The sequence below is a fragment of the Argentina anserina genome, chromosome 7 (assembly GCF_933775445.1).
Source record: "Argentina anserina chromosome 7, drPotAnse1.1, whole genome shotgun sequence".
NCBI classification, from domain to species: domain Eukaryota; kingdom Viridiplantae; phylum Streptophyta; class Magnoliopsida; order Rosales; family Rosaceae; genus Argentina; species Argentina anserina.
Genome location: NC_065878.1, coordinates 11531927 through 11602201, shown reverse-complemented (window position 1 = coordinate 11602201; position 70275 = coordinate 11531927). Strand labels below are relative to the sequence as shown.

Sequence of the window (70275 nt, the reverse complement as noted above, 5' to 3'; positions counted from 1 at the left end):
AACGAAAACATGAACAAATTATTAATATATACGATCTAGCAAAAAAAAAGAAGAGAGAAAGATAGCGAATCAATATCTTGCGCATTAATTTAAGGAGTAAAGCCTGGGAGCTTGCCTGTAGTCTACTGTGACAAGCTGAGTCACGGTCACTTCCCTTAGTTTCAAGTGTAACGTGCTGACTGTCTATCCCAAACGTGGCACTACCGCTCACACTTGGAGATCTGCTGCTCCACTCGGGTGTAGCCGGTACACGTGCAGCGCCCGTTGAGTGTTTTCTCAGGCGACGAGTGTCCTCGTCATGGACAGCGGCAACACTGCACGACCCCACTCGAGTGGAGCACCCGTTGAGGATGGCCGTGCCAGAACTGTCTGGCACTCCTGGCACGGAAACTACAGAGTCTATTATATGGCTACTTTTTGGTTCATCAGGTTGGTTGATCCTGCAAGGGACCAACCCGTCCATGGTCATGGTGTTGGAGGGAACATTGGAAGTAGCAACACTATGTTGATGATCCAACCAGGTCACTAATTCTTTAGCACCACCGCCAGTAGCAGAGGTGATGGTATTTTCAGAAAGAGGCAAAATACAGGTGGCTTGGTTGACTACGGACTCCAGAGTACCGGTAGCGCGTGGCTTGTCCCAGGATGAAGATTTGGAAGGCAAGCGAGGCAGACCTAAGCCGTGCATGGCAACATGGCCATTTTCCCATGTCAGCTCTGCGACTTCATAGTCGAACCTGCATACAAGTATTAATTATCAGTTGTTTCACGCGCAGAGAGAGAGAGAGAGAGAGAGAGAGAGAGAGAGAGAGAGGTACGTGGGAACATCAGGAGCGGTGGAGTTGGAGTGAGAACGAAGAGAGAGCCTAGGCGGTTGCGGACTATCAAGATCCCAGCTTGGAACACACTGGCTCATTTTCAGAGAGACAAAGAAAACAACACGAGAGTCGTGTTGGTTTCGAGTGTTTGAGAGAAGAGGATAATATACTGTTTTTTTTTTTTGCCTTCTCCTTCCAATTATTTGTTGTAAACTTGTAATTTTATTTCTACATATGCTTGTGATTGAGAAAAGATATAACGGGAAACATGAGATAGCTAGGGGTTGGCCTGGTCCTTGCTATTAATCATGTCCCAGCTGCTGGCTAATAATAGTATGGAAAGTAGATGTGTTGCATAGACTTTATGTCATAAATGGAGATATTAACTAAATAGGATCTTGTCGAGAGAAAACTACGTGGGTAGCAAGAATTGATAATAAAAAGGAGGGGGAATTTCTGGACAAAAAAATCACACTTTTACTGGGATTAAGTGACAAACACTATTTATGTTACTGTTTATAAGATTTTTCTCGGCTCTTGCTCTCCTTGTTGTATATAAATGTATGTGTAATGTGGTCAATGTGGTGTGTATGTATATGTACTTTCTACCATAGTTACTTATAAGATATGAGAGTGACTGCTTTTCCAGGTAAATCCGATATGACTAAAGACCAAAGATATGGATGGTGGGAAGAGAAGATGAACAGACGATAAAGTACAGTGACATCCGGTCTTACGCACCTTATTTTAAAGGTAGATTCGGCCCGAAATTTGAACTTGGTAGATTTTAATACACTAGAACCTTTTTTTTAAGAAACAAATACCCTAGAACTATTATGACATCACTCAATTTTGCAGTAAATTTGTACAGTAATTTTTTAATAAATTAATAGGTTCGGGACTAACAAAATTTATTATTTTAACGAGATATTAATATATTGATAAATTAATAATATATTAATTTATCGACTAATTAATAACTTATTAATTTATGAAGCTATAATAAATATTTTCTTTCACTTTTTTGAGAAAAAAAGTTTTACTTCGATCATACACCATAGTATTTGATTTAACACGGATACCGCTATTTAAAATATTATGTTGTTCAATGTATTATATTATTTTTATTTGATAATAATTAAATCAATAATATTTTTTAATGAAATTCTCAAAAATGTAAAATTTATTATATAAATTATGTCATTATTAATTTATATATTCGATGGGGTTTATATGAATTCTCAAGTTTATATTATATTACAAATTTAGCGAATTATTAATTTAGCATATTAGCTCTAAGTCGGAACTAATAAAAAATATTATTTTAGAGAGATTATTAATTAATCGGGTATTAATTTTAACGAGATTTTACTATATTTTTCATGAGAAAAAACTAAGTAATATTGTAGATTGAATAATTAAGTACATCAGCTGATAAGCAAAGTCAAGAAAAAAGAGAGAGAAAGAGAGCCAGAAAATGCCGGGTTCACTAGATATATATATCACAATAGGGGTCGTCGTAAAGGAGCAAGAAATTTGGCATCATTCATATATTAGGGATAAAGAAGCTCTAAAATGTCGTCATCAGTGGCGGATCCAGGACAAAAATATCACCTGAGCTAATTTCAGGTTTACACTATGGAGTGTATGAAGTTCATATAATTAAAAGTCAATTAAACCTAAATATTCATACCATTCCCTAATTCCCTATAATCTTAAGTTTTTAACTAACTATCTAACTTAAATAGGCAAATACTCAATCTCTCATTCGGTCATTCTCTAACATACCACCAAATTTCAGATTCCAAATTTCCAATCATTACAAATCAATAGTTTAACTATCAAACTCATATAGCAACACTAATTCCCCACAATTTTAACAAACCCAAATATGTAAATAGAATACTCAATCTCTAATCATAATCTATTCAGTCATTCAGTAAGACAGTAACAAGACTAACACATTAACACCCAATTTCATGTAATCATATTCTAAATTTCCAATAAGATCTGTTTAACCAACAAAGTTAACAAACCCATATACCCACCAAATTTCAGAATCTAATCATTCCATAATCAATATCTAATGATTCTAATCAGGACATGATTCAATTTTAAAAGAACTTTAGAGGAGAACTAGAGAAGAGTTAAACATGTGGGTTCTACAGTATAACGGTAGAAGTGTAGATGAGAGCAGAGAGACCATATGCAATCGATTAGTTTAATTCATTCTTTTTAAATAGAGGGTTGGTTTTTTTTTTCTGGGCTGAAATCTTAAATGAGCTTCATCCCAGCCAAGCCTGGCTGGATCCGCCCCTAGTTGTCCCCTAGTTGTCATGTTGATGAACAAACTTCGATTCATAATTGTCCAATCGCCAGTTCAATATTACACTGAACCTCATTACATAGTCATATTATGGAACACATTATCTTCAATAAATATAATGAAGTCGAAAAAGGAGGGATCGAAGGGTTTTTATTGCAGTGCATATGTGTGGTGTGGAGAAGGAGATCGAGAAAGAGATGACGATGATAGTGAGATACATATCAAACTGAATTGTGGTTGGAAAGCAATGCACGTAGTTTCTCAACCAAGAAAAATAAGATAGTTATAATGGAAACCCGATAAACAAGAACACCAGCTGACCAGCCTGCCAATTTGGGAAACTGATACCCTTGGAGTTGAATGGCAAGTGAGTAAAGTGACGTAGCTAGAATACGAGAGGGAGGAGATAGAGAGCGAGGAATCCTATTCCAATGGATAGTATCAAGTCGACCAACGGCACAGCTCACTCGATAGTATGACAGTAGAGTCCTTTGTTAGTTAGGCAAAATGGTCTGCTGCTACTGCAGTTGCCTGTTTTAATTGTCCAGGACAGAGAGAAGAGAAAGGTTAGAGGCTCTAAGGGTTAAAATGAAGTCCCACCACCTCAGCCCCGCCACGATTTGACCTCGCAACTTGTATCTTGTGTGTCACCAGGTCGCTGTTTAAGTACGGATTAGGGTTTGACAAAGGAGGGCTCATAAATTAACTGGTTTGAAATTTACTGTTTATGACCCCATGAGATTGATAGATCCATATTTCAATGATTGATTATAAGTTCACAAACGTACGAGACTTTTTATTAGTTTTCAGCAAAATCAAGGTTGGGCTATTGCCGCCCAATTATTAACTTTGTTCACCATTTTTATTTATTTCATCTCATATTTTAAATTTAACATTAAATTTACTTATTTCGTATATTTCTTTTTCCAAAACTGTTCTTAGGTGATATATCAAATTATAAAAGATAATTTTTAGAGACATTCTTTCAATTCATTTACACCAATATAAAATGAATGATACAGTTTTTAAATAGAATCATAATTTGATTTATATATTTTTTTCTTAATTATATTTATTTTTTATTTATTTTTTCTAGAAAAAAATTAAGTGTTTATCTAATATAATTTCAAAAATTCATAGATTAACAACTTTAAGTTGTGGAAAAAAAATCGTAGATTATAAACTTTGAACAATGAAAAAAAGATTGATTTTAGTGTTAGAATTTTTATTTGTGATGTTCACCAGGTAAATTAAGTTAACAGTTATGATTTATGATTTGAATAACAATTTTCATATGAATATCGAACATAAAAAATGAAAATTTTCAATCAATAAGAGAGAAATATTTTTAGATTTGGTGGAAAAGATTAATATTTCATGACAAATTAAGTATTTTTTATATACCTATAATTAATTGATTATATATTTAAAAATAATTTTTTATTTAATAGTCATTTTGCATTTAGGTAATATAGTCTTTCAGTAATTGAAATTTATGTGGGGTGAACAAAAATGTTGGTAGGGTAGCAATAGCTGCAACCAAAATTAATTATCAACAACAATATATCAGATTGCGCATAGCATGGATTAGAGCAACATAGACAAATTAACTCGAATTCATCTTATGATACTCATGTATTATATGGGTAATTTATGTCATTTAATAAGTGTATGTATAAACTATATATGATGCGGGTTTTAACCCTTCTTAAACATACATTCCTAGTTCAACCCCTGCATTAAAAGTTTTCCGTGGCAAGTTAATTTACCATACATTTTGTTTACTGAATAATTTACCGCATTTTTTTTTTGACGGAATGTATAAGATGGCAATCGTGTTGCACATGAGTTGCAATTCTGAGAAAGTGATCTCAAGGAACTAGGAAGTGATCTTCTTCATTTCGTTGCCCAAATGAAATGCTATATTGCTAGTAGAGATTAGCAAAAATAGTGGGCTGTCTGAAGCCATACAAGGTTGCTTTGGCATGGGCTCAGTTACTGGGCTTATTCTATATGCTTTTTAATTTGGTTTTCTTCTTCATTTGCATTTTCAAAAACCGCCAAGTTAGTTCTGGTCGAGTGTATGACTATGTGGCCGACCTTGAGCCGCAGTGCCGGTTTCTGCACTTCATGTGCCTTCTTTGTTCTAGTTATAGAAGGAGGCACGGGGAGCCTCGTCAACTGGACTCTTAGTTTAGAGTTTAGGGTAATTTAAGTGTCATCAATCGTAATAATTTCCCCGGTTGACCATGATATTGAAAAGGCGATTAGCTGCTAGTTTATGGCCATTACGTTAGCTTCTAATATGTTATAGTTAATGTCAAGCAGATGGAGTTGCGCAAGAGCAATTAAGATTAGGGTGAGCATAAAAAACAAAAATCCCGATCTCGTCCCGAAATTCATAGAGATGGGACGGAGGTCTAAAAAGTTCGTCCCGTCCCGTTTCATAATAGTCGGACGGGACGTGAGACGAATAATTTATATCTCGCTTTGTCCTGTCTCGTCCCACCTTTAATGAAAACTTAAAAATTCTTATATATTTGTATCAAAATCAAACTAATTTATGTTCTTAATAACTCTAAAATTATATCAACTCAAATAGTAATGGTAAATTATAATATTTTGAACATAATATGTATTTTTTTTGTTAAAATTTCATTATTGAATGTTACTTTGTTAATGAAAAAGTAAAATATAGGTTTTTATTTAACTTCATAAGGTGGGATTTGTCCCGTTCCGTCCCGTCCCAACCGGGATTAATCCCGAGTGGGATGCATTCTTAAAAACCCTCCTCCCGTCCCGATTCAAAAGAGTGGGATGTAACGTTAGATGAGCCCCGTCCCGTCCCATCCCGTCCCGTGCCCACCCCTAATTAAGATTCCATTTGCATAATAAACAGGGCAAGAAAAAAATCCATGCACGTCCTAACACAATATGATCAGCAATAGAGACAACTGGCAAGGAAGTATGAAAGTCCACTTGTTTCATACTTTCATGCTTTCATGTACTATTGCAAAAACACCAATGTTATAGATGATTTCGTTCTGTAGCTTGACTAGGTGGAACATCTTCATATCATATATATTACGAGTATAGTTTATTCCAACGAAATCAAAGGAGCCCGGCATAGCTTTCAGTGAAAATGGGTAATAGCCTTTCCCTTGACTTAATCTCTCTCACTCCTTAATTTGATAATGTCCATTTGCTATATGTTGGTTCCATGAACCTAATTAGAAGCACCATTAGATTACTACCAGAAATTGAAGTGGCTAGTGTTAGTTCAAACCGGCTAGTCACTAACCATGTTCGTAGTCTAAAATTCATTTGCTGACTACTGGTGTATCTGCAGCTGTTATGTCCTGAATATGTCTCAAATATACAGACCTACAAAGCACCATGCATTCTATTTGTCCACTGTGTTTTGAGAAAGACAACCAGATTAGACAAGAGAATAAATTTTGCATATATGCGATAAGTAAAAATTGATACTATACCTCACAGATTAGTAGATGGACATTGAGTAGAAAGTAAACCAAGAGGGACTATCGATCGATCACCGCAACAATTTGATTGATGAACTACCCAAGATGGTAATAACTATGACCTGCCTAAATATGAGAGGGAATGGACTCTTGGAAAACCCAACCCCAAAAAGCCAAGTCTTCAACGTTAATCTCCAGATAATGTAATGGCATACTATTTTTTCACAAACTCAGTCTTGACTGCTCAAACAAACAAAGCCTGTTTATGGTTGGTTTTTCAATGGTGGATGGTCTGGTTATGTTTTGAGATCGATAGTCACTGAATTAAAATTTTATATAGGATATGTGCATTATATTGGGATGAACTGGTCATCAATTACTTGTGCATTGGAATTAGTATTCCTCTCGAGTCTCGACTGCACAACTGCTGGCGATGATAGCGATCACAATGCTAGCGAGTGTCGGTTGAGAGAATGTTAGATTTGTATGTTGTTTTCGTTACTTTACTATATTTGGTTATTTATAGGGTTTCTGATGTATAGATTTGTGAGTATGTTGTGTTGGTCTTTTTTAAATCTTTCTAGCTTGATCAAGTTGGAAACACATTCTTTACTTTTAGCAGTTTGCTTTCCATACATGTTTTGAAATTGGATTTTTCTATCAAATAATGAAATTAACCATTTCACACGAAAAACAAACAAGGCCTTTTCAAAAGGTATACATATAGGTAAGAAGTTAATAGCAACCAGGTAAACACCACTAATTGAGTTGTTTATCTGATATTTTTCACTGTAATTAAAAGTGTAAAACGTCTACAAACATTTTAATTGACATGGTGGGATCAAATGTTCCATCTTTAATGTATCCTACTCGAAAGAAAATCCATATCTCCCACCTGAAAAATCAGAACCCATAATTAAAAGGTAACTAATTGAGATAGATTGAGCACTGTACTTTCATGAGCTTTTGATCTGTACTTTCCCCAAATCTTTCCAAGTTGTTTCACCTTTTACCTAGAGACAAATTTTAGATCTTCCAAAAAATCCAACTCCAAATTCTCCAAATCACTACCTACACTCCCTGAAATCATTCCCAACTCAACAGCAAAAATCCCCTGCAAAACATCCTCCAATCACTTCCTCCCACATCACCAGCCTCCCAACTCAACCAACCATCTCCAACTCCACATAAATCTTACCCTGGGTTGCGCTCCACTGGATGTCCAACTGAAATTTACAACACTACCCCTCACCAGACAATCAGAAATGCACAATCCTGTGAGAGAGAAACAAAGATGGAAGCTTTAACTCTTACAGCATAGAGATTAGAGAGAGAGACAGAACACTGATAATTTAAAGATTGGAGTTTTCTGAAACCCTAACCCCTCTCTCACTAAATTGGAAATTGGGTTTCCATAAATGTCCTCCTACTCCCCAAAGTCTAGAGCTTTCAAGAGGCCAAGGGCTCAGAGCCTCCCAGACCAAATCCTCAAGCATGTTATCTTCAAGATGCATCTCAACAACCCCAACCCCAACCCTAACCCTAACCCTCCTCGCTCTCCTCCTTCTCCTTCTCCTTCTCCCACCACTCCTCTCTCCGAGCCCGACCTCTCCTCCTCCTTCCGCGCCTTAACCCTCCACCAAAACCCGACCCGACCCGAACCCACCGCCCTCCTGTCCGACGAGCTCCTCCTCCTCGTCTTCGCCAAGATCCCCCAGACCCAGTACCTCCCCAACTCCCTCGTCTGCCGCCGCTGGCTCTACCTCCACGGCCGCCTCGTCAGGTCCCTCAAGATTCTCGACTGGGGGTTTCTCGACTCGGGTCGGGTCTTCGCCCGGTTCCCGAATCTGTCCGAGGTCGACATGGTCCACGCTTGCGTCAGGTCGCCGCGGGACTCGGGGATTGTTGTCACGAGGAAAGGGCTGTCGGTGCATTTGGACTCGCTGTTCAGTTCGGACGGGTTCATCGAAGAACTGGATGTGCTGAAGGCTAGTGTGGTGGATGCTGGGCTGAGACTGATGTCGAATTCGTATCGAAATTTGCGGAAGATTGCAGTGATCGGCGCCGGGGTTGAGGGGCTGCAGCGCGTGGCGGAGGAGTGTGAGATGCTGCAGGAGATGGAGCTGCATTGCTGCGGGGATATGGTGTTGAGGGGGGTCAGCGGGTTTCGGAACTTGCAGATTGTTAAGGTGGTTGGTTGCGTTGAGAGGTTTTACTGCGCGGTGGTGTCGGATATTGGGCTGACTATTTTGGCTCAGGGGTGTAGGAGGTTGGTGAAGCTCGAGTTGTGTGGGTGTGAGGGGAGTTACGATGGGGTGAAGGCGATTGGGCAGTGTTGTCAGATGCTTGAGGAGTTGACTTTGAGTGATCATAGGATGGATGGAGGGTGGTTGGCGGCGCTGCAGTTTTGTGGGAACTTGAAGACGTTGACGCTCGAGTCTTGTAGGGGGATTGATTCGGGCCCTGGCCCGGATGAGTATTTGGGGTGTTGCGGGACGATTGAGGAGTTGCATTTGCTGCGGTGTCAGGTGCGAGATAAGGAGGGGATGAGGGCGTTGTTCTCTGTTTGTGAAGGTGTGAAAGAGCTTGTTCTGCAGGATTGTTGGGGTTTGGGGGATGAAGTGTTTGGCTTGGCAAATATTTGTAGGTACGAGTTTTTCTTTTACTTATGCATTTTATCTCCTTTTGTGCTCTGCTCCAAGATGCACTCTTATATATATGAGTTATATCTGTCGAACTTAATTTTCTGCTAAACCCTGTCTGACTTTAGAAAATATTTATGTGCGATTGGTTACCATTTCCTTTCTGAATTGTGTGTTCTCTCTGCCAATGCTGTTTGCACAAAACATGATTAGGAAAGTGTAGCTTAGAAGATGGTGCCATGGTTATCTCAGATGTCATGTTGCATAAAATTCCCCCAATGCTAGACAATAATATTGAGGCTTGAAACATACATAGTTTTTGTTACAATGTCTAGGAAAATCATTACCTACAACTATTTTGACTATACTTTCTGGAAATGCCAAACATCAGAATTCCAAATTTCCACTTAACTCCTTTTTGGTCACTCGTTTTATGATGTGAACTGATGTTTGATGTCGTGATGAGTGTTTTTCATTATTAATTCAAAATATTCATATTTAACTTGAATCGGATCAAACCCATAATAACTTTGAAGTTTCTAAGGGCTTTCAGAGGTCACTCTGACACTGCATTATAGGTTATATCATAAGAAATTTGGTATCGAATTCATGTCTGGACTAAGAAATGTGACTTCATAAGAATAAGGCAAGATGTTTAGTCTTACTCTTACTGAGTGAGAATTTTAGTACAGAATGTTGTTCTCTTCTTGGTGAATGTACAACCCCTTTGCTTATGGTTGTTATTATCAAAGGCATGAGTGACTAGTGTGTTATCAAGAACATGTGTGAAAGGCTTCCATTGTCGAACAATGCTTGTATTTGTTGACCCATAGGCTTGATCGTTTCTCTCTGTACGATTTGTAGTGTTGTCAATTGTGCAAACTAAGTCAGGTTTACTCCTTTCCCCAGATCAGCTTGAGGTACAAACAAGATGAGCAAAGAAGCTCATCTAGGTCCACCATTTGAAGCTTATAGTTTTAGATTAAGACTAGCCAGCTGTATATTGCTGGCTTTGTACCTAGATCAGATTAGTCCAATTTTAGTAGGTTCATGCCCTGTGTCTTTATCCGACCATCTCAAGGCAAGAGAATGCCAATTTATCCACCATCACGATCTGGAAGACAATTTGTGGTAGAATAGTCTACATATAATATTTGAACCACCCTTGGCATAAATCAAGCTTATATTGAGCCAAGTCCAACTCTTACATGTAATTAAGTAGTAGTTGAATATGAATTTGGTAAAGTGGGAAATAAAATCCAGTTGGAATGGTGTTGGACTCTATATTTTTATGGGGGAACATTTTCCAAACTATCACCCTTTCCAAAAAAAATCTGGTATAGTTACATAATCATATGTTGCTGTTTCTCGCTACAGGTCAAAGCGAAATAAGTGCGTACCAAAGTTGGTACATTGAGCATATATAGATCCATGATGGTTGTGCATCCACCGGAGATGAATATGGTTATATGCATGATTCTACTTTAGGTTTAGAAAGGAATCAATGGGGGCGAAAGTTTTAGGATTTATCATGATCACTGGGAAACATGAAACTTAGACACCTCACTCCAAATTTGATGATCGTCGAGGTCAGCACATAAAAGCTTCTACCCAGACGGGTTTAGGATAGTTCATCTGGTTCAGAATTTGAACCTTCCCTAAATATCAAAAAGAATTTTGTGATGAAAAAATGTTTAGGGTTGGTTAAAGGTGTTTGATGATTTGATAGAAAGAAAAAGAACATTTTAATTTGATTCTGATATATAAGTTATCACAATAACTTTTCCTCCGTCAATATAGAAGAATTTAATGGTCTTGGTATTGCTTTCTGAAATGCTTAGGAAGTTCCATAACGAGTACTATATCTTAAAATAGTGTCATCGCTGCTTGCTAAATGGATATAAGTTGGAACTGTGTGGCATTTAGTTGCTTGAAGACTGAAGTCTAATATGTGTCCATTTTAACCATTTTGTCCTTCAGGCCTTCATCTTCTAGTGTACAAGAGTCTTACTTTAAGCCATGAACCCTACATAAACTTGTCATTTCTTTCTTTTGATCTTTTCTGTTTACTGTATGAAAATCCATCATCTTACATTTGAGGCAGGTCTTCTCATCTGTGGCTGGTTGAGTAATTAAGTCTTCGATTCAAAGCATTGCATTGATTGTTTCTACATTTTGTTCTTGTTTTTGATAGGAGAGTGAAGCTGATTTCCTTGGAAGGATGCTCACTGTTGACAACAGGAGGTCTGGAATCAGTACTCCTTCATTGGAAAGAGCTTCAAGAGCTTAGAGTAGTATCATGTAACAATATATCGGACAGTGACATTACTCCTGCCTTGGCATCCTTATTTTCTGTTCTTAAAGAGTTGACATGGCGACCAAATTCCAGAGCTCTCTTGTCATCAAGTCTTGCTGGGACTGGAGTGGGAATGAAAGGTGGTAGGTTTTTCAAGGGACTAAAGTCTTGACTTAGCTGCTTGTTCATGGGACTTCAATTTGTCGAGCATCCAGATTATTTAACTGTCAGGTGTTCGATGTTGGTCCATACGCTGAATAGGTAGATTGTAAATGATCATATCTTACTTGGATGTTCGGTGATGTGGGGAGTGAGGGTGATTTGTTTCCTCATCAGCTAGCCTGCCGAAGGGAGTTTGTGATTGGAATAACAATTCTTCTCCCGTTCCCACTTCTGTTATCCGAATTCAGCATCAAATCCTCAATGTGACTGAGGCTAGTCAATGTTTGTCTAAATTCAGTAGTTTACACGGGCTAATTTGTTTCATATTAATTAGTCTGTAGGAGTTAGAATAAGTTAGAACATTAATACAGTTTATTCCTCAACATAACATGTACTGGGAATGAAGTTATTTCCCGCCAAGTGTATTACATATTATACTGCAAATGTTTGACCGGTGAATTTATTTTCTTTACGTTAACCGTAAACCTTTAAGTTTGTTGACGATGAAACCACTGATATAGGAAGCTCGTGGCCATTGGTTATTAATTGTCTCTATATCGGTTGTTTCTAACACACTTTGGGGCTGGAGAATGGGATCACGTCTGTAATTCTAATCGTTCATAACTTGTGGATTTTTGTGGTTGAGGGTTTTCTCACAGTCGGGCAATTATTTCATGAGTCATGACCAAATGCATAAAACTCTTCTACTTAAGTTTTCCTCTTCGGTTACCTAATGCATAAAACTCTTCTACTTAAGTTGTGTTCTTGTTGTTTTAGATATTTTTCTAATTTTAGTTGATATAGACCATAAAGTATATATTTTCTTCAAACCTCATCTCCGTCGTTATTTGAATATGACAAGATAGAATGACACTTTCTCGGATCATGCTTAGTGTGATTAACATCAAATTAACAAGACTGCACTCACAAAACTAGAAGGTTCAAGCTCAACGAACATGAAATATCATCAATAACAACATCATTCTTTTGAAAGTATGAATTTACTTTCCTCTATACTTTTTGTGGCTTAGGATTTTGAGTTTGATCTGTCATTAAAAACAACACCTAAAAACAAAACAAAAAAACATAAAGATTATCAATCCCAACACTAACCCACTACTAATCTGCAATAAACTTAGCAATCTAATCCAAATTATAAAGAATTCATCTCTCAAACAAAAACACAATCAAAAAGTCATTGTCCTGGGCAATTGGACACTACAGATTAATATCTGTAGGAAACCTTAACATTATCTAGGATCAATGAATTTGATTACCCAAATGATAGGAGCACTTTGTGCTACGTTCTTAATATGTTTTTACTTCCATTTGTACTTTGCTTAACCCTTATTGTTGTAATATCGAGTCATTGAGTCACAATAGGAGTCTAGGACGGTTATGGATGTGTCTTTGTGCTTAAACGAGTTAAAAACGAAGAACTGGTCTAGAGTCCTAGTTTGAGTAAGAATCCTTATAGGACTAGGAAACCTATTTGAATTAAGAGTCTTCGTCTTTCTACGTTTTAGTCGCATTGACGATATCTTGAGAGTCCTTTTTGCATTAGGAATCCTTGTTAGATTAGGAAACGTCCCATTTTAAAAAGTCCTACTTGAACTCAAACTCTTATTACGAAACTTTCCTAAATGAACTTTCCTGTTCTAGTAACTTACTTATTCTAGTAAGTTTCCTTTTTGCAAATTAGAAACTTTCCTAATCTAGTTGAGCTCATCTATTACATGTGTCTTTTTAAGACAACAAATATCTAGATTAGGACATGATTTTCGAAATGTATTATCTCTTACTATTAATTTTCTTTTCTTATTTTCAGGTTAGGATTTAAGAGATAATTCAAGGCAATTAAATGATGATTCAGCCGTGCAAGAAAGGAGATGAAGATAAAACACGAATTGGAGAAGAAGTAGGAGATCAGCCGTGCTATACAAATCAGAAAAGAACAAGGAATCCGTGTGGCACTTGAAGATGAAAACTCACGGTTTGAATACAAATCCACAATGGAGAAGGAGTCTTGCCGTGCCTTTTAAATCAGTCATGGATAAGGAGTTTGGGCCGTGTTATACATGAGATAAACAAGGGGATAAGAGCTGAATTAATCCAAGGAACAAGGAAAGCCATTCGATCCCATAATGGCAGCAACATCACAGCCGTGCATCCTCCATGGATCAGCCCAAACCCTAGCAGCCTCCTCTCCTCTTTCCTCTATATATAGCTCGGCCTCCCTTCATATTTGGCATCACCATTCTCTCATAAACACAGCTGAAATTCTGCCAAAATCCATCCAGGAAATTCAAGCCAAAAACCTTCATCCATCACCACAAAACCGTGCTCATCTTCCTCCTCTTCCAAATCGAATTCATTCTTGCTGAATCCTAGAAGGTTTCTAAAGTGTGATTCATCCATGGCTTGTAATTATTCTTTTGGTTTTCTGAAATTTTGAATTCATTGAATGATTTATTGGATGTGATTTTCGGTTTCATATATATATAATATAATTTCAGACTTCTTTGGTTTTATGTTTTGATTGTATGAATTCATTGAATATGTATGTATGCCGTGCTAGATGAATAGGGGCAGTAGGTTTCCGAATTGTTTTCAGGTTTTATTTTGATTTATTCCTTGAACTTGTACATCTAAATCAATGCTTGAGGAAGCCAATGCCATGGTTCTCCTAGGGTTGCGATTTAATTCACCAAAGTGGTCATTGATTGAATATGCGCTTCGTGTTTCAATTATTGATACTTGTTTAGGGTTGTGATAGTTCTAGGAATTTTCATGTTTAATCAAGATGAGTGACGCCATGCTTGTGTAACATGTCTCCAATTCGACTTAATGTGCTTATGTGCTACTTTGTTGCTTAACTAGAACGCTTCGTTAGGTTGAACACTTTCTAGCATATGTTTAGGATAGAACGCTTCGTTGATTCTAAATAACTAAGAAGTCTTAACAATTAGATTAACCGCTTCGGACTCTAATTAGAATTGGAATTGAAATGGACTTAAGAAGAATCGAAATAATACTTGCTGCCTATTTGTTGTTCTATGCGTGTCATACATGTTTCTTGAGTAGAATTCGTGTTTTGGTTATGTGATGAATGGTTGATTAATTGTATATAAGTAATTTAGGATTTATTTTAAGTAGTAGTTTTAGAATCCAAATCAAATCCCCCAATAACATGATAAGTGTTGAGGCCCTTTTGATTCCCCGGACTGAACGATTCATGCTTATTCTATACTAACGATGATGTTTTTCAGGGTATTTTATAGACGTTCTAACAAAACGTTCTATCACCAAATAAAAAAAATCCCCTAATACCCAAATTTGATCTAATTTCGTCAAAGAAATTTCATCTTAGAAGAAAAAAATTAGGTGTAATACATTGAATAAGCTAGTTGGGAGAACTAAGAGAAGATTTGAAGATGTTGAGGAGTGAGGACCTAACTCCTGAGAGAAGAGAATGGCATATCGACAATAGTCACAGTCTCTAGAGAATAGGGGATGAGAGAAGAAAGGCCGAGTTGGATTGTTGGAAACTGGAAAATCTCGCAAGAGACAAAGGCTTAATTAAATGAGTTACTTTGCTACTGTTGCACTACATGTCGTTCATCATTCATTCATTCTTCTTCGTAGTTTTTTTTTTCAATGCATGCAACATGTTAACAACACCCGTTTAAGAGAGGCTGCAACCATAGAATGAATGTGTATATATATATATATGAAAATTTTGCCCCCAGAATTTGAGAGGGGCTGCAGCACACCTTAACCCCTCACTAGGTCTGTGCCTGGATGTGAGAATGAATAATTTGTTTGATTTTTTTTTTCTAAATAGACAGCAAATAATTTTGGTTCATTTTTTTCTTAATAGACGGACATACCAATGGTTGATTTACACAAAACTGATGAACAAAAACTAATGAGTTGGTGAAACGTTAGATGATGGTTAGTTAATTGTATTTCAGCTGTTTGTGAAATATTGGAGAAAAATAAAAAAGAATAAATTATTGAAAATGGTTATTTCAAGGTCAAAATGTTATACAAAGATACAATTGTTTATCACTTGATAAAAAAAACCTTATTAGAAGGTGTTCATGATAAAATTGTCATTTCTTTTTAAAGAAATGATAAAAAGAGACTTTTTTCATACCCTCTCTTGCTAAACTTTAATCAATACTCATCTCTCTCTCTCTCTCTCTCTCTCTCTCTCTCTCTAACTAAATACCAATGATGGCCGACACATCTACCGCGGACCTCGACGTCTCATTATTCTCCAACCCCATAACCTTTGTGAGCAGCACCCCTATGTCATCCTCCTTTCCACCTCCATCAACTCTGCCGCCCACGCTCTCTCCTCCCTCACCCTCTAGCACCTCCACTACAACACCCTCTGCATCAATGTCCTCTATGTCAAGGAGTTGTTTAGGTCTCTCCTCAAATTTCTCTCCCTAATTTGATCTCCTATGCATTCACCCAATGATCAGCTTCGAAGTGCAAAAACCAGCTGAAAATAGCCTACTCCAATGGTGTATCATATTCATTCCATATAATTGGGTTGGATGGAGCATCGACGTGGTTGATAAAGTAAATCTCTTTGTGGAGGCCAAATTAATGAAGTTGCACACAAGCTGTTTGAAGAAATGCCTTAGAATGATGTGAGGGGAGGTGTTGAAGGTTTTCGTGAGAATGGGAGGGGGAGTGTTGCTGGATTGTTTTTGTTCCTAAAGGTATTGTCATCGTATGAAAAATATGGTCATTGGGACTGGAAATGTTGTTCTAGTTCATCTAGATACTTTGCGCATTATAAGTCTTACATCGACATTTAGTTACTCACACAGTTACTTAATACCAATATGAACACCATATAGTTATCAACATAATTAACGGGACAATTACTCAATATCGATACAGTTACATACACACTATCATTGTAACTATCATGTTTATTATTTGAGTATCATTGTAACTATTTGGTTGTGTAACTATCTGAAACGACCTGAATTTTATTCACTTCCTAGCGATTTTACCCTTATCTTTTACTAGTATCGAGAGTCGTACTAAGTGAATGACTTTAAAAGTTGACTTTTTGATATGTACATTTTTCAAGAAAACTTCATTCATGAAAGTTGTAAATCTCATCGTTACGAGTTCGTAGATACGCGCTACGTCTAAATCAGAGTTTGTATGAAAACGTTATGAATCAATTGAGGTTTTGGATTTTTTTGGTATTAGTATAAATAGGGGGTTGAAATGAAAAGAGGGGAGAAATTAAAAAATCAGAAATTTCACACCACTGTTCACTCACCCGACTGTCGTACACGATGCAGTAACGACAACTTTCTTATGTATAAAGTCAACGCCGTTGTGCAGCCTTTTCTCGGCGACACCGAAGCTGAGGCTGCTGCAGAGCGTCATATTTCTTCCCTCTGGGCTTTATTCGACTGGTTTGGAGCTTCAATTTGGGCTGCATTTCTATTTGGATTTTCGGTGTACTGTTCCAAGATGAAACTGCGATTTCCGGCCACTTTTCCGGCCTTTTGGGCTTCGCTGCTGGTATCAAAAATGTGTATTTTCATGTGATCTACAACTTTTATGTTGGGGTCGAATGAGAGGTTGGAGCAGTGGGTGGCTCTGTTATGTTGTAGTCGTCGATACGAATCCAACGACATATAATGTGTCGATTTTGGTTATCGTTTAAGTATGTGGAGGGATTTTTTTAGTTAGAGGTTTATGAATTATATTCGAATACGAAATCTTGTTTATGTATTATTCCGTGATTGGATGACGTACGGACGCGTCACTTAACGAGGATCCTCACGTGGAGCGCTACTAGCTATGTATTGTGAGTGGGCCTTGTGTGAGCCGTTAGATTAGGCTTAGCAATTTCAACGGTCAACGTTACTTTTGTGAATGGCTAACAAAAACGAAAAGAACAAGAAGATGCGGTAAAGATAAGGTTTGCATTCCCGGACTCTCCACCCAAGTGACCCAACCTTAGCTCCGTGACAGGCCCTTATCGGTGCAAAAAAAAATTGAATTTGGGACGTTTTCGAGGGCTTCGGAGTTTTGGGTCGAGATTGCGAGAGCACCGGAATTATGGACTGAAAAAACGTCGCCTCTCAATCTATATTCGATAGATTTGGAGAGCATAATTGGGATGATTCGTCGTCGGCAAGGTCCGATCTGCCAATTGATTTTGTCTGCAAGGTGATGAGGTGGATTGCGCTCTCGAATTTTGCTTTCAGTTTTTTTTAGCAAGCCTTAATTTTGTGCATGAAATAATTTTCAAAAGAGTATTAGTGAGAACCCAGAGATAATGGCTATGTTGCACGGATACGGACACGTGTGTCCGTATTCGACACGATACGATACGCGGACACGTCAAAATCTCAAGTGTCCGACTTGGACACGTAGTGGACACGTTAATTAAATTTTATATTAATAATATAGTTTTTAAAATTAAAACTTAGTCAATCCACATTCAAACTAGACATAATTCTAGTTTTCATGTCATCTAATTTGAATGTTGTTATCTGCAGATATTAAGTTTCTAAGTTCCAATAAATGTTCATCATTTGATAAATGTTCATCACCAGGCACCCAATTCTCGGAAACTTCCAACGGAGGAAAACGAATGCGGTTGTGAAGGCTGGATGACCTAATGTTTATGTTTTTTCTGTTTTTCTGTTAAATCTCAATTATACCCCTGCGTGTCCTTGTTATTTTCGTGTCCAGTCCGGACACACACGTGTCCAACTCGGACACTCACGTGTCCAACTCGGACACTCACGTGTCCACCGCGTGTCCAAAATCAGACACGCGTGTCCGAGCGTATTTGCGCGTGTCCGCGTGTCCAATACGCATGTCCGTGTCTGACACGCAATACGCGACCATTTTCGCGTGTCCGTGCAACATAGGATAATGGAGATGAACAAGGAAGAAAAGATGGAGGGAGAGACGATAATCAAAGGAAAAGAATTTGTGGCTTGAAGCTATTACTCACTGGATCAAGAAGGGAGTTGGCACGCCTTTCTTGCTCGTTTTCCCGTTTGGCAACATTCGCAACGACCTGGCGAGATGGGGATGTACTGGGAAACCAAGGATCTCGAGGAAGCAACAAGTGGTAGACTGGTTGAAGTGGAGAGTGAGGTTTTTTGAATCTGGTGAGTGTTAGTTTGCAATAAAACGCAGTAAAACAATGTTTGAGTGTTTTTTTCTGAAGTCGACTTAACGTCCATGCATTCACGTCATCTCCATTTTTTCCAATCACATGCGCATCACATGGCTGTGAATCTACATGGCCGTCTATACAAGACACTATTATTCGTGTTAGGAATTTAGACTTATTAATGTTCTCCTATATTGTTGACATTTTGATGAACAAAAAAAACAAAATTTAACAATTGTAATTGATAAAAATCAAAAGGAAAATTTTACAAATGGTACACGAACTACAAGTCACTAATAATTTGTATACACCAAGTTTCAAATCAAGCATTTTAGTACATGAAATATGAAACTCTACTCATTTTAGTATACACCGTTAGTTTTGTACCACTCGGCCTAATTGGAGGGCTAATATGGTCTTTTAATATTTTACTCTAGGCACCCATCTCTCTCTCTCTCTCTCACACGGGCACCCATCTCTGTGTGGCTTCCAATCCCCGATCACACAACTCCAACCTACCTTTTCCATTGATGTGAAAGTACTCTCTTGCTTCACCCTCAAATCCTACTAAATCCCTAGCCACTTTTCCCCCCAGAATCTGACACCCTCACGGCCTCACCCATCTTCGATCCCTTCCCCATAACACAACCCCCCACCAGAATCATTGAAAAAATGGGTCATGTCGATCAACCACCCCGCCTATTCCAACTCTGGAAATTTCAACATGAGAATTGTCGCTGCCACCGTCCTCGACAACGTCTGTGTAGAGCAACAACATCATCGTCATTTGTCAATGGCACTTGCCTCACCAAAATCACCAGCCATTCTTCCTCATATACAAATTCTATCTCCACCGAAATCACCATTGAAGACACACCTCAAAGGTTTCTCCAATGTGTGATTCTCGCAACTCATTTCCACGGGTTTGTTCGTTTTTGATTTTTTTTACAATACTTTGTCTATGAATATTGTAGTATGATGTTTGTGTGGGATTATTGTTTTGTATTAAGAATCAAAATTTTCAGATTGTTTTATTGGATTTTTGGATCTTTGCCGAATTGATGATTTCCTATAATTAATGTGTTTGTATTTCTATTGGCGGGCCTTGAGGGCTTTTTCGGGCCGGGCCTTGTGACTTATATTAGAAAAAATATATATAATACGCTAATTTAAGGGTTTGAAACAATAAAAGAATTATTAGAAAACATCCTAAAAAAATCATAAATAAATTCTAATTTCAAAATATTGTCGATTGACACCAATAGATGTGAAAGATATATATATTTAGGGACCCTGTAAAAATTTCATCCGTTTTGAACATGATTTGACCGTCCGTACCTACGGTCAACAAAAAAAGAAGCGTTTTCACATAATAAAACCTCATTGACCGGACTTTTCCAAATAGATTTTTTCTGTGCGACCGCGCACGATACCTAACAAAAATTAGGTGATTTCATATATTCAAACGGCTTTTGGCGTTCGCATATTTGTAATAGGTCATCTTTTATGACCAATGTTCTAAAACTCGGTCAACTCGGCTGGTTAGTGAGGCGATTTTGACCTATTAGTGCCTCTACTCGGCGGGAAGAAAATCGGCCGAGTACTCGGTCCAACTCGGCCAACTCGGGTCCAAATCGGTCAACTCGGTCAGAAAAAAAAACAAGATTTTAGGGTTTTTTCGGATCTTCCTAGTGAAAGGGTTGGAGAGGAATCGGGAGTTGATGGTGGCTTAGAGCCTAGGAGAGGTCCTAGAATCCAAGAAATTAGGGAACTTGATGAGGATGATTTTATATCCGATGATGAAGAGGAAATAGATGACTTGACTTTTGATTTTGAGTCGGATTCGGAGGGAGTACAAGATGGATATAGAGAAGAAGAATTTTAGGCATAGTACATATGCTTGAGATTGTTTGCAAGAATTGAATTTGGTTTGCTTTTATTACTTATGTTATTAGACAAATTGTTGTTTTTATTTTTTAGACATTATTATCTCTTAAATATTGTAATATTTTATTGACTATTTTTATTATTTTGGACATTATATATTAGATTACATGTTTTAAAAATAATAATAAAATCCAGAGATTAGAATCCGAGTACTCCTCTACTCGCTACTCACCGGCCGGCCGACCGACTACCGAGTAGCGAGTTTTAGAACCTTGCTTATGACATATTAGTAGTGTTTTCGATTTACCGGAAATTCCGATGGTTAAACGAGGTCCGAATTGGATGAAATTTTTACAGGGTCACTAAATATATATACCGATCACATCGGCTGGTGTCGATCGATTCTGAGAAGTTTTCTTCATATAGTCGCTTCATAATGTGATAGTTTTATTATAAACCTAGTAAGTTTTATTATAAACCTAGTAAGTTTTATTATAAACCTAGTATAAAGGTTATGATACATTAGTGGACACTTCGGTGATCGACAACTCCAGTTCGAAATATGGTCGATCAACACCAGTAGATGTGATCGGTATATATATCTACGGAACCAGTAAAAATTTTGTCCGTTTTGGACATGGTTTGACCGTTTGTACCAACGGTTAACTAAAAAAGAGGCGTTTTGACATATTGAAACCCCATTGACCGGGGCTTTGCCAAATAGATTTCTTCAGTGCGACTGCGCACGATAGGTAATAAAAAATATGTGATTTCAGATATACAAACGGCTTTCGGCCCATTTGTAATAGGTCCTCCATTAGGGCATATTAGTGATGTTTTCGATTTACCAAAAATTCTGACGATTAAACGAGGTTCGAATTGAATGAAATTTTTATAGGGTCACTAAATATATATACTGATTATATCGACTGGTGTCAATCGATCAAGAGAAGTTTCCTTCATATAGTCGTTTCATAATGCGATAGTTTTATTCTAAACCTAATAAAATATGTATGTATAATATTTTATTATTTAGCGGGTTTTTACGGGTCGGGCTTTACAGGTTTTCGGAAGGCTGGGTCGGGTTTCACACCTCTAATCTAAGTTCGGCCCTCTACCCATAGAAGTGGATTTTAGCGGGCTTTCTCGTGAGCCGGGCTGGGTAAAAGCCCATAGGACTTACGGGCGTTCGACGGTTTTTTAGATCGGCGGGCTAAATGAGGCTTGACTTCACATAACATTATCAAAATTTTCCCAAATCAAAAACAACAATCGTGGCAGAATACAATTGGGCGTAGGGACGTGGAAGACCTAAATCACGCAGACAAAATAACCTTCAAACGCGTTGCACTATAAGCACATTAGTTTCAGAGGCATTAGAGTCAAACTCGCTCTCTCTCCCTGCTTCGAACACCAACGCGCCTTCTTCCACCAAGTCAGACTCAAAGGCAAGTTGTCCTCTACGCCCCATGCAACCTTCAAATTTTGTATCTTTCAATATTTTTGATTCATCCAATTCTGCATTGATCTGATTCACGGATCTGGGTTTTAGGGTCTCTCAAATTGTCCGTATAATCATGTGAATTTGAGAATCTGATGTCTTGTTTGTTTGTTGGGTTTATGTTTGACTATGTTGTTGATACTTATGTTCATCGTGTTTTTCGAATTTTAGATCTATACGTTATCTTCGTACCTTTTTTATTGGACCGGAAGGTTTGTAGGCCAAGTAAGATTTAGATTTGAGCTGGGTTTTGGGTTCAGATGAGACTATGGAGATTTTTATCGATAATTGTGAATAATTATTGAGTGTCATTGATTTAGTGTTTTGGTTATGCTGTAGATTTGTGCAATTCTGATAGGAATCGAAGTCCTGTGTGTCGTGTTTTGTGGTAACCAATTTGAATCGAGAACAAACTTGGGTTTGCATTAGGGTTGTTTCGTAGAGTCAATTTGGTATTCTGTTTTGGATGTGTACCAATGTTTGATTTGGATTGGGAGTCTAAACGTGTGATTGGATTCTACAGAAAATGGTTCTAGGCGGTGGAGCAGCTCCCCCAAGAGGAAGTGCCGCAGCTACAGCGAGCATGCGCAGGAGGCGGACAACGAGTGGTGGTGGTGCTTCTGGAGGTGCAGCCGGGACTATGCTCCAGTTCTACACTGATGATGCCCCGGGACTCAAGATCTCCCCAAATGTTGTTCTGATCATGAGCATTGGTTTCATTGCCTTTGTTGCTGTTCTTCATGTCATGGGAAAGCTTTACTTTGTGCGCTCCGCTTAGAGAGGTGCGGTGTACTAAACATAGGAAACAAAATTCTATATGCTGTTCTTTTATCTGGATCATGAAATAATAATAGTCTAATTTGAAAAGAAATGACACAGTTTTATCAGTTTTCTTTGTACTAATTGAATGTTTGGAATTGTTATAGCTCTTTCAAATCGAGTTTAGTAGAATCCGAGGCTGTTTTAAGGGACTTCAAATTTTTGGTCGCTTATTTACATTTTGAATCCCTAGTTTTTGGCTATTCTGCTGAAATTATACAGTGAGAAGAGTTAGCTTGTTACCTAGCAAGGGTGCCATGCGTAAGTTGGTTAACAATTTTGAAATTGAGGTTGTTCCTCTGAATATAATGCTATCCCAATCGATCAGATTTCTATCAGAGTTTTATTCTCTTCATGTGTTTCGGGACCAACTTGCGATGCAAACAGCTTGTTATCATGTAAATATGACAGAAGTGGAGTTGTGGATAAATGATAAGAGGCTAGAGTGCTTGGCACTAATATGTTCTCTTTATCTCATGAATTATCTGGTATGAAAGAAAGGGTGGCCTCGGTGTCTTTGGTATATGGTAATTGATATCAGTTTCCTACATTTTCAAGCCAAGATGTTAGACAATCTCAATTCTTGGTTTGACTGGAAACTTGTATACCTCATTCACAAATACTTCTTTTTGTTTATGCTGCTCATCTCTGTTAATTTCCTACATCCCAAATTAAAATCCGCAATCTGATGTCTCAGGTCGATTTCCTATTTTTCTCAAACCAAAATTTTGAGAAATTTTCAGTACGGACATTATTAATTTAGTGAGTTGAAGTGTTTTCCGAAATCCGACCAAATTGTTGGAATTTTTCAGTAGCATCATTATTGGTTTTTAACACTTTAAAACAATACCATCTTCAGTTTGGTGTGTGCCTGTGTGGTGATATCAGTTTCCTACATTATCAAACCAATCCATATTTTGTTATCAAGCTTTTAATTAGTTGTTCATTAATTGCTGTTAGTGCTCTCTTATTTGATGGTCTAGACTCCAGTTGTGTGAGTTTGTACCTATGCATTCATACTAATTTGGGCACGCTCGTGTTTTCCGGTATGTATTGTGCTGTATTGAGAGAAAATTGAACATGAATTTCATACAGCTAAAAGTAAAGGGTGCTTCTAAATGTACCAGTTATGGGTGTTCGAGCTGGGAAAAAAGATCTTCCTCAGAGAACAATCAGCAAGCCCCGGTGTTGAACCCTAGACGGTTCTAACATTCGTTCTCTGTTGTTGCTGGCGTGCCAGTACCTTTGAGTTAGGTACAACTCTTGCTTTGTTTGACGATGATTGCGCTCACGTACTGTCTTCGTCTCAAACGATTGCTCCGCAGTTGCTGATAAACCGCTGAAGTTCGAATGACCTATACACAACCGGGGTTGCTAGGTACCTTTCGCTCCACCTCAAGTAGATGGCCGATCTTACTTTAGACCGCTTGGGGAAAAGCAGAGCTTATAATGCGTCGTTGATAGCATGACTCTCTCGTTGTAGGGAATTGCTGACTTGTGCAGGCTTTTGTGTTTGCTAGAAGCTAGGCTAGCGACTCGATGGACTTGACTCTAGTTGCTGAGGTTAATCGGACTTGTTTGTTACATGCAGCGCGAGGCGTATATCTGGATAGCTCCGCTCCGATAGGAGACTTGGTTGCCGAAGCGAATCAGACTTTTACTCCATGGAGATATTTGACTATGCAGTTGCGCGATAGTTTGTTTGACGTTGTGTGTGTTATTCTGCACATTCGACCCCTTTATATAGAGAACACAAATTGTTCTTTCTTGCGGATTAAGTCTTGAGAACCTCCTAGTTGATTTAGATTAACTTCCTTAATCAACTCAAATTCTATACAGCGTTAGTCCCCTAAATCTGTTCCAATACAGCAGGTAATCTTGCTCTATGATAGATTTTCCCCAAATAACCGGTCAACGAGCCTAAATAGTCTAGATAATCTTGCTCATGTTTCGCTCGTTTTCATTCGATCGAGCTCGAGCTAGGCTAAGATTTAATTTTTGTGCTTTATATTCAAGCTCGACTCGGTTTGAAAAAACTCGAGTTGGGCTCAGACCGACTCATTTTATTAGACGAGGTTGAACTCGAATCGAGCCGGCTTAATCATATGAATTTAAATTTTAAAATTAATGAATTAATTTCTTTTTTAAAATCTAATGTCATAACATTACACAAAAACATTTTTATTTGTAATAAACTAAAAATAACAAATCAAAATTGTTATTTAACTTAAAGTTTTTAACTAATTATTATAAAAAGAAAATTTTCAGCTATTTCGAATAAATATAATTTTATTTAAAAATTATACTTTATATATACTATAAAAGTTAATAAGTCAAACTTAATTAATAAATGAGCCGAACTTTTAACAAGTCCAAGCAAGCTCGCGAGCTAAACAAGTCGAACGAGCCAAATACATATTGTTAAAACTCGGCTCATTTTCAATGTCAGGTTTAATATTGAAGTCAAACTCAGTTCATTTAACTTTACAAACTCGAGTCGAACGAGATAAAAGCGAATCGAACATGAACGACTCGAGCCTACTTACAATCCTATTACCAGTAAATAGACATATACTCACTCAGGTAAGACTCCGTAGGAGGATATTACATTTTTAATATACGTATTATGGATATTGTAACAAAAAGGTAGAAGAGGAAAAACTGAGGGAAAAATTGAAATCCTTGTATTTGGAGAAACCAACCCCCTCCCCCCTCCCCCCAAACACCGCTGTTGAAGAACACTGAACAACCCTCATGGTTAGATTGGGTGATTGGGTTGTTTCAGTTTCAGAATCAGAAGGTACGTTATTAAAGATCTAAAACCCTCACTCTTTTCTCTTCAATCCCACCACTTCCTCTCCACACGAACCACCGTCTCTGCAAAACAAGAACACAACACTTTAACTACTGTGAAAGTGTGAATTACTTGATAAACACATGTGGGTTGTCTTCGGAAGCTGCAAAAACACAGCGTCCAAGCGGGTCAAGCGTCTCTCCCCAAAGAGAGCAGGCTCCAATATGGTCAGTCTCAGAAAGCATGGATTCTCTGAAACTCAGATCTCAAAGGTCGGTTGGTCACTCCTTAAATTCTTAGTTGTGATTTTAAGAAAACCGTTTTACCCAAGCTCAGGTATTTCACCTCTTTTGGGATTTCAGCAGAGTTAGTTGTCAAAATTGTGGCCGCAAATTCGTATCTGTGGGATGAAGCTTGGAGAAACAGATTGTACCTGCTCATCAGTTCCTTGGGAGTATGCTTTTCTAAGAAAGATATCATTACTGTTTTGAAGCGTGGTTTTATGATATTTTTTGGCCAACCAGTGCACTGTTATGGTGCCAAATATTAAGTTTTTGACAGAACTGGGTATGCCGAAGCCGTGCATTGCTTTGTTGCTCACTAAATGTACTCATGATGTGCCTATAAATCATGAAAAGTTCTCGAAAGCTGCGCTGGAGGCCAAGGAAATGGGATTTGATATGAAAACCACGAAATCCTTGTGGGCAATACGTGCATTGTGTGGAAAGGATAAAATGGACGAGGTGGGGTTGGTATGAGGATGATGTTGTCTATGCCTTCATGAAGTACCCTCCTTGTATGTGTTGGAGATGAGAGATCTCACATCTAAGAAGTGACAAATAAAATAAAAATTATAAGTTGGTGAATTATATCCAATTATATCGAGCTATTTTGTAATTAAAACCCAACACCTGTGAGGTGGCTAAGTTGAGACAATATCGGTACAGTTGGTTCATGGACCACGCTAGTCGTTGTTTAACATGGTATCAGAGGGGTCCCTCTCCAGTCGTGCATCCAATATGTCGGGGGCCCGAGGTGGGTGCCAATTTATCATGGGCTCAAGATGGGTGTCATTATCATGACATCGGAGGGTTTCCGATTGGATGATCACTAAGTGTCATTTGTTACTAGACCTTAGTTTATTTCGTCCCAGTATGTGGAATATTAATATGTCACGTGCATACCTAAAAATTTGGTTGCATGTGAGGGGGCGTGTTGGAGAAGAAAGATCCTACATCTAAGAAGTGACAAATAAAATAGAGATTATAAGTGGGTGGATAATACCCAATTGTATCGAGACCTTTGTGATTAAAACCCAACACATGTGAGGTGACTAAGTTGAGATAGTATCGGTACAGTTGGTCTATGAGCCCGCTTTGATACCATGTTAAACAGTGACAAAGCGTGGCCCGTGGATCAATTGTACCGATATTGTCCCAAACCACCTAACATGTATTGAATTTTAATTACAAAAGGTCTCGGTACAATTGGGTATTATCCATCTACTTATAATATCTATTTTATTTGTCACTTCTTAGATGTGAGATCTCTCATCTCCAACACGCCCCCTCACGTGCAACCTAATTTTTAGGTCTACACGTGACACATTAACATCCCACATACTGGGACGAAATAAACTAAGGTCTGGTAACCGACGATATTTAGTGACCATCCAATCGGAAACCCTCCGATGACATGATAATGACACTCATCTTGGGTCTATGACAAAGTGGCACCCAACTCAGGTCCACGACAGATTGGAGGAGCGACTGGAGAGGGACCCGCTCTGATACCATGTTAAACAGCGACAAGCGTGTCTCATAGACCAATTGTACCGATATTGTCCCAACTTAGCCACCTCACATGTGTTGAGTTTTAATCACAAAAGGCCTCCGTACAATTGGGTATTATCAACCCACTTATAATCTCTATTTTATTTGTCACTTCTTAGATGTGAGATCTCTCATTTCAAACAGTATGATTGTATTAGAGAAGAAACTAATACATGTGATGGATTTTTTTGGTGAACAAGATGGGATGGCCTTCGCAAATGATTGCCAAACACCCTGCGGCTTTGTTATTCAGTTTGGAGAAGAGGACAATCCCAAGGTGTTCTGTTGTTAAGGTTTTGATGTTGCAAGGGTTGAGAGACGAATTCTTGAGTTAGAGTTATGTTTTGCAGCCTCCGGAAGAGAAATTCTTGGAGAAATATGTGATGGATGTACCTTGACCACTCAACTGCTGGATGTGTAACAAGGGAATGTGGATATACAGGATGCAAAAGCTTTGGTCCCTGATGCTGTTACTCCCCATTTTGCCATGGTTTTCATTTTTTAGTTTTTTTTGGGAATACTGCTAGATTGATATTCAACAATGTAGAAGTGACTACAGGGCCTGGCTAATTTATGTGAAGCCATATATTCCCTTCGTTGGACTTTCATGGTATGCAGGTTGTTACATCGTCATGGCTCATTTTGAAGCCCTAAATTCTTGTTACGCTCCCCGAAGAAGCATTTGTGGTGCGTGCATCTTTGACCAATCTGTTGGCGCGTGTTGGAATATTGTTTTTATTCAGTATTTGCTGTTGGTGGTATCGGCTTCTATGTGGTATCCTCACCTGTCTTTTGCTGATTTTTTGAGTACCAAGTATGTCAACGTCACAAGTATTGAATTCAGTTACTGATTGTTTATCAAGGGAAACTGGTTTTCAGAGTACTGCAATATGTGTTTTATACATTTAAATCGTAAGATTAGAATATGTTAATTTGTGCTGGTATTGAGATATGAGGTAAAACTCATCTGTGATGACTGGAGGCCAGACACAAAGTCATTAATGTGTACAACCATTTTCCCAATTTCCTTGGTTCTTTATGCAGTAGCAGTAGTTACTGAAATGGTGTATGTGTTTGAATAATTCACAGTCCAGACATTCATAAACATCCAGTAATGGTGATCACATTCTCAGTGACTTGATGAGTTCTGTCATTCTTTAGGACTTTTTACCAACTCGGACATATCATAATTCTCCCTTTCATACATGTCCGATGATATGCGAAATCGGGACTTAACAATCGCCCATGTATGCTTTTCTGGGGCTCGTTGTGAGTTCTATTCTTTCCCAATTTTGAAGGTAAACTCGGAAATTCATCTGACATTTGAATAAAAGGACCATTTTAAAAGACTTAAATGGTTTCTATCTACAATGGCAAGTTTGGTTCGGAGTTTATGAGGCAAAGAACGTTAATGAAGGTTCATGTCTATCGATTTTTGAGGCTTGAAATCATTCATGGAAATTTCTCATATCCCTTTTTTTCTTTCTGGAAGTTCAGAAAAGGTCTCCCGAGTACAATCACTCTGGAAAAGCGAAGACCAAATCTTAGACTAATTTCTGAACCGTTTTTTGCTCCAGACATGTCAATGGCGGATTGGCTTTGAAGTCTCCCCCATGGTTATCGGTGATAATTGAAGCCAATATTTGGATTCCAAATTGGTTTTCTAATAAATGTCGATGAAAACTAACATATTTAATCCTCAATTCCATGCTGAAAAGATCGCATTGTTATGCCATTGCATTTTGTGATACCCAGTAGAAAGTTGACCAGTGTGATCATGAGAAACTGATAAACATAGTAGATGATAAGGGTTAAGCAATTAACGTCTCACTTAGTGAAGGTTATGATTAACAATTGACTTCAGGTTTTCACGCCTACATCAACATTGGTATTGGGTGCAATTAGAATATGCAGAGTGAGATGAGCAATTGTTAAGCTGGAGAAGTGGTCTACCACGCATCGCAAATCTGTATGGATCAGTAGAATTAGGAGAACTAAAAAAAAAAGTTTACTTTTTTCGAAAGAAAAAAAAATTCAATCTTCATAATGAACTATTTTTAAGTAGTTAGAGTTGCATGTAGAGTGAGCGAGTTAGTAGTTGTTACTTCGTTGAATACCATTGTTTTGTAAAGATTTATTATATTATTTTAGCTTTTTACTGAAGAAGAAGTATTTGAACAAAAGTGTTTAATTCAAACAGCTAGATCCATTTTTTAATCGAACATAATTTTAACCTACATGTTTTGGAGTGCGGCTAATTTTTTTTTTAAAACTATATACATATTTGCAAAAGTAGGTAAACTAACTAACTATCTCCGTTTTTACAACACCATTTTGTTCTTGAGCAAGAACTTATTTGACGATTATGCCTAAAATCTCTGAAAAGTAGTCTACAAGTCATAAGTCATAACCCAGTCTTCACACCATGCATTATCTCGGTTTTTATTCCCCTTCTTTTATGTAAGAAAGTATTTGTGGTCCTACGTTGATAATACGTAATGACCGGGGTTACTAGAAGACCTTGAATGTAGCCATCGATAGCCGGAGTGCGATGTTGGACAAAGTCCTACTCGATGAGCAAGGAACGAGTGTCAACCACGGAGACAGAACAAAGTGATGGTTAACCTTCTTTCACTACTTGAGTCGTGAGTGGTGACTATTACAGCATACTAATCTTTACACGAAGTCCATTCAAATCCCACGCAGAATGAAGGGACATAATATATAGATGAGCTAGGAGAATAAAGGATGAACCTAATAAGAGAAAAGTTGAAGCGGGGGAATTTAGACTTTCACAAGCTTAAAATGTGTCCTAAACATATGCATTTTGACCTAAATTGCAAAACGAATATCGCAAAAGTGTGTTTGTACTCCTAAAAATTGAACAGCTCCAACATTATGGATCAGAATGTGGTGATCCTGAGGGAATTATTTGTTAGCTTAGTGATCAAGTTCGGGTATGAAAGGAGGTCCTGAGGACATGTGGTGGTTTAATGCTTGTGTAGTTCATATGATGTATATATCACTTTGCGGGGATTCTGTTATTCCATATAGGAAAAGACTCATTGACTTATAGATTTTTTTTCCCTTTTGTTTATTATTGTGAAATTATGCATTCACCTGTCCCTGCTCTTTCAGCTGGTTTGGTCACCTCTGCATATATCTCATTCTCATGGCTAAAGTGTTTCCAATTTGTCTTTCTTACCATCGAGAGGATTCTCATTAATACATAATTTCAACCAATTCTTGTGAACAAATCATGTACCTTTTAAAATGACTTTATGTCTAGCAAAATTCATTAACCAGTTACATTAAGATAAATGAACTTAAATATTTGTTAACAAAAAAACAATTATTCAAACATTTGTATAAATTTCTTACTAATAGCATCAAGGTTGATTAAAATGGTCCAACCTTATAGGAAAAAAAATTATGTGAAATAATTAAACTATTTAGTAACGTGCTTCAATGAACATTCATATTTTGGCAGTAAAATAATAATTATTTTTTTTACACGCTCTTCTTTTGAGTTTAAAATATACACACACTATCGATAAATGCTTAGAATAACATAGGAGAAACATCAAGTAGCCTATGTTTGAATCACCTTGACATCATGTAACATACATTCAACATTAACAATTAAAAACTTTATCATTTATATAGTTGTGATCGTCTCCAGTCATTTCGTGCCTAGAGTATCTTTAAATGAAAACAAGATGAATGAAGAAGTTGGTTTGGTGGGATAAAATCTCTATCATTCAAGAGCAACGGAACCGTTGATTTTACATGGAGAAGATAAACTCATAAAAGTAGAGACGATAAAATGGGTAGGTAAAATCCAACAAAATATTGCACAATCCACATAGTGGCTCAAATATGAGTGAATTTTCCATAATGGGCCACTCAGCCAATTTGACCATCCTACAGTTCCTCCCCCCAGCACCATTCTTTCCTCCACTTTTTAAAGCATCAAACTCTCAGGCACTTCCCTCACTCTCTCTCTCTCTCTCTCTCTCTCTCTAACCAACCTCCCACCCATAAAAACAAACCAACATTTACAAGAAGAGAGACAGAGAGACAGGGAGAGGGATTGAAGACAACGCAAGAACAATGATGTCCGGAACAAGAATGAACTCAAACTTGTCTGATAACCCCAAGACCAACAAAGCCACCATTACTGGATCTCCCATGTCAGCCAGAACCTTCAAAAGCACAGCAAATATGACCAGTAAGGTGACGCCCCGTGTCGCCGGAGGTGCTTGGAGCATGACTCCTCTGATGGAGGTTTTGCCCGGCTCTTCACCACCTGCTGGTAGCAGTGACTCCAGCCCTTTGAGCTCCAAGACTTGCTCTCCCAAATCAGAAAAGAATCATTTCTTCCCTGACTTGCCTTCAAATGCGTCCACTCCAAGACTAAACCAGGTATCGATTCATTGGAAAAATTAAAAAAAGGCTTTGTTTGATCATAGAAACATGGATATATGGGCATATGGCTTGTCTCTGTTTTGACACATATGGATCATCTGAATTGAGATCATGCAAGGCGTAGTCTAAATGGTTGGTGTGAAGGTCTTTCAAGTCAAGAATGATGTTATTAAATTTTGTTGATGTTTTTTTTATTGATCTGTATTCAATATTTTCTAATTTTGTTGATCTCAATGGACGTACAGTAGCTTATAACATAAATTCATTAGCTTGATTTTAAATTGATTCATTTTTCATCAAATTTCGTGTAAAACTTTCAAGACTACATGAGTTTCATATTTAGTTGTGAATACTGTGGTGTTCTGATCAGTTGGTAGATGAGAATATACATGCTCTGCTTTGATCACCATGTGTTTTTCATTATAAACTCTGATTTTTTTTTTCTGTAATTCACTCGTGTTTGAATTGAATTTCTGATTTGTATGTGTATAAAGTATAAACGTTATTATGTGGATTGGATTACAGGATGAATTGGAGAATGCCAAAGACTATGGTCGGCTCTGTCTCACCAATTTCCAGGCCAATCCTCACAAGGGTTCTTGCCTTAGCAAGCTGTCAATGACCAATACCACATTCTCGGCTCACCATGAAATCGTTGGACACCAATCAAACTCAGAGCGAGAGGAGAGGTCTGTTGATGAAGAGGATAGCCATTTGGCACAGGGTGAGCAGAGCACAAATGAAGACTCCGATGTGGAAAGTCCGATTGCCGGACGAGATAAGCTGATGGATAGGTCGAAGCCGTACCATGAGTTCTTGGATGAAGTCAAGAAGCAGGAGCTTCAGGCTGAGGTTGAGGCGTGGAAGAAAGCTGAGCAGCTGAAGCTGATGACCAAGTGAGGAGACTTGACCTCTTTTAGTTTCCTTTGTATGAATTTGAGCATTATGGTGTGAATGGTTTTATTAAGTCTATTCAAATGTGCTGACAGGTTGCGAAGAGAAGAAGCTGCCATTGATGAATGGGAATTCAAGCAGACCAGCAAGGCCTTGAAGGACATCAAAAAGCTTGAGGTACAAAATTGTTTGACTACAGAAAACACATAAAAGACTTGCATTATTCAGTCCATGCCTGATATGAAATTTTAGTTTTAAATCCCAATTATTTTTTGCTTTTCGGGTCAATCTGCAGAATAGTATGTGATTATTAATACACCGATTTTGTGAGACTCCTCAAATCCTCAACATAAGTACCAATTTTGTCTACGTGTAGATCACATCAAATTATTAAGGAGATATTATCAATTTAAATTACTGAACATTGCAACTAATTTCTTCTCTCTGGTTGAAACTTGGCAGATTAAACTGGAGAAGCAACGTGCAAAAGCAGTCGAAAACACATGGAAGACAATAAACATGACCAAAGAGGAGGCAAAAAGGAAGAAGGTAAGAGCAAGGCAATGCACGATCGGAAGACTATCATCGGTGTCGGAAAATTACCAGAAGACCAACCCCACCAAGAGCTTAGTGTGGAACAAACTCACTGTTTATTGCAAGTCCATGTATGTCAAATCCGTGAGAGGCCTGGCGCCAACGTCATCGGAACGGCAAAGGTCGTTAAAGTAGCTCTGTCTCTCTAGTCCGTCAACAGTTGGACATAAACTACCTGACATTAGACATATTGGTACTTCGGTTAACAATTTTCATGTCATTAAATCAACATGGATGTGTGCAAGAAGTCGATGTACCCCTATGTCATGAATAAACATTGGGTATTTGCAGGCAATTTCCGTATTTTCTAGTCAGAATAAATCTTTCATAAGCAAAAAGCTTCGAGAACTCACCCCATCCAGTCGCGGATTCCAGTCTTTCTCGCAGGTCTGAAAAACTTAGGTCAAGACCGAAGGACAAGTCTCATATCACTGGAAAAAAGAAAATGAAGCATTTGGAAATGCTTAAAAGAGATCTCACATACCACGTTTCAAGGGTACAGAACATTGTAATTTCAAAGAGTTTGGATCTTATTTGTACCAAGTATGAACAAATAAATGGTCAGTTCATGAGAATTTCAACTCTGCAAACACGTCTTTTACACACTTTCGGCAGAGGAAGGCATGGCGTGTTATTCTACGAGTATCACACAGAATTCATATAATACTTCAGGGACCTATCTAGTACTACCAAACTTTTCAGTGATGTTGGATCAAATTTTGTCGAAAAAAAGAATGTTGGATCAAATTTTAACCGGCCAAAAGCTCCAGGAGTCTCTTATGTACAATTAAGACTGAAATAATTTCCATTACATTTACCTATAGTTGATTTCATCTACAAGTCAAACTATACAATTAAATTGCCAGATATGCAATTAAATTGCTGTTGCATTTACTAGTCCTAAATCTATTGCCGAACGACTCTGGGAGAATCAGTGAGCTGTCTCTGGTACCCAACCAGAAACCATACCCTCGTCCACAGGCTTGGCTCCACATGACCTTGATACAGATTCAAATAGTTTTTCAATCTCTGGTGCACACCTTATGAAACCCCGGTTCCAAAAGTTGTACCTCGGATTCTGGAATATTCACATGTAGAAATGTAGGTCATCACACATCATTCATAAAATTTTCAAAATTATTTGTATACTTAGAGAGGGCAATTATGTTTACCTTGATTAGCTCAATGAAGGTGATCAGTAGACCCCATGGATGCGGCCGATTAACTATAAGACGTTCCAACAAAACCCTTGTGATTTGCTCCTGGATAATTTCCTGCTGAAAGACAGTATGTATAAACTTTTAACACATGTAGCACTTGAATAATCAAAACATGGCAATTACTATACACAGACATAACTAGAACAATCCAAGACTGGGATATAAGCCTCCCAACATTAAAATAAGTATTTGACACAGCAGTATCAAGCCTCTAACTTGTCTCACCTGGTTTGACTCCGCAAATAAGTAAAGAACAATGAAGGAGAAGTAATGTGTATGGGTGTTTGGATAGCGGAGTTGGTTTGCTATTGCATTTAGGAAAAGGTACCGTCCTTCAGTATCTAGGTCCACTATCAGAGTCTGAAAGATATCCAAAGCAGCACCCACCAAATAAACAAATGGAACAGTTTGATTTGCCTGAGCGTGAGGTGTTCTAGCTTGAAGCTGCTGGATAGCCTGTAAAGTAAACCCCATCAGCACTAAGACATCCACTACACTCGAACCTCCCCAATACAGAAGGGGAAAATACATAATGGTGCAAGTTTATGAAATATATGCAATCCAGGAAAACAACACAACTACAAAAAGGAACTTAAAAAAACCAGAATCTTGATTTAAAATAAACAACGATAAGAATGGTTGGGTAATAGAATGCAAACTCAGTACCTGCATCCCCACATAGAGTACAAGGGAGTTGATGAGGGGTACATTGTAACGAGTACCAGCTGAGGCAGCTTCGGTTGGTAGAAGGAGCAATTTTTGCTTCAATTCAGTCAAAAATGAAGAACCTTGTTGCCTTGTCTGCAAGTATATCCATTCACCCATTAAAACAAAATCAAAAAATCCTACAACTATCAGAAAAGCAGACTAGGAGCATGTAATGTAAATAACAAGCCTTCAAACCATACGAGCAATAAATTCAAACAAATAAACCTCACAACTAATTACAAATAGAAAGAAGCAATTATTCATCCAATATGGAAAGAGGTCTACATACCTTGAGATACTCATCCACATCGGTTTTCATCTGCTTTACTTTCAAAGCTGCATCAACCTCGGAAAGAACACGTGGAGACTGAGTGATTTCAGCAAGCAAATCAATCTGCACAAAGACATCATTCTCTTATCATATTTGAAATTTACCGCTTTATCCGTCATACCATCATAAAATATATTATTATCTGAACATTCAACCAACAGCAATTGCAAGATTTTAGATAAAATCATCGAAACCAACAAAAATCTTAAATATCATCACCAACCTTTAAGTTTGGAGTAGATGGATCAGGAAGCCTCATATTACGGGGAAATGCACTGAGTATGATATTTCGCATTTGAATACAACTTGGGGGAATCACATCACAGAAAGTGAAGTGATAATCACAAAGGAACTCGGGGAAATCATGGAGCAGCACAAGAAGAACCCTAAGGGTACCTTTATATAGGAAGTGAACCTATATGATAGAGAAGACACATAATGAAGTGAGATATCAATTTACAGTATGCATTGTAATGAAATCCAATCCCACAAAAAGCATACCGGTATTCCAAGTTCAGCATTCCTCAAAAATGGCTCCATGAACTGAAATAAGTCAACCAGCAAACGTTGTATAAAGGGCCAACCCTTCTGACCGTTTCCAGCTAGCATTTTAGGCATGAAACTTCTGTGACTCACCAACTCGAGCCATGCAAAGCTGATGGTACCAGAAGATATATATCAAAAATGTATTCTTCCATATATCAACAGATCTATTGTTGGCACACCAATATACAATGCTTTCCAACTACCAATATGAAACTAATATAATCCCAAACACCAATGCCGATGGTGCACAAAAAAAAAAAAACAATGACGGCCCAAAAGTTCATAAGCTGATGGTCGTATTTGTTAGGCCCGGAAGCTTACCAACTACCACTATCTCCTACATGAATATTTACTAGTAGAGAATGATGCTAACCTGAATGTAGGAACCTTGAGGGGTTGCAACGCATGAAATGCATTTGCGAAGGCTGTCAATATCTGCAACACAAGAACAGAGACATTAGTGAATTGACATGGGCAAACTGGCAAACCAAAAGGCAAAGATTATCTAATCCAGTAGATCTTGACCTGAAAGTTAGCACCATCAATAATAGGATCCAAAGACCCAAGGTCTAGCAACCAGTTAACAAACAATCTAAAATATGGTCTTGCATTGAAAGATGATTTCTTTTCCTCTGCATCCTTCTGAATGACTCTCACTGTGACTGCCAAAATCTGTTGAATACCAGTGTTACCATTCAAACCATTAATGGATAAGGTTAAAAAATATTTGCAAGGAAAAAGCCCTGCGCTCACCTTGGACAAGAGAATGAGTTTATTTGATCCTTGCTCCATCTGAAATAATGTGAGTTCCACAACAGATTTAGGCCCAGAAACCATAGAGACATGTATAAGGGGGCAATGAAGAGATGATTACCTTAATAATTGAAAATACAAGTTTAGCATAAGCATCAATGGCCAGGAAGGATAGACTCTGCACTTGTTGAGGAGTCTGCAGTGTGCCAGAATTCATCACCTCAGAAGATAGACAATGTGCAACAGTAAGCTCCTGAGTATAAAGAAAGAACAGGCAATCTCATTAAATATTGTAACTCTTAATAAAATCCAAAAATAAATTATAATGAAAACTCACTGTGAGTAGTCGGAAAAACCGCTCCATCAGATCATCCTTCAGCATGCCGCTTGAGTGCAAATTTAAGATTAAATGGGCACAATTATTTTCATTTGCACCAGGTAGTTCCCAAAAGTGATACCACTCAGAAAACAGCGAGGACACCTACAGATTAAATGTATGAGCAGAATAGCAAGAGCAAAAACGCTGTAGATTTTACTTATATTAAAGATGTCCACATATCTCAGTTTTCTTAATTATAAACTAAATCATAGTGTTTTTAACAAAGGAAAACCGCAAAATGTCTCATGGTACCTGATCGCGGAAACCAGGAGGGTCTGATTCTGCAGAATCCACAATACTGAACTCTTCCCTGCTTCCCGGAGAGTGGACAGGAGCCTGCATCATCATAGGAAAAAATAAAGACGTCATTCGAGGCAGAAAATACACAAATAGGCTGAACCACTAAAGATACTAGCCTTTTTTTCTCTCGATTGTCTGGCCTTGTCGTCCTTCCCAACATTAACACCGGCAGTCAAATTAGCAGCAGGATTCTTGATAAATTCTACAACCTGCTGCAGTGACTCTGGAGATCCAGGCTTGGCAGCAGCCTGTATTTAAAAAACTTGTAAACAAACTCTGCATAACAGAAAACATAACAAGACGTTCTTTTATACAGACCTTATTCAATGCTTCAACAACATTTTGAAGTTCTGAGATAACTTTAAAATCTTCAATTGCCAAAGTTTGGACTAAGGAAGTAGCAAACTCAGTTGCTGGCCCTGTGTAATATAAGGAATCAGTATGTTGGATCATATCTATATACTACAACATAAACAAACCTTCATTCTACATACTATTCCTGCCACTGTCAATAAGTTTTGCGATGTGAACATTGTACTCGGCAAGGTTTAGCAATTCACTGAGGATAAGCCCAACAGTAATTTCTTTGTTAAACTTCCGCTCCTCATCAGAATACATCACCTGAAAGAAGTTGCCAATAATTGTAGGTCAGTATTGGGAAAACATATCATCAGTTTCTAGTTGCAACTTGAGGAGTTATGATCATAAGTATATGAAATCACATTAGTTAGTAAGAAAAAAGGTTTGGAATGTTGATCAATTGAGCGACTGAAATAAAAAAATTAAACCCTTTAGAGAAAAAGATCATGATTCAAAGGGGAAGGGTGGGACGGATGGACTGAAAATATCCAGGCAGCAATATCTGCAAGTATAGTGTAGAAGTGCATACCCAACTAGTGACCTCCTTAGAGACAAGCTTACAAACATCACGGATTGCAGCCAGCAATGAGAGATGAGTGCGTACATGAATCTGGTTTGATGCATTCTCATACAAACCCTTGAAAACCTGTAAGAAGTTTGTTAAAGCAAATTTGTTATCAAGACAGTTTTTATATCAGTTGCTAGATACTTTTAATGGCTAATTTCCCAATAGTAAATAAGAGATTTGGTTTAGACATGACCAAAAAAAAGCTTATTATATTAAAAATAGCACTGACCTTTTGAGCCACAGCCAAGGCAGCCTCATCTCGACTGACACATCTGAGTATAATATCAGGCACTTCACCAATGACTCCCTAGATCAACATTTATATTAGTGGACGCATATGTACAAATGCAAGTCTGTGCACAATATGGAGAACTCTCCAAGAAAATAATTGGGTGCCCGTACCTGGATTTCTGATTCCCTAGCATCATTAGTTACCATCGCTTCCAACTGAATAATTAGGAAAATGTGTCAGAATAAGATTGCACCTATATTATTATTAGGTACTAAAAATAATAGGCAAAATGGAAAAATAAACATGACTGAGTGTCCTTCACAACTCCAATGTGATGTAGGTTGCTGCTCAATACACAGATTTAAAACCAAGTTTTCTTTAGTGTGGCTGTGCTATGCTATTGTCCGCCTTCTCCAAATAGAAGAAGAGGATAAAGAATGCCGACCCCAAAATGTAATACACATATGTGCCCAACATGTTCCAAACAAAAAAAATTGATCTGGAACCTTTATAAACAGATCAAGAACCCATTCTCAATATAAATAGGACTAGACAAACATATGATAAGAAAACAATAAAAAAATCTTTGCAACCTTCTGCGCAACAATCTGGTATTTTTCCATTGCAGCCCCTGTTGGGAGGGAAGGTTCTGAGTGATTTCCAAGACGCTCAGTTACAGCAAGTGAAGGTGGCGACTGTGACGAAACTCCAGATTCCTGGGAAAAAAAATTATAAGTTTAAGGAAACAAAGAGAATATAAAAGTTAACCACCCTACAATCATGTAAGAATTTTTGGCAACCTTTACAACATCAGGTGACTCTACAGAGTGCAGCTCCGGGGCAGAAGCAGCAGAAGGAAATGAGCCAACAATAGAATCATTTTCAGAACTATGATGGGAAACACCATCGGTCGCCCCAACATGATTAGATGAAGCACTGTTACACATAAACTGTAATGTCAAACATTTCAGCAATTAATACTTCATCATGCATATCGTACAGCTATATAAACAACCACCTAAGATGAAGGGCAGAATTGGATTCCATCACTTCCTCCAATGGACGAGAAACAGCTTCGAATTTGCTCCCAGGTCCTGCTGAGTATCCAGTGTTAAGTTGCCCAGATGCTGAACTGTATGTGCTAGTGAGACCAACACTACCAGATGAAGCTGTGGTAGCAACTGGCAGAACGTGCGAACTTTGGATAGATTGGTTTTGCCAGGGAAGCCGAACAAAATCCTACATTATAAACGAGGGGCGTAAGACGAAAAGAAGGTAGCACAAAGCATTCCTCCGAGTGGAATGTTTCTCAAATAAAAGAGAAGCCGACCAAATCTTACTTCATAAACTCGTTGTTGAGAGAGGGACAAATGACCAGGTTTAGGGCGGAGAGCTTCTGGCACAACACCCATAGAACCTTGTGGATACATGTTAGCATCGAAATAGGTTGCACCAACACCTTCTCTCTTCCTTCTTACTGAAAGCTGTGGACCTATTTCCCCATCAATTGTTGCTACTGCCTGTAAGCAATAAACCAAGATCAAACAAAATAAATAGAAAAGAGATGTCATCTAAATAGAGGAAACTTATTGTTAACTAAAATTCGACCTCAACTAATATTCAAGGCTCCAAGATTCATATGAAATTTAACAACTGAGATCAAATGAACAGTTGAACAATATAGACCATGAAGTCCAAATTATAATTTTCATATATTTTAAAACGGGGCCCAACCCAGGCTACATCTTGCATTCGCCCAGCCAGTTACCCTCCCCTCTTTTTGTGTTCCATTTTACAGCATTCAAGCTACTATTTAGAAAGCTTCAAATGATTATTATTATTATATATAAGCTTAAAAAAATAAATTGAAGTCGGTCGTAGCAGTTGAAGAAGGGCACAATTCCAGTCCTGCTTTTTTTTTGGTGCATACAAACTTTATAGACAAGTAAAAGTTATCTCTTCATCAAATCAAACCTTATCTGTAGCAGCCTGCTCAATGACTGCACATCCAAGATCCAGATTATCATTGGTTACAAGTTGAACAGCTTGTTCTAGAAGTTCATTTGCTATATTTAATCCCTGAAGAGAATTTCTTAGCTGACTCAATATTGAACTCCGCAACGGTTCCTGCAGGCAAACAAACCACCAAATAAATGACAAAACATTATGAGTCCGGTAATGAGAGAAAAAGCAAATAGGACAAAATTTTGAAAAAGAAATATACCTTGCATGTCACATGTGCTAGACTCCCTGCCAAACTGGCGACCATCAAGTGAGCTGCATTAAATATTCGTGTGTCATCTGATTCCATGGCATAGTCCTACAAACACAAATATGAAGAGATGTCAGATACATTGAATATTCTTGTCACATCTTATTCTAATGGCCTACTCCCCACAAATAAAACTACGGAGAGAGATGCTACATAAGTTTCCAGATAGAAGAGTTCTTGGGCCCAACTCTAACGACAAATCCAGTGGGCTAAGGGAGGCTTCCTAGAGTGATTGGATATATGGAGTTTTACTATTTTATGTATCAAAACCATCTAACTAATGCAATGAGAGATAGCTACAACTTGCCTCCACCAGATCTCCATGCATTATTACACACTAAAAACCAATAATTAGACTTGAACCCTTCTTTTTATGAATTCCATAATATAAATTCTATACTATCTATCTAAGCAGGACAGAAAAAACCATGTGTTGTAGAACACTACTTGGGTTGAAGACATCAGCATACATATAACACAACTTTATGACTAGGGGATATCAATAGAGATGTGGCAAAACAAGGACTGCCACTGACAGATAACGAAGGAACATAAAAGGTAGAGTTATCCAAAAGCAAGAATGACAGCAAAACATATAGTAAGACATTGCGTAGTAATGACAAGAGTTGACATGCTACATAACCTAAAAGCCCAGAAAGCAAATGGGTCACAAGTAGAATAAAATTTACTACTACTTAAGTATCTAACCTTTAACACAAGCTCCTTAGTTGTCTGGGTAGCTATAGAAACACTGCGCTGAACTATACCAGATACAATTTCTTTGATAGCTCTATCCATAGCAATTGGAACCACTCTGCAATATATGAATGACAATTAGTAATTCTTCCAAAGCACTTGCGAATGTAATTGATAGGAAAGGACTTTCTACCACCTTTGGAAGTGCACATGCAACCCCAAGGCACTGAGTTTCTGGTTGATAATTACGTGGGTTCCAATGTTCGGTATTGCTGTGGGATGCTGCAAGACAACAGCCAGAAAGTAGTGGGGATAAGAATAAACATACTAATTACAAAAAGGACAGGAGAAAAAAAACATACAAACACGAACCTGACTGACAGAAAATGGGGACTGTGATGGAGTAGCTTGTAACAGTACTTGAGCAGAAGTGATCTGATCAGATAACCCCATAGCAAGCTTGTCATCCTCCATCAAGGTAGGATACTGAAGAATATTAAAAAAATAAAAATCAACGCACGACCTATATAGAATGTACATGTAAAACTTCTACCCAGAAAGAAGATCTCAAGCCAAAGTTGAAAGCAAACCTGAGATAACAAATGTGTATGGCTGCCAGAGTTAGATGGAGCAACATCAATTGGTAGCTCAACTTGGTTTAGTGGAGGGATAATTCCAGATTTTACTTCAGCAATCTGTGGTTGGGATGCCCCAAAGTCTTTGTTGGAGAAATCAGGATTCCCTTCAAGTTCTCTATTGCGATCCTTGAGAAGAGAAGTTGGTGTAATCTCCTTCAAATCCACTCCTAAAGTCTTGAATAGAACCTGAAATCCGAACCTCATAATCAAGTAAATGGACTATTATGGCAGGCAAGCTCCAACAAACAACTCAAGAGACTAATGTCAGAATACCTCTATATCAAACTTGAGATTCATCTTCAAATTTGGCATGGAATAGATCTCAGCAAGTAATCCAAGAATACCCATTGTCCAGGGATTTGGTGGTTGATAAGCCAGGCTACTTTGACATGGTTCCAAAATCTGCAACCAGCAAAATAAAATAAGCTGGACACATACCCTTACATAAAGATCAAGCTTAATAAATAGCAACACACTATACCTTTGAAGTAAAAGGTATGACAGCAATCATCAAACCTTTCTCATATGCCTGTTAAGAGGGAGGAAAATTGGCATCAATCATATAGTAATCATGTAGTGAGTGGCATAATAACAATATTTATCAGAATTGTCGTTGGGCAGTAACAAACAAAAAACCAACAAGGGTCAAACTAATACCTCTATGATCAAGGATTTGGGATCAATTTCACGAGCCCTTAAAACTTGATTTCTTCCGATCGTAAGCTTCCCAAGCCAGCTACCTAAATTTTTCAATAAAGAACGCTCCTCTGAGCTTGATTTTATAAGCTCAGACCCTAGAAGAACCTGAGAGGATATCCATAAGCATCAGATAAGGCTACTGCACATTTATCTCTAAGTGCACAAATATAAATAACATGACAGACCTTGCAGTTCTCATACGTGGCTTGAACAATCTCTTTATTCAAAGTCTTTGAATTAAGTTTGTCCAGAAATTTCAGGTACAAGTCATGAAAATTCGGCTCAATACTTGCCCTGCCAAGAGTTAGGTAGGTTGCAGATGTTAGGAATCAAGACAATAATCAAATACCGGAGCAACCAACTTTGATAAGTACAATATATAAATTGGTATTTTATGTGTACTGACCTTTTCATAACCATATACTGCGCAAACCAAGGATAGTATTGCTCTTTCAGTATCTCGGAGAACTCCTTTGACTTGGCCTCAATATTAGTAAGTGATATATTATTAACGATAAATAATACTTTGTCCTGAATCTCTGCTGGAGCCTGTAGGAAGAACCATACTTGGTAAAACATTTGTACCAACAAAATAAGTATCTGCTCTAAAACTACAGGTCTCCTAAACAATCAACCACATACAATTAAAAGTTCTTCCACAACATGCCAGGCAATGACTTAAAAAAAAAGAATCTGGTTCACTTTTTTAACATCACACCAGCAGTCCCCAGTCCAGCACCATATCAAGTCAGGAAAAAATAAGAAATAAAATAAATAACTAAATAAATATCACCAGAAGAATAAGCTGGACACAATAACCATATCAGTCCGATAAAAAAAAAACCATCTCCGGAGCTCCTATTATCAATGTAAAGATAGGAAAAGCACATAACTAGAGATATACCATAACAATCACCACTTTGTGGAAAGGCCAGAGAAGGGTGCAAATGCTACTAATAGCTCAGGGATATGTTAGGCCCAGGAATGTCCTCATGGGCGTCATGAAATTATGTGGAAAACAAGCCAGGAACTACTAATGGCACAGTAATGCCAAAGACTACCATGGGATGTTGAAAACATAAAATGCCATCATATTCTAGGCCCATCTATATCTGATGCATACTTGTGACAAACTACAGTTACCCAAAGATAACACCTCACTAAATAAGGATGTATTAACTAAATTTATCCAAGCTTGCTATTGATAATATTGATTGTGGCATGAGCCCGCAGCTCACCCTCTTGGATTTTCATTCAGTTCAGCGTGACACTAAGAAAGAGAGATGTGCCTAAAGCGGCATGCAAGCAAACTGCGCACGCTAAGAGAAAAGGAGAGATGTTCGCAATTACTACCACAAGAAAGCCGCTCCCCTACCCCGGCCCGTCACTTTTCTTGGCCAGATTGGTTGTAGTGCAGACTAAGGAGCCGCTCCTCCATGCTGCGGCTGTGGAGGTGGGGGCTGCCGCCTCCCTTGGTTTTTGGGGGCCAATTATTTTTTACAGGCCTGCCGAATCCTGAAAAAGGGGGTTCTTGGGGAAGCGTGGTAAGGGAAGGTAGGGGCTGTCGCTGCCTGATAGAGGCAGAAGCCGGGGCCACGGGAGCTATCTACGTGGAGTGTGTCGATTGAAAGAGGAGGGGAGACAACTCAAATGCCAGCGCAAAAATAGAAAGAGGGGATGAAAAGTGTCTATATTCCACTCTGAAGCAAGCCAATAGGTAAGGACTAAGGGTCCGCGGGAAGGCCTTATGAACGAAATAAAGAATCAGTGAAGCCGAGTGAACGCAGGCTCCCGAAGAGGGAAGCCCAACGAATGGACTTTTGGCTCGTGTCGAACCTGCCCCGTACTTATGCTTGGATTGACTACCTTCGGGAGTTTTCTATGTTCTGGAGGAACAGGTCGCGGTCGCCCCTCCAAAAATGACCTTCAAAGGAGTAGGGGCCATAGTCTATAACCAATGCTGCCTTGCATTGGGGTATACTGGTATAACAAAATGCATTAATGGGATACAGAGAGACAGTTCATTCCGACCAATATTAAGTAACACCTCACTAAATAAGGATGTATTAACTAAATTTATTTAAAATAATATTAAGACTGCCATGGGATGTTGGAAACATAAAATATCATCATATTCTAGGCCCATCTCTATCTGATGCATACTTGAGACAAACTACAGTTAACCAAAAATAACACCTCACTAAATAAGGATGTATTAATTAATTATTATCCAAAATAACAACAATATTAGTTAGCATCTAAGACTAAATGGCAATGCAGTCGGGTAGAGTTGGACGAATACAAGTTTTTAGTAATATTTCGGCAACACACATCCAAAAATTTGAGATTAAACATGTATACTTCTCTAGTTGAAAGTTCTCCAATGCATATGACAGGGCAACAATAATCAACAGATACTACCACACATCGTCCTGCATGATATGTAAGGCTAACAGGATACCTCAACAGGAGCGTCTCTTTTCTCAGCTGCTGCAACCAATGTTTCAATGTTCAAAGCAGAGCCAAACCCTGTATTGTATTGCAAAGAATTGTAATGAACATCAGATTTATAATGATTACTTAAAAAAGGAGGTAAAGAACTGAAAATTTACTGGTAGAGGCAGATGCTCGTGTCGGACGAACAAATCCAGGGGAAGCAGAAGACGAAACTGATTGAACACTAACTGCATTTTGTACCTGCAAGAATTAAAAAGGGAAGAATGAAATGTGATGTCATACGAGCTCATTTGTAGAATTTAATCCAGCAGAAGGCAAGAAGTTAAGCAGGCATACCTTCTGAATACTTGAAGCATCACCAACAGGAACTGTGGGTGGCATCGCAGATGATATAAATGGTTTCACCTCATTAGATGAAGTTGAGGACTTGACACGATCATCAAAAGAGCTTTCATGTCTCTGTTGGAGCTGGAGTTGAGTAGATATTGGCTGTCCACTTTGTACAATGCTAGATCCATTTACCTGAAACAGCGAGTCAGCATATAAGCAAGAAGGGGCATTAGATCAGAGATTTAAAAATGAATTGCATAACTGACGTGAATAAGTTCTAAGGTTTAACATAGATTAATGGCTCTAAAGTTTAAAACTGGTCTTGGTTTAATATCATCCTAACAAACTGCAAGTACAAATTAGACTTGGGCTTTAACAGAAAAGGCAGACAGAATGAGCATTTTGTGACAAAAGATTATTTGAAAAAAGCATATGTAAATTATTGAAATGTTACAGAAAATTTTGACAAAACAATCTTTCGATCTCACAGAAGAACCTCGATGTTCATCATTAACCTTGACCAGAGAACATAGAAAATATGTTTTTAATACAGAAAAAGCTTACAAGACCTCTCTACCACTGAAATCTTACTAATTTACTACACTTACCTCCACATTTCCTGAGGTAACTTGACTGGGGCCAAGATGATGAACTGCAGAAGCAACATTTCCTGAGGTAACTTGACTGGGGCCATGATGATGAACTGCAGAAGCATGGTAACTTCCATCTGAATCTGAATGACCGGATGAAATCCTGGCAAGAGCCTGCTCAATGAATGCCACCAGCTCTGAATGGGTATTGCGCAAATGGGATATCTGAAGAATGTGATTGCAGTACTGTGGCCACTCAATCAGACGGTCCACAAACTGCTCCAAAGCCTTGGTTCCGAACACAAACATCTGCAAGTTGAACAACCATGAGCACTGTAATGACATGAAAATGTAGTAAACGGAATTTAAAAGGAGATAGTACATACTTTTGAATCTGCAGGTTTGCGCAATGCATCTAAAACACCGCGCAGAGCAATCCCCAGGGTCAAATGAGTTACAAGCTGCTGCTTGATGACAGACCCTAAAATGAGATTATAGACACATTATTGGCAGAAGTCAATAAAACATAATGTAACAGCAAGTTACACAAAAATCTAAGAAAAAATTACATTTTACTGGACCATAAACATTGAAATTCTGTGGCTGCAAATGTATATATTTTCTAAAAGCACAAAGAAGCTTAAGGGCCAAGAAATATTCAAAAGATTAAAGTTTATCATTTTTGCTTCCCTTTCAAGTTCAAGATGAATGCTCTTTCATGTCAACACTTGCTCCACACATGTTAAAGCATTTATGGCCGAAAATTATGGGCTTGTGCTACGGGGCCATGGAATCCTGACTCATATATAATCAATTGATGGATACCCATTGACCCATATACTCATACAGACCCAAAAAAAAAAGTGATGGAGTTTCATTTTACATAACATTACAATACGCAACCTAAACTTTTAGTTCCTCAGTTAAACATGTAGTTCAACTCAAATTGTCAATGATAGCAAACTCATAACAATTCTCACCAAATAAAATTGCAGCAATTTTGAGCTGTCTTTCAGGATACTTTGGAAAGAATCTGTACTCTTCGAACAGATTAGCAATCATGCACTCAAAAATGGATTGTTCCCTGTCATTTGATGCAAGAAAAACATTATCAATTCCAAAACGTGCAAAACGAAAAAAAAAAAAAAGGGGGGGGGGGGGGGGAGGTGTGCTCCGCAGATATCAGTAAAACCTCCATGCTACTATGCGCACTAAATGTATCAATTTAAAAAACTAAATCCATAAGTTTCCAAATTAAAAAGTTGCATCTTTTAGAAGTATATTTTGATAACAATGTTGTACATACGGCATGTAAGCCCATGCAATTGGGAAAACCAGCTTGGCTCTTCCCACCAGGGACATGAGGAAACAGTTAATAACTCATTACAGATATACAGACTCCGATGTACATTATCACTCAAAACAAAATCAATGACTTTCACAACTAGACAAATAGTATCCTGGGTACATCAGCTACTCCAGTGTACTATCAGAAAATCTATAACCTTATTAAAAGTACGGAAGCAAATCAGTCTTTGAAAATTATTTGGGAACCAGATGCGAAAGCTTTAATATACATACCTTTTTACAGAAGATTCTTTGAATCCAGCGAGCATTTGGACCATTGATTCAATAGTCAATTGACCAGAAAACATTTGATGGAAGTAAGAGTTGGCTTCAGTTTCAATATCATCTGTATATCCACCATCTGTTGATGACTCTGTATTCCCACCATTCTGTAGCCTTGGATTAGAATTCATAATTGATACAGTGAGTCTTTCCATTTCCTCAGTAAGGTGGCTAGAAGTAATCTGCCCAACATGAGCTTTAAGAACCTACAATCAAACATAGAAATGATGAAATTCTGCATAACAAAAATTGTACTCCCACATTTCAGGAAACAAAAGCTGCAAGTCAGGTTGTAGAACCTTTGAGAAGGTAGCAGTAGTGTCCCCATAAAGAGTTGAGACAGCACTGGAATGCTGGAATGGTCTGGTGGAGAAATCTTGGGTCCCACCAGACTGAATCTCCTTAAGGAACCTGAGGCACTCCTGAAAAGTCCCATTGGGTTTATTTAGTGGTTAATACATCTAACATTTATATAAGCTGCACAAAGACAGCATATTGAGATTATTGTGGCTCAACTTACAGCGCTAACAGCAGCCAAGAGTACATTACCTCAAAAAAGGTGTCTTTATATGTAACCAAATTACTACTCAACCACTTTTCAAGTTCTACAAGCTCTTTTCTAAAAGCAAGGGCCGCCAGTCTGATACTAAACGGAGAAGGGATCATTTCCATGACGGACGGCAAAATCTACAAATAGAAAATAATTACTACATGAGTGAAATATTATAGAAGATCCACCAAATTTGGGAGACTGCTACAAACACAACTGGTAAGGAGACAATTCACAGGTTCGTTCGAAAATACACCTTGAGCTCTTGACAGATATCCACTATCCTATTCATGCTGTCTGGATCACTATTGTAGGTATCCACAAATCCCCGGAGCACCAAAGAGGGGTTAGTATGCCAGAGGTGAACAATCATGCCATTAGCCATGACATTTTTTACTACCATGGGGAAAACAATAAAAGACACTTCATACTGCAGCAGGTTGTATGGAGTCTGTAAGCATGAAGATAAATTCATTAAATTGTACTCGGAGAAGAAAGGTTTAAAGAATTAATGCCCAGATAAATTTCAATATTTACATTAATGTGAGCCATCCCAAGAAGCAGGACTTCAGAACAGTGTTGAAGAGGATACTCGAGTATCGAGCGAACAGAAAGAGCATGACCCCTCTCTGATAGGTGACAAAGTACATCCAAAAGGTCTAGACACAACCATGCATGATTTGCATGCCCATGTTGTAGCTTGTGGCCATTTACTGCATCCGCATATGGCTGAAAGGATGACAGGTAATTCGGAACTTTCAAAGTCATATACATCTTAAGTTAAATAAAATTAGCAAAGTTAATGAAACATAAGTGGGTACAGGTGAGCTGGATGAATACAGGTTCTTACCAGCTGCCTAACAGAGTGAGCAAAGGTAAATACTTCAGGTGGTGATGAAACAGCATGTTTGAGAAATGATAGCTGACCCTCAGTATTCTTCCAAACAGACCCACAAATAGCATGTAGGGGGAATGGCTCCTGCAGAGATCCAGACAAAGGGGTTAATACGGCCAGAAACATCATACTTTGCATATTACTGATCTGAAAATTAAATGTGCAAGACAAACCTGACAGACATGCTGATATAGAGACATGAAAAAAGAGAATGCCTCCTGATTAGGAATATAGAATCCCTCATGATCCAAATTTTCAATAACACTTATCCAGTTGGTGTTCGGAGCCTGTATTCAGAAAATAAAGATGAATTTCCTTCACTGAGCCATGACTAAACAAAAGATTACAAGAAGATTAGAAGTGGACTCACAAGTTGATTGATTGTATCCACAAGGACATCAATGTTCCACGTATTCAGCATAGGTAAATCAGATGAACTGATGTAACCAAGTGCCAACCTAAAGGTTGAAAATGTATTCTGATTATCCTCGAGACCAGCATGGGTGCAGGAAATCGTGCCAAGTATTTTAGAGATAGTAATCTCATTGAGAGGTAAGAAAAGGGATAAAATCTCTTTGCACTGAGATGTGTCAACTGTGCATCCATAACCTAATTCCTTCATAATATCTCCCATACTCATCTCCTTCTCCATTTCTGCTAAAATTGCATCGAAGTCATTTTCTCCACTTTCATGGAACAGATCCACGTTCCTGCAGAAAAGGCAAAACCTACTGAGTAAAGGAGGCAATTTATCATAACAAAGGAATGAAAATTCAAGAGTATGTACTAAGGGTAGTCATCTAAAAGCTATTTTGAATAGTAAAAGTACCTCAAAAAATCAGCATCACGAAGCTCATCCGAAAGCAATGGACTTAAAACGAAAGAGCTTTCATCATCTTTCAGCTGCAGTAAAGATACCATCTGCATAAAGGAATCTACATGCTTGGAAAGACCCTCAGACCGCTGGAGGAACATAACAATGCTCTGAATTTTCTCAGAAGAGATCCTGTCCGCAGGAGTTTGACACAATTGCTCAATCTGAGCCATGCAAAAGTTTTTGCCTGGACACAAACAGTGGATACATTAATACAAAACACAGTAGAAGAAGCCAAAATAAGAATAAAACATGGAAAAATATAAAACCATCAACCTAAAATATTACAATCAAACAGTCCATCTGATAACCAGAGCTTACCGCATATTCTGGTGTCTAGGTTTTCTGAATCTGACAAAGCAAGACCAACACCAATTTTCTCAGGTACAGACAGTTGCAATGCACTCGAGAAATTCTGAACAATTCCCTCATTGACCGCTGTATTTCTTAGTGATTCACAGAACATAGTGCTGAAATTTGGTTGGTCAATGAGATATTTAAAAATTGAGGCAAGAACCCGTTCCAGTGCCACATTCTTACTGTCTGATCTGTAATGATTGAGATGATCCAGGCAGGTTTGGAGCAGCAAAATGCTTCCCTCAATTCCATATTCAACAAACTGGCATGAAACAGCATACTACATCAGCAAGATCTCAGGTGGAATGCAAGATTTGGATAACCTCAAAAAAGCTTACTCCAACATTTAACAAACTATCCTAAATACAGACCACAATTATATAAAAGATCTAAGAGTAGCATATACTACACTTAGTGTACATGCAACTATCAAAAATCAAACAGTACGCTCAAGTCCAGTCTATTTCATGCAAGCCTCACCAGGAATCATAAAAATACCAAACACACAAAGAAACTATGAATGCGCACACCAAATGCTGGAGAAATATGACTACCTAATGATTTTCTGCGCAAACCCCCACACGTTACTATTACAATTACAAGAAGCAAATGATTGCATACGATTTTAGCACATAATCCCTACTTCAACATCTCTTATTCCATTCAAGAACCACCAGCTTAAGGCACCATAGCGTATCGGTTTTACGACACTCCAGCAGAAGCATTGCCTACCTACTCATCTACTATAAAAACAAGCTCTTACTACATTCATTTTTTACTTTAACCTCTTTGATAATCTTCCGATTCGGGCACCAGTTACTTCGTATAAAAACAAGGAAGCTAAATCATTCAATCACACCATACAGCAATATAATCACGTTTCGAAAATAAGCACAGAGCTCACTGATTAAACCAAGCCTACGAGTTAGAATAAAACCCTAGGTTTCAGTTCTGATAGTCTCAGTAAGAGTCCGAAACCGAACAAATTGAAGTTACGTCCAAGTTCCGAACACTCGGAAAATCAAAACAGTGAATTCCTAGGGCTACGATGACGAAGAATCGAGAGAAAACAGAGAAAGCTTGAACGAGGTAGAGTACCTGAGTGAGCTCACGGTGAACGGAGTCGGAGTTGGAGTCGTTGAGGCTGTGGAGGAGGAAGCGAATCTGGTCCGCAGTGGTCTGCGAAAACTTGAGCATCGCGTAGACGACGAGGGATTGCGAGATAGGGTTTGCTGTGATATCGAGATTGAGAGCAGATAGCAGAGGTTACTCGGTGGCGAAATTTTGGAGAGGACGCAGGGGTATTTCTGGGATTTTCGGGAGTCGTCGGCTTTTGGCTTTGATGGATGAGAGAGGGGTCTGATCTGAAATTGCAGTGTGCATAATATAGTGGTGAGGAGCGTGGGGCCCACACGAGGGAGGAGGAGGAAGGATCCAATACTGCTCAACCCGACTCCCAATATTAAGACCCGACCCGACCCGATTCAGAGACCATAAGAAGACGAAAAAAAGAAAATAGAGAGAGAGAGAGCACTTGCTTTGCGTCTGCAATGTCGACGGAACCAGAAACCTCCTCACCGGAAAAGCGGATCTTCTCGCCGACGGAAACCTCCTCCTTCAGCCAGAGTAATCCCGAAAGCCTAGACCAACCTCCGACGCCGTGGATTGACTACGCGATTGAGCAGGCTGGGATTTACCAGAAGAACATCGGAGAGACACTAAGCTCGGCGTTCGAAGCTTCTCGATCACGCCTCTCGGAGATTCGCGACACCGGCTCGGCTCATTGGAGCCAGACCATTGTAAGAGCTCAAATTCCCTCAATTCTCATTATTAATTTTACACTTGTTTTGGTTCAGGTAGAAAATGTAAGGAAAATTAGGGTTCTTGAAGCTCGCAAGTTCAGTTAATCAATGTTGGTTCTACAAGTTTGCTGAAAAATTGAGATGAATTAATGAGGAATCTAGATTTATAAGCATTTGTTCACTTTCGATATAGGCTTAAACTATAAACATAATTGCTGTAGTAGCTAAGTGAGAAAATTAATCTCTCCCTTTTTACTATTCACAAAGAGATTAAATTATTTGATGTGAATGTCGGAATGCAGGACTCGTTGGAAGATGTCAAGTCTAACTATGCTGATTATGAGGATGTTATGCTTGCTAAGGTTAAAGGTTAGTCCCAATCTATTGTGTTGTCTTTAAAAATTTGACTTGCTGGTTTTTATTTGGTTTAGGTGTTTGATATTAAAAGAGTTATATTTACGCTTTGGTGCAGAGGGTGCTTCTGTGGCGGCTTCACATCCATTTATTACTGGTGGAGTCGCTGCTGCTTTGGGGTTTGTGGTTCTAAGAGGTATAATTCAAGTCCAGTAGCAGATTTTTAACAGGATCATCAGTTGGCTGCGTGCATTTCTAATATTTTTTATATCTCCCTACTTTCCTGTTGATGGCACCGATTATAGATGAACTGCAGAACCTGCTCATGTTTGAAAATATAGTTTCAGGGTTCCATCTTCTACTCTTAATTAATATGTGAACTGCACTGTAGATCTTGGAAAATCCTAAACCGCATGATCATTACACCTAATTATCGTAATATATGCAGGACCACGACGCTTCTTGTACTACAAAAGTTTACGCCTATTCACGAGCGAGGAGGTATGCACGGATGCTATTAAAGTTTCATATTTTTAAATATCTGTCCTACATATATTCACAAAAGCACTCTTAATGGGTTGAGGAATGTCTCTTTTACTCCTGAACTTGTTGGAGTTATTCCTAATGGCTACAACTGAAGTGGGTTTATCAATAAAATTTACATTCAGCCCTTTTGCATTGAAGCAGAATCTGTTTTCATATATACATTGGATGTTTATATTTACTGCATCGTCTAGCTGGTAACAATGACAAAAAAATGGGTGTACTGTATAATGGAATCTGAATGATTCTTCCATTAATTTCAAATATCCAAAAGCCCAGCAGCTATTCAGGTTGATGATATCAGCTGCATTTAGATGCACTGAACAACAGGGATTTCTTTGATGACTAGTTTCTATGGACTAAATTACGATTACTCATCATCACTCTTGTCTTCTGTTGTCAAGATTGGAAAAAGTTGTCATTTAGGGGTTATCAATTGATTAGGCTGGTTTTGGCAGTTAATGTTTTGTGGTTCCTATCTCTGCATTCTATAGTTTCTGAATTGATAAAGCCGGTTTGGTGGCAGTTGAGGTTTTTGTGTATGCTATTGTCACTCTGCATTTTTGTAGTTATATTCTTCAACTCTTTGTTGTATCATGGTTCCTACCTTATCAATTGAAGCTGTTACTTTTTAAATCAAAGCTAGATGTGAATCAATAAAATGGTTAGGAGTATGAATATGATGAAGTGTTTCCTAACATTACTTGGATGTGTCAAACTGATGTCAAACTCTAAACTAGACAGCTCATCGTAACTTAATAAGTTATTGTCGTAATCGGGATAACCTGACTCTCTCTCTCTCTCTCTCTCTCTCCGTTGAAAACTCTCAGAAAGTATAATACGACAAGCTTGTCAACCCCATTTACTCTCAGAAAAAAATTCCCCAACTTAATGCTATAGTGTCAGACTGCCAATTAGCAATGCTGTTTCCGAAAGAACTGAAAGTCTATTTTATTGCACATTTAAGCAAAGCTATAAAAATTAAACAACTTTGAAAAAAAATGATGTTTTCATATTCTTTATCGTCAACTTTAAAGTTGGATTTTCTTCCCTAAGGGTGGTTTGATTTAAAAACATGGAAAATGGGTAGATTCTGAACTATCTGAAGTGGACCATTTGTCATCTAAAGTGTTTAAACTTTGTAGTTACAGTTTCAAAAATTACTTGAACTTTTGTGCCATGATCCTTTCTAAAGTTAAAAGCGAATGCTTGTGCAACATATACCAAATTTAGTGATGATTTGTGTGTATTCATTCTTTGGATGTTGTTGTCTCAGCAATTGTGATGTTATAGAACTTTATCTTATCTACTTCGTTGTGTATGTATTTTTTGTTCATGCATCTTGTACCTAGCAGATCATGCAGTCATTGTGTCATTTGTGGATATTTTACTGGTCATTTGTTTCTGAGTGCAGTCCTTGCTTACTAGAGCTGATACCAAAGTGAAGGATTTGCGTCATTCAATTGACGTTCTAAAGGCTGAAAGTCAACAATTGGAGGTTCTCTCTCTCTCACACACAATTTTGATTGATGATAATGACCAAATATGTTGATTAGTGTGTTACTTTTAGCTTTAGTCTGTTGATTCTATTTTATTCATGGAGGCAGTATCTTTACAGAAAAAAAAAACAAAACAAAACAGTTGAGTGGAAAAGCAACTTGTACATTGACAGACAAATCCCATATCATTTTTATATGGGGTTTAGGCTTATGGTGGGCTCAAAATAATAGGGGGTTTTTTTTTTTGGGATATAAAGTAATAGGAATTTTGACTAGTATATGTCAGGATATTTTTAGAACTTAAAGAAGCCTCAGTTTTTTCTGTATACTTCAGCGAACCTAGATAAATAGAGAGTCAGGGGAGAAAAGGAGATGGAGGATGATGTCGAGATTGAATATAACAAGGATCGTCTTGAATAAATAGCAACTCACATATTCAAACCTTTGTTGGTCTTGAAGTACAGAGGCATGGATGGTGAAAAAATGTTGAATGAGTTTATTTACTGGTCTTCCCTATGGCTTCTGTTTTAGTGGGTTGGTCTCTCTTCTGTTCAGTTAGATTTCGAGGCGTCCTAGTTCTAACCTTGGATGCCCCAATACACTGTTTTTTATTGTAAAGATGCTTATTAAAATTCCCGCTTATTTGTGGGTATCTAGAAAAAAGTTTACAATATTCCCTGTACCCTAGACAGCCTCACCAGTTTGTCAGACATGAATACAACATAGAATCAAGAAAAACATTTTTGTTTCCAAAATAGAAAGGATGTGTCGCCAATCTTCAATATGGAACTATGGAAACGTAATCTTCAGTGGCTGAATGGGGCATCAAATACAACTTGAGAGGGGCCCAAATTTTGTGTACAGTTCATCACTTCATTATTTTAGAGTTTACTTCTGTTGGTGCTCTCTTGCCATCAATCAAACCGGGGGGTAGGGGGTACTGTGCAGAATTGCCTACTATAACTCTGATGATGTTATAAAGCATGATTGATTGATCATGTTTAAAAAATGAAGAAGCACTCCTAAGATCCAACTAATGGTATAGTTACAATTTCCAGAAAAGAGCAGCACATGCAGAAGAAGAACTGCTAAAGGGAAGGAATAAACTCAGGTGTGTTCTTATAAAAGAATGGCAGCTTATAGTTCGCTCTACTCTCTGGTGCGCTTACTTCTTTTTGTTCAAAATGGCAGACTAGCTGGGAAGCAAATTCAAAGTGCGATTGGAACAGGATATAAGATTGAAAAACAAGCGAGGGGTATGCAAATGCATGAACTTTTTGTTGACATTAACCAATTAAGAGTGGAGTTGCTTATCCGTTGCTCTTAATTATATCAGGTTTAAAAGATTTTATAGGAGAACTTCCTAGAAGGGAAGCATCTGTGCTCCGGGACCGAGTAAGTCTTTTCTTCCCTATTAGTCAAAACTACAAAGACTCGTACACTAATAAAAATGACCTTATTCAACTCTAGCAATAGAGGCAGCAAACAAGAAAAATTCAAAAAAATAGTATCCTGGTTGTCTTCTGATGCACACTTTTGCTTCTGGCTTGCAGGTTACAAAATTGGCTGATGAGGCAAAGCAAGAAAGGAAGGCCTTGTCAAAGGAGATCACAAAGATTAGCAATTATGGGATCTCAGTCTGAGATGTCTTTCACTGACATCCCTCATTTGGAAGAGGAAGAAAAACCCTGATCCAAGTATCAATAATTGAACCGAATCCAGTCCATGGAAAATTTTGTTCATAAGTTTTGTAGAAGGCAGTATCACTTACGAACAGAGTTCTCGGTCTGATTCTTTGCTCTTGGCAGGTGATAGGCCTTACAGTAAATTCAGTTCTGTGAAGAATTCTCTGCCTTGCACGTTATTCTCATTTATATTTGGGAGATGAAAATATGGCTCGGGTTGTTGGTTTGCACATATTCATCGTTTTCAAATGAACATCATCCACTAGAACCCTTTGGTTACTAGATGTCGATGAAAATCGTCACTTATATTACAATACACACCCTTGGACTCCTATGAATTATAATCCTTGATGTGCCCCATCTAATCTTGTTTTTTGTACCTGTATTGTCACATTCGTTTTGTTCCAAATGAGTCCTCATAAATAATTGTCATTTAGAGCTTCAAAAGCACATGATGAACTTGCTGGCTGCTCTGGAAGTTGAGGTAGCTGTGAAATAAGGGAATTCGAGGAAACTTGCGCTTCGATTTCCATGTGGGGAATAACCAGATACGTCTGAGACAACTTTGAGGAACTTTGAGGAGGAGCTGCAGAGATCTGAGACTTTAAGGCAATCAGAAATAGAAGATGAAGGGTCTATAAGTCTAAACTAGTGAAGAAGTTTGCTCCATCTTGTAAGGCTAAGTCGTAATCCATAAATATCGGACTGCACCAAAAACCTCTGCCTATAGATTCGGTATGCACACTTTATTTTGTACCCTTGTTTTCCAGTGCTTCGTAGTCCTGGAAAATGTGGCGTTATTTTTGGCCACCAAATATTGCCAGAGTGAGTACAATTAAAAACAAAAAACAAAACAATGTATGTTGTAACTCTGACTGAATTTATTAATTTTACTCTAAATGGAGTTCAAGGATCGATGATGAGTTGTTTGTTCTTAAGGTAAAATTGCCACACTTCATATCAGGTTTCAAATAGTTTCAGCCATCTCAGTCTGCAGCTTTTTTCAATCCTAACCAAGTTGGACAAGAATTCGAGAGATGATTTCATTGATAATTATGTTGTGCATGTCATGAAGACTCAAAACTTTTCTTGTTACCAGCACATTTTGCTCGCTGAGGCATTCCAATGACCTTCACCGTGGTTGGCAGAAAAGGCAGAACCAGCGGGCGTAGGCGGGGCCACTCAGTTTTTAAGTTTTTTTTCTTATAATTCAAAAATCCAACTATTGTCCAACTCTCCCATTTATTTTATAAGATAAATTTTCCATGTTATTAGAGTTGACAGTTGATCACAGAAAAAAAGTTCAAAATCTTATACTCTTCATTTTTTTATGATGGACTCCTATGTTATAGTGTTTACTAGTTTAGTTTTTAGATTCATGATTTGTTTATTAGATAAATTTGTTTTTTTTCTTTAAATTTGCAATTGTAAGATAAATAGATGGAGAGATTTTATAAATAAACATTAGGCGAGACATATTATCTCCACTTATACAAAATGAAAGATCTGATACAGGATGAAAATTGTGTATTATTGAATGATATGGGGGCCTATATATATATTCATTACAAAATCACAATCCCGTAGGATTCGGAGTCATAATCTACTACGGAGATGTTAATCTATCTCCTAACAGGAAACCTATTAGGCTAAGACACACACAAGGGTAGAATAATAATTCTCTCGGAACACTCTCCCTTGTGTCGCATGCCTAGGTTGCATGGCACACAACGTTACCTCGGTAAAAACCTTGAAAGCAAAACAAAAACCTCTTAGGTAAAACAAAAGCTTAATCGAAGGAAAAAAGAGCACAACACACCAACTACTTAAAAATCTTAACATGTGATGTAGACTCCCTCTGAAGTCTACCAAACTCTTAAGTTCCGATAAACGACGCATGCCAATGCTCTTCACATGTTTCACAAAAGTAGATTTAGGCAAAGACTTGGTGAACAAATCCGCAACATTGGATTCTGAACTCACTTGATTGATCTGAACATTCAAGAACTTCTTTTGTTGAACGTTATAGAAGAACTTGGGCGAAATATGCTTAGTGTTATCTCCCTTGATGAAACCTAACTTTGTCTGCTCTATGCAAGCAGCATTATCTTCATAAATGCACGTAGGTTGATCAGTTGTAAAGACTAATCCACAAGAATCACAAATATAACGAACGAGTGATCGTAGCCAAACACATTCTTTAACTGCTTCATGGAGAGCGATGATCTCCGCATGATTCGAAGAAGTAGCAACAAGAGTTTGCTTCGTGAATCTCTAAGATATAGCCGTATTCCCAATGGTAAACACATAACCGGTTTAAGAACGAGCCTTATGAGGGTCAGAGAGGTACCCTGCGTCGGCATAACCAACTAACAAGTTGTTTGGAGTCTTTGCATCAAGGGAAGGAGCTGCACGGGACCGTTTCTTCTCTCGGCACGGTGCACGGTCTCCACGCCATGGCGGCCGACGGCGTTGCTGCGGCGTACGACGGCAATACCGGGGTCGGCAACGGAGGTGGTGTGGGGAGATACCGTGGCGGTGTTCTCTCTGCAATAGGAGTAGAACAATCCCGTGTCAAGGGAACCTTTCAAGTACCGAAACAAATGTTTGATTTCATTCCAATGACGTAGCGTAGGCGCGGAGCTAAATCGTTGAACCTCACTCTGTAGCTGAATGCGAACGCATAGCATATTGGCCGAAGTGAAAGGATGCAATCCAGGCAGAACTTGACTCATTAGCGAAGAGAGAAGTCTTCGGAAAGGTTGAATTGACTCCAAGAGATGTCAAACCAGTTGGGCATCATTATAAGGCAAGACTCGTGGCGCAAGGATTCTCACAATGACCTGGTATTGACTATGAAGAGACTTATTCTCCTGTTATGGACATCATTACCTTCCGCTACCTTATTAGTCTAGTAGTGTCCGAACGACTAAAAAGGCAGCTTATGGATGTGGTCACAGCTTATATCTATGGGGATCTTGACGCAGAGATATACATGAAAGCTCAAGAGGGACTACCTTTACCTCCATCAAGTGCCTCCAGACCACGGAGTGCTCATGCAGTCAGATTACGTCGTTCGTTTTACGGGTTGAAGCAATCCGAAAGAATGTGGTACAATCGGTTGCATCGACACTTGGTGAGAAGGGGTTATAAGAATGATGAACTATGCCCATGCGTGTTCATACGAAAGACAAATTCCAGATTCGTCATCGTTACGGTCTACGTTGATGACATGAATATAATTGGTACTCTTGATGAGATTGAAGAGACCGTGTCTTATTTGAAGTCAGAAATTGAGATGAAAGACCTAGGGATGACGAAATTCTGTCTCGGCCTTGAGCTTGTGCATAGGGCCGACGGCATCTTAGTCCATCAGTCGAATTACACGCATAAGATGCTTCGACGTTTCAATATGGATCTATGCAGTCCATTATCTACTACCATGGTCGTCCGAAGTCTAGATATCAAGAAGGATCCATTCTGTCATAAAGAGGATGATGAAGAAGTTTTTGGTCTTGAAGTTCCATAGCTTAATGCGATTAGGGCACTTTTGTATCTTGCTCAATGCACTAGACCGGACATATCTTTCGCAGTGAACTTATTAGTCTTCAGATATGATCTCATGTGCGAAGGAATAAACGGGGGCTGCAGGGGCTGCGTGCAAGGGGGCTGCAGGGGCTGCGGGCAGGAGGTTGCGAGGGCGGCAGCGAGCAGGAGCGGTGGGCAGGGGCTGCGCCGACGGAGAGATGCCGGATGCCGAAGGCTAAGGCGGCCGGCGGTGGAGAGAAAAAAAAATCTGGGGCTCTAAAAGTTCAGGGTTTTTAAGGCAAAGTGCGTGATAACGTGATGCATGATGAAAATTGTGTATTATTGAATGATATGGGGGCCTATATATATAAGCATTACAAAACCACAATCCCGTAGGATTCAAAATCATAATCTACTATGGAGATGCTAATCTATCTCCTAACATGAAACCTTTTAGGCTAAGACACACACAAGGATATAATAGTAATTCTCCCGGAACAAGATCAAAATAGAATCGTAAGAGATTAATTTAAAAGAGTTTCATTTAGATGACAAATATCGACATATCTAATTTAAGGATAATATAGTAAAATAAGTGTAATTTTTTGCCCCCACTTATATTAGGTTCTAGTTCCGCCACTGGTTGGCAATGTAATGTATGAGTATGCGGGGTCTCTTTGTCAAGCGTTCATGGACCTTTCTTCTTTACGACTTGTGTACGCACTGTTTGCGACACCAGCCATGGATGCTCTCTCTAAGTGTGTTATGTGTTTGTGAGCAAAGAAAGAGGTGCGACATGCCACAACGTTGCTTGTCTTGAGGAAGGGAAATAAAAGCGACATATTTATAGAGTAGAATAGAGTTCATATTACTTGTATTAGGTTTAGGGATATGTGGCTAAGCTAAAGAAGTTTCAACTTATTTCTGCCATTTTCTCTTCCAAAGACCCAAATATATAGTACCGAAAACATTACCATATCATCCTTAACGTCGGAAAAGAGAAGGGTGTAAAGCCTAAGTTTGGGATTAAGGTCCTTGATGAAGTTTAAGTAGTTGATGATATGCAGTTTCTATTGGTTTGCTTACTTGCTTGCATTAAAAGTGACACCAGAAGAAACAAGTCTAACAAGTGACTGGTACATTGTCCCTCATAGCCATAGGAAGAGAATAAATTCTGGTAGAAACTCCCTATCTCTTCTCCCTATATACAATGTCATTCTCGGCACTAGAATTTGACAAGTATGAATAAAGATTTTCATGAAATAAATTCAAAATCGCCGAGAGCGATAGGCATATTACGAGAGACAAGGGTTCATGCCCTTGTACCAAATTAAGAGTTTTGCAATCGTTAGATCCTTATTGTGCTTCAACATACAGTATACCCTCCTCTTACTAAAGCTATGCTTCGGTAACAAAACACTGTTAGGCCTGTGGTGCCTTTTTCATGCATATGAATACCAAGGCTTTCTATATATTCCGGATGACCTTCATTCATCTAATGTCATATACAAATTTTAAGAGATCTCTCTTCTCTCATGGCTCTAGCTAACTAAAACCTTTGTGATAGAAATAATGTGTTAGAAGGTTGGGTTCCCCTACTTTAAATCAGTACTGCATTCAAACTCTAACACACAGAGAGCACGCGAAGCCAGAGTTCAAGAACCTCTTTGGCAACATGCTCATCCTTCCTTTGCGTCGCATGTATCCAAATTGAAACTTAATCGTACCCTCTTTCAACTTATACTATCATGTCACTAATGTGCTTCTCAGCATTCAGAGTTCGATGTACAAGTTTGTATATACACTTCAAGGGCGGATCTAAGATCGGAATCTAGGGAGGGCTTCAAATTTGACCAAAGGCCAAATTTTTTTTTTTACAATGTCAAGTTAGTCAACTCCATCTCTAAAATGAAAAAAAAAACATAAACATTAAACCTAATTTTCAGAAACCCCTGAATCTTAATACAGTTATACATATCGAAAATTCGAAATCAGAACTTTAGACAAAGAAATACGCTTACCTTTTAAATCGAGTTGAGTTCTTCTTCTGTGTGGCGGAGGAGTAGGAGGACTAGAGGCCTGAAGCAGCAGTGGAGACTACGAAGTACGAATGTTGCACACCTCTTCTTCTTCTGGAGATGGAGTGGAAACTGATCGATGTACTATTTTTTTTTCTTGGGTTAGCATCAATGTATTAATTTTTTTTGGCTTCAAATTTCTGTATGAGCCGGATCCGCCCCTGTATGTACTTGTATATCAGCAGAAAGATACTTTCTTTATGATATTGTCTACCTTTGACACTCCAGCATGTATATTTTGGGGCAACATGAAGCAACGAATCATGCGATGCGCATGGACATACAAAATTGGAGATTATGTGCTCATCTTTTCACAAGTACATGACTACATTGGCGATTCTACTACGCCAAAATGAAAATTCTTTCGAGTAAAAAACAAGCCGGAATAAGCAATGCTTATACTATCATGTCATTAGAGTGACGTTTCTCTGATCCCATTCCAATTCCATACAAGGTTTTACTTATTTTGTGACCAACCCTCAATTGCCTCATCTTTGCTCCATTGATCAATAGTTCAACACCCAAAACCAGTTAAAAACCCATCCATCAATGAGCAATCTCATCTATATTACCAAAAAAAAACAATATCATCTATAATACGCAAACATTTCCTCTAGACTCTAGTTTAGAACACATCACTTAACACTCATAGTACCATCACGAAAGACTCGTTGTAACATATTGATATGTTATCGATATAAAGAATTATAACTCTTCTAGTAAAAACGATAACTTCTATCTCTACTGAACGTGGGATCACCGATCAGCACAAGTAACATGAAGTAAGAGGCAGTGTGAGGAACAATTGTTTAGAAAAAGTGTCAGCCTGATCTGGCGCTTTGTCACGTGACATTCCACCCCCATCACGCCCGCTCTGGATTTCAACTCAATAGAAAGGAGCGCATTGGTAGTTGAAAATCTAATCCCCTCATTAAATTCCCCCACCGGCCCATCCTAATATTCATTTATTATTTTCCATCTGTACGCAAAAATTTAATAAAACGCGGAAAATGAAATTAAAGCCACTTTGATAAAATAACCATAAAGGTATTCGAAGAAACATTACTATCCCCCAATTTCACATTTCACCACATGCCGACACGTCAGCACACTCGGAACCCATTCGGGTGAAGATAGAATCGCCTCCTCTGCTCCTCCTCCTCCGGTTGCATCTGCGGCGGCGACGACACCTCCTTCTGTCGGCGGAGCTCCATCACCTTCCGGTGCGAGTTCGAATGCTGAGTCAGCACGAACGTCGGGCTCGCGGCGGGCCGGTACTCGGGCACGAGCCGACCCGACTTGTAGCGAACCCCGCAGGCATTGCACAGCGTCTTCGGGCCCAATGGGCCCGTCCGCCACTGCGGCGTCTTCTCCGACGCGCAGTGCGTGCACCGACGAATGGGCTCGGGGACCTCCGCAGCTTGGCGAGCCTGCTTGGCGCGGGGTCGGTTGGTAAATGACTTGTCGTTCTGGGGGAGGGGCATGGATCCTGATGAGAGCTCCGGCGGCGGGAAGTCTGTGAAGGAGTCGTCCACGAAGCGCGACAGCCACTCCAGCTCCGCCACATCCTCGCTCTGTTAACAAACAAACAAACAAAAAGTCAGCAAAACTAAAATTTAGTTTTTCTCATCGATAAAATCGGAAATTTAATTTAAATTTAAGGGAATGTGGGGGCGTACCGGGAGGCAGAGGGCGTTGGTGAAGTCGGTGGAGGAGGAGGGTGGAGTGAAGAGGTGAGCTGGGGGAGGAGGAGGAGGAGGGGTGTAGCGGTGGTGGTGGTGGTGGGAGTCGGTGGAGGAAGAGGAGGAGGAGTTGGAGAAGATTTCATCGTTGGATAAATCGAGGAGGTCGTCGATGGGGAAGTAGTCTTGGGGTTGGGCGAAGGAGGGGAGTCCGTACATGTCCTCCATTGTTTATTTTTCTGATGAGGAATTATAAGGAGAGCGAAGTGAAGTAGGTCTCTCTGTCTCAGATTCTCAGAAAGCCAAAGCTCAGAGAGAGAGAGAGAGAGAGAGAGTGGGGAGAGGAAGGGGGAGGAGTGTGACTTATTGAGTGGGGAAGGGAAGCAGTGGAACGTGCAGAGAGAGAGAGAGGCTTGCTCTGCAGTCTGCACTACTAGTGCTGCTACTGCTACAGTCCAAAGAGGAGGAGTGTGGATAATATATATATATATATATATATATTTCTTTTGTTTTTGTAATTTCTTAATTGAGGATTGGTGGTATGGGAACGGCCAGGTTCACGGATTGTTTTATGCAATGGGGACACCTGGATACTCATGCAACACTGTCCAACAGACCCTAGCACTGGTTCCGTTACAGGGTTAACCCCAGCAGTTACGGGTTTGGTTAACTACTAGCAGCCTTGTGATCAGACCAAGATTAATCTTGATTGTTTGTAAAAGAAGAGAAGAAGGTTTTGATGGTCTAGGAAACTAGCGTCGCCTTGGTTTATAGAACGATCTCAAAGTTTTGTTATTCCTCTTAGGAATCCTGAACTATTATCTCTTGGGGATTTTTAAGGTAAGGCTTTTCTAGTTACTTTCCGTATTGGCGTATTCTTCCCAAAACATACACACATATATAGTAACTTCCCGTTTATTGAGAAGTGGCTTACCTATTTTCTTTTGTAAATCTATAGTCAACCCATATTGTGTTCATAAAACGAAATTTTGAGGATTATTTAGAGACTAAATTTCCTTAGCAAATTTCTTGAAAACATTACCGCATGCTCGTTGCATCTATTATAAGTTAATGTACGTATTTTTGGGAAAAGATAACTGAAAACTGGTTCGTCGAGAGGATTGAAGCGCAAAAGAAGATGCATCATGCATGGAATTGCTCAGAGTCAAGCTTATTGTCAATTCCTTATATTTGATGCATGATGCCATGATCGAGTGATCAATATTGGTATTGCAAAACCCTATCACGTTTTAATAGATTGATTATTTCTTCGTGTAACGAGCATTAATATTGAGGATCCCAAACTGAGAAATTATTATATATACATGTTACATATTATTGATTGGCGTATCCCTTTAATATTATTATTTTATTTTTTATTGTGATTGGTTCTGATTGATTCTTATATATAAATAAACTTTTGTCATTTTCACCGCGTGCATGTTAATGATACCATGACGTAATATAATTAGTTGAGTACACAATATGACAGTGTCACGTGGTGTGGCGGGTACACAGAATAATTACTCAAATGACCAAACTTGCAATGTAATAAGAGTCCACGCGTGTTCATAAATTATGCATATTCTAGACTAATTAGAGTGCACTCGTATCATGTCTAGCTAGGTCAACTTTTGAATTTATTCTATATATGTTTCCATGAGCCTTGGTTACTCCAATCTAATTCTGGGTTATTATCATATAAATCAAATCATGTGATTGCATTTTCTATTATATACGTGATAACATATATATACATGACTTAGCCACAAACTATACTAAAATATTCATCTCAGATTTTGGGATTGGTAGAAGTAAGTATTTTTAGTTCTTCCCCCAATCAATTATTGCGTTTATATATATATATAAGGAATGATTTCACCTTTTTTTTAATGAGTGCGTGTCGATCAGCAGAAGATAAACGTAACAATTTCCTAGTTACACTCTACAACTAACAACCCATTGTGCATACATGCTACCAATTAGGTTGTGAAATTTTAAGATCAACAAGAGAAACCTAACTTGAAGAAGAAGGATCAAGAATACCAATCTACCCCATCTAACTTTCGAGCACATGAATTAGATGCTAAAGAACTGGTTCCTACTTAGGAACCTCGACCAGACTTCGATAAAAGAATTGGTATTGAAAGCTATAGGTGACAGTAATAAGTGATCGATCACGTGGAAAACCAAACCTGGCCAAGAAGGATAGGAGCACATAAATGTGAAGAAATGGACGCAGCATGGTGCAGAAAGTGAAAGAAAGACAGTACCGGAAAAAAAATGTGAAAGAAAGACGAGTGCTTGACTTCAAAATCTATAAAATGTTCCGGAATAAGATTATTTCATAGTAAGCATTACTATATTATGAAATTAAATTTAGTAGTTGTGATATTAACTAATCAACAATAAACCGATTCACTACGCCGGATTCCGATCGATAGCATTATAAAACAGTAAAAACACCCATTTAGCTTCGGAGAGAAGCAGATCGATAGCTAGAGACGAAGGCCGTGGTCTCGCCTGTTTAGATTTTTATTAAATTCTGACGCCATCCCACTAGTCTTTTGTTAAATTGTGTATGGTTGAAAATTACACGATGCAGAATTAGACTATGGCAATATGGGATAATATTCAACGAAATGTTAAATTATGTCTTACAAAATTTTGAAGTTCAAATCTGGGAGTTTAATTTTTCTTTTCTAACTATCTGATTTTCGACACTAATTAATATTATGAGCGCTAAATTTAATTATTGTAACAAAACAATTTAAGATAAATTTGTGTACATAAGTCGTACGTAATGAAGAATGTATTGCTCCCTATACAGTAAATAACAAAATAAATGATTCTAGTTATTGCATTACAATATTGTATCTTGGTCGTGGTTTATCAATCACTACATGGAATCGATCAGTGAGAACCTATGCTTAATCACATAATCGATGCTATTGCATTAGTAATTCGGTGCTCGCTTGGTCCTTCGTGGTTTCATCCTCGGACCAAATTACATATGAACAAGTTTGCGCTTGAACGCAAAGTCATCAAAGCATGTTCAACTTAATTATTTCCGGTCAGTAAGTTACATGCATTGCATACTTTTTCAGAATAGAAAAAGAACTGTCTTCTAAAGAAGGAATAGAAATAGGAAAAAAAAAACTGTACCAGACAGCTAGAGTTGCTGTCGGTGGTAATTAACGTACCAAGGTGGAGCAGTAATAGCAAGCATATGCCCACGGCCTTCGTCTGTACAGATATCAAGTGTGAGCAGAACTTCGTTGTTCATGCTATTGCAAAGACTGACCATGATGTTGTTGCTTATAAAGTTTGGAACCATTCTTTATCAGGTGCTTAATTTCAGCATCTTCGATCAGCTGTTCTATTTGATTTATGTATGTTAGTATGTAGTGATTGTATTGGAGGGTTGACGTTGTAGTTTCTTTTTCCCTCGTCCAAAAAACCTCTGCATCGTGTAACTATATGAGAAATGCTACATTCCATCTATAATGAGTTTCCCATAATGAAAGGTGGGGTTGTTCTAAACGATGTGCTGGCTTCCAATAGAAGGCACGTGTAGGGAGCAGAAGGTGGCGGGGATAGTGGCCCATTTAGATTTATATATTTAGTAAGGGACATGTACTGTGTACTGGGTACATTGTACAAAAGCTTAGCTCAGCGAGGTGAATGTACCAGGCCGTACGCTGCGCCACCTGTTCATGTACGAAGCAAGCGTAATGTACGTACTAATGTATACCTCTCTCTGCCCTTTGCATATTTTCGTTCTATGATTGTGAGTTGATTGATTTGATACATGCATGCGTATATATCTGACCACAAAGGAAAAATCATGCCTGGGGATTTCATGTACGTACGTCTTCTTCCATTATACGTACGTTCGTCTGTTCAGTCATGCATATCTGTCGATCAGAGGGTACCGACTTGAGTTGAGTACTTGAGTTGTGATTTGTGATTTGTTGGTTAACTAATTTAGCCAATAGAAATCGTAAGAGTTGTTGAGACTTGACAGTATATATCTAACGGTAGAAATTAAGACTTAGTGTTTATAATAATTTAGAGAAGTCTATCAATTGTCAATTAGTTTTAAACGTGAATTCAAAATCACTTTATTATGGTATTATAACTCCGGTTCTTGATCATAATCCTCTGAATTAATCCTATAATTGTTCGCTTTTCGCATCTTTGATTTGTTTAGCTTAGTCTGGTGATTTTGTAAACCCTAATTGTTCAGTTTTGTGATTCTTGAGCTGATATTGCTATCGAAGCTATAAATTTTCTTATGGAATTGTGCGATGTGATTAGTTTCTCTAATTTCTGAAATGATTGATCTGGATCTAAATTTTGTGTAGTTTTATGCTTAGATCTATTTATACATTGAGAATATGAGGTGTTTGAGCAAGTCTATACTATATTTGAGTGAAGTAGTAGCTTGATTGTGGTGGATCTTCTGTGAGCCCCTGAAAATTTTCTTTATTTTCCAGCATAACTAACACGCTTACCGACATTTTCTGAGATGTCAAATTTTTAGTTTATTATTTTTGTGTTAGACTGCGCGTCGTCACGAGCACATAAATGTTCGCGAAATATTTATCCGCCTCTCGATTAATTTTCTACCCATTTACAAAATTAACTGTTTCTAAATCGTTTTTTTAGAAAATACATTTCCTATATTTTAAAATCTTAGCCCTTGATTTCCATCGTATAATATCCACCGTTGGTTTTCCATTAGAAGGAAAGCACAACCCTAGTAGCAGCCCACACCCATTACTATTCACCCATCTCCTTTCTCTCTCTCTCCATCTCCATTTCTCTATCGAATCAGAGAACGCAACCGTCGTCCTCCACAGGTGCACCGCCACCGTCCGACATCGCCATGCCTCGAGACCACCACCACCATGACCGCCTCTCTCCCTTCTCTCTAACCATACCCGCAGAACTGCCATGCAGCTCAATGGCGATGAGTTCAAGCTTTGAGGCAGTGGAGGTCCGACGCCGATTTCCCGAGCTTTGGCGACGTTGTGGAGCTTCTCTTGCGTGTTCTCCGAACTCCGGCGAGCTCGTCCTTCGTTTCCAATGGTTGGTTTCACTTTTTGGATTCGTGGTGAAGCTTGCAACGGCAGCATAAGGGTTTGGAGGTGAGGAAGAGGTCTCAGCAGCTTGGATCGAAGATGTTGGAGCTGGGAGGCGACATGATTGACTGCAGCCCTTTGTTGAGTTACAAGACAGACTTGGGTGACGCGATTCTACGCGAAGCACGAGGAGTGACACTTGGGGAGTGGACTTCAGTAAGTCGGTGATTTATGTTGTTCTGATTGTCTCTAGGCACCGCATGTTATTTAGCCACGGTGATTTTGTTGTCCCGATCTTCCGGAACCATAGTTTATGATTTTTTAGCTGAGTTAGCTCTCAGTTCATATGTAGGATGAACCGTGAAGCTAGTCGGGTGGTTGGTACCTCGATGGCGCATTTGATATTTTGAGCTGATTTCACATATTTCACATTTGCATGACTTTACTGACTTACCTTATTTATCAAGAGACATGTTATTGTCTCGGTACTTTTGTTATGTATTTATCTATATGGTTTTCAAACCTAGCTATGATTGGGTTGTCTCACCCGAATCAGGTTAGCGAGAATGAGTGTTCACCCCTACTTTTCAAGTACCTGGCAGCCGGTTTGCGAGGACTTGAGCTAGGTGCTAGTGGTATTGCATCGCTCGTGGTTTACATCCGATTCTGAGGAGCTAACTTCCGGTGTGATTTCCTTGTTTCTCGATCTCCGTTCCTACTTCAATAATTGCATGTTGTGTACTCTGTTTCTTTGCATTCGAATTTGTGGTCTGAGGGGGCCATGGTGCTTTGGACTGCTCTAACATAAGCAATTATGCTAATCAAGGAAGTGCTCCTCCTATTTCCCTTATTGCAATGACTGCACACTCCAATATCAACAAACTGTTGATGTGTTAACTAAGGGTCTTCATAGTCCAGTTTATAGGGCTCACTACAACAATCTTAGTCTGATCACCCATGTTGGAATTGAGGGGAAATGTT

General features: G+C 38.5%; 7 protein-coding genes across 9 annotated transcripts in view; 4 read left to right on the top strand and 3 right to left on the bottom strand.

Moving 5' to 3' along the window:
- LOC126802797 (transcription factor UNE10) overlaps positions 1 to 944 on the bottom strand; it is a 2664-nt gene extending 1720 nt beyond the window's left edge. The window contains exons 1-2 of the mRNA XM_050530506.1: positions 819 to 944; positions 116 to 737 (exon numbers count right to left, since the gene is read on the bottom strand). Coding sequence (XP_050386463.1) covers positions 116 to 737; positions 819 to 916 — 720 coding nt within the window. The 5' untranslated portion in view covers positions 917 to 944. The remainder of the gene's footprint in view (positions 1 to 115; positions 738 to 818) is intronic.
- A 7007-nt stretch (positions 945 to 7951) lies between these two features.
- LOC126802049 (F-box protein At5g51370-like) lies at positions 7952 to 12161 on the top strand. Its single transcript, XM_050529578.1, has 2 exons — positions 7952 to 9273; positions 11463 to 12161. Exons 1-2 carry the CDS (start codon positions 8045 to 8047, stop codon positions 11734 to 11736), a joined length of 1503 nt encoding a protein of 500 aa, XP_050385535.1. The 5' UTR covers positions 7952 to 8044; the 3' UTR covers positions 11737 to 12161.
- A 9968-nt stretch (positions 12162 to 22129) lies between these two features.
- On the top strand, positions 22130 to 23178 carry LOC126802408 (protein transport protein Sec61 subunit beta). The gene is made up of 2 exons (XM_050530035.1): positions 22130 to 22238; positions 22815 to 23178. Exon 2 carries the CDS (start codon positions 22818 to 22820, stop codon positions 23067 to 23069), a length of 252 nt encoding a protein of 83 aa, XP_050385992.1. The 5' UTR covers positions 22130 to 22238; positions 22815 to 22817; the 3' UTR covers positions 23070 to 23178.
- Positions 23179 to 31731: 8553 nt separating this feature from the next.
- LOC126803900 (remorin 4.2-like) lies at positions 31732 to 33947 on the top strand. The gene is made up of 4 exons (XM_050531624.1): positions 31732 to 32161; positions 32690 to 33060; positions 33154 to 33235; positions 33521 to 33947. The coding sequence occupies exons 1-4, from the start codon at positions 31850 to 31852 to the stop codon at positions 33785 to 33787; spliced, it is 1032 nt and encodes a 343-aa protein (XP_050387581.1). The 5' UTR covers positions 31732 to 31849; the 3' UTR covers positions 33788 to 33947.
- A 412-nt stretch (positions 33948 to 34359) lies between these two features.
- LOC126803899 (uncharacterized) lies at positions 34360 to 52308 on the bottom strand. Of its 3 annotated transcripts, none has more exons than XM_050531621.1 (51): positions 52135 to 52308; positions 51001 to 51298; positions 50635 to 50866; positions 50176 to 50515; positions 49979 to 50092; positions 49761 to 49889; positions 49448 to 49639; positions 49167 to 49361; positions 48910 to 49047; positions 48660 to 48782; positions 48313 to 48566; positions 47712 to 47815; positions 47118 to 47212; positions 46750 to 47040; positions 46148 to 46333; positions 45967 to 46051; positions 45816 to 45883; positions 43761 to 43903; positions 43540 to 43648; positions 43313 to 43459; positions 43137 to 43184; positions 42929 to 43057; positions 42608 to 42841; positions 42390 to 42503; positions 42214 to 42299; positions 42030 to 42135; positions 41274 to 41369; positions 41024 to 41176; positions 40390 to 40569; positions 40068 to 40288; positions 39850 to 39985; positions 39643 to 39765; positions 39220 to 39264; positions 39047 to 39124; positions 38779 to 38895; positions 38384 to 38510; positions 38208 to 38308; positions 38006 to 38137; positions 37842 to 37925; positions 37548 to 37691; positions 37332 to 37463; positions 37211 to 37249; positions 36983 to 37129; positions 36831 to 36892; positions 36413 to 36566; positions 36135 to 36326; positions 35870 to 35974; positions 35539 to 35673; positions 35098 to 35328; positions 34825 to 34929; positions 34360 to 34730 (listed from the first exon to the last, which is right to left on the bottom strand). In XM_050531621.1, exons 1-51 carry the CDS (start codon positions 52231 to 52233, stop codon positions 34584 to 34586), a joined length of 7245 nt encoding a protein of 2414 aa, XP_050387578.1. In that variant the 5' UTR covers positions 52234 to 52308; the 3' UTR covers positions 34360 to 34583. The 3 variants fall into 3 exon arrangements, with proteins under 3 accessions (XP_050387578.1, XP_050387579.1, XP_050387580.1); XM_050531622.1 differs by having other exon boundaries at positions 34825 to 34926; XM_050531623.1 differs by having other exon boundaries at positions 42390 to 42452.
- Positions 52309 to 52574: 266 nt separating this feature from the next.
- Positions 52575 to 57149, top strand: LOC126802020 (RGS1-HXK1-interacting protein 1). The gene is made up of 9 exons (XM_050529539.1): positions 52575 to 52835; positions 53141 to 53207; positions 53311 to 53388; positions 53641 to 53693; positions 55150 to 55233; positions 56293 to 56345; positions 56426 to 56490; positions 56571 to 56629; positions 56788 to 57149. Exons 1-9 carry the CDS (start codon positions 52587 to 52589, stop codon positions 56875 to 56877), a joined length of 798 nt encoding a protein of 265 aa, XP_050385496.1. The 5' UTR covers positions 52575 to 52586; the 3' UTR covers positions 56878 to 57149.
- A 6315-nt stretch (positions 57150 to 63464) lies between these two features.
- Positions 63465 to 64485, bottom strand: LOC126802868 (GATA transcription factor 4-like). The gene is made up of 2 exons (XM_050530575.1): positions 64205 to 64485; positions 63465 to 64099 (listed from the first exon to the last, which is right to left on the bottom strand). Exons 1-2 carry the CDS (start codon positions 64433 to 64435, stop codon positions 63629 to 63631), a joined length of 702 nt encoding a protein of 233 aa, XP_050386532.1. The 5' UTR covers positions 64436 to 64485; the 3' UTR covers positions 63465 to 63628.
- Between the last annotated feature and the right edge of the window lie 5790 nt (positions 64486 to 70275).

Bases quoted from the DNA above. Each gene is read 5' to 3' on its own strand.
- LOC126802049 (XM_050529578.1), top strand. From the start codon at position 8,045: ATGTCCTCCTACTCCCCAAAGTCTAGAGCTTTCAAGAGGCCAAGGGCT. The intron at 9,274-11,462 runs GTACGAGTTTTT...TGTTTTTGATAG, and splicing joins GGCTTGGCAAATATTTGTAG to GAGAGTGAAGCTGATTTCCT.
- LOC126802408 (XM_050530035.1), top strand. From the start codon at position 22,818: ATGGTTCTAGGCGGTGGAGCAGCTCCCCCAAGAGGAAGTGCCGCAGCT.
- LOC126803900 (XM_050531624.1), top strand. From the start codon at position 31,850: ATGATGTCCGGAACAAGAATGAACTCAAACTTGTCTGATAACCCCAAG. The intron at 32,162-32,689 runs GTATCGATTCAT...ATTGGATTACAG, and splicing joins CCACTCCAAGACTAAACCAG to GATGAATTGGAGAATGCCAA. The intron at 33,236-33,520 runs GTACAAAATTGT...GAAACTTGGCAG, and splicing joins AGGACATCAAAAAGCTTGAG to ATTAAACTGGAGAAGCAACG.
- LOC126803899 (XM_050531621.1), bottom strand. From the start codon at position 52,233: ATGCTCAAGTTTTCGCAGACCACTGCGGACCAGATTCGCTTCCTCCTC. The intron at 42,842-42,928 runs GTATTCTGACAT...TTCGGATTTCAG, and splicing joins ATCTCAAGTTTGATATAGAG to GTTCTATTCAAGACTTTAGG. The intron at 41,177-41,273 runs GTATATTTCTTT...GTTTGCCTGCAG, and splicing joins TAGCACATGTGACATGCAAG to GAACCGTTGCGGAGTTCAAT.
- LOC126802020 (XM_050529539.1), top strand. From the start codon at position 52,587: ATGTCGACGGAACCAGAAACCTCCTCACCGGAAAAGCGGATCTTCTCG. The intron at 52,836-53,140 runs GTAAGAGCTCAA...GTCGGAATGCAG, and splicing joins CTCATTGGAGCCAGACCATT to GACTCGTTGGAAGATGTCAA. The intron at 53,694-55,149 runs GTATGCACGGAT...TTCTGAGTGCAG, and splicing joins GCCTATTCACGAGCGAGGAG to TCCTTGCTTACTAGAGCTGA.
- LOC126802868 (XM_050530575.1), bottom strand. From the start codon at position 64,435: ATGGAGGACATGTACGGACTCCCCTCCTTCGCCCAACCCCAAGACTAC. The intron at 64,100-64,204 runs GTACGCCCCCAC...GTTTGTTAACAG, and splicing joins CCAACGCCCTCTGCCTCCCG to AGCGAGGATGTGGCGGAGCT.